The sequence below is a fragment of the Nicotiana sylvestris genome, chromosome 8, assembly GCF_000393655.2.
Source record: "Nicotiana sylvestris chromosome 8, ASM39365v2, whole genome shotgun sequence".
Lineage (NCBI taxonomy): Eukaryota > Viridiplantae > Streptophyta > Magnoliopsida > Solanales > Solanaceae > Nicotiana > Nicotiana sylvestris.
This window is the reverse complement of record NC_091064.1, coordinates 161,515,945-161,588,033: the sequence shown is the minus strand read 5'-3', so window position 1 is coordinate 161,588,033 and position 72,089 is coordinate 161,515,945. Positions and strand designations below refer to the sequence as shown.

At 37.7% G+C, this 72,089-nt stretch overlaps 4 protein-coding genes across 6 annotated transcripts; 2 read left to right on the top strand and 2 right to left on the bottom strand.

Moving 5' to 3' along the window:
* The first annotated feature begins 23,093 nt into the window (after positions 1-23,093).
* LOC104228404 (uncharacterized) lies at positions 23,094-26,921 on the top strand. Of its 2 annotated transcripts, none has more exons than XM_009780865.2 (2): positions 23,094-24,596; positions 26,428-26,921. In XM_009780865.2, exon 1 carries the CDS (start codon positions 23,403-23,405, stop codon positions 24,498-24,500), a length of 1,098 nt encoding a protein of 365 aa, XP_009779167.1. In that variant the 5' UTR covers positions 23,094-23,402; the 3' UTR covers positions 24,501-24,596; positions 26,428-26,921. The 2 variants fall into 2 exon arrangements, with proteins under 2 accessions (XP_009779167.1, XP_009779166.1); XM_009780864.2 differs by having other exon boundaries at positions 23,094-26,230.
* A 1,162-nt stretch (positions 26,922-28,083) lies between these two features.
* LOC104228403 (probable transcriptional regulatory protein At2g25830) lies at positions 28,084-34,371 on the top strand. Of its 2 annotated transcripts, none has more exons than XM_009780863.2 (7): positions 28,084-28,308; positions 28,428-28,591; positions 30,218-30,279; positions 30,468-30,624; positions 30,749-31,026; positions 32,026-32,146; positions 33,570-34,371. In XM_009780863.2, the coding sequence occupies exons 1-7, from the start codon at positions 28,209-28,211 to the stop codon at positions 33,663-33,665; spliced, it is 978 nt and encodes a 325-aa protein (XP_009779165.1). In that variant the 5' UTR covers positions 28,084-28,208; the 3' UTR covers positions 33,666-34,371. The 2 variants fall into 2 exon arrangements, with proteins under 2 accessions (XP_009779165.1, XP_009779164.1); XM_009780862.2 differs by having other exon boundaries at positions 32,023-32,146; positions 33,570-33,775.
* Positions 34,372-34,470: 99 nt separating this feature from the next.
* Positions 34,471-38,974, bottom strand: LOC104228402 (carotenoid cleavage dioxygenase 8 homolog B, chloroplastic). Its single transcript, XM_009780861.2, has 6 exons — positions 38,681-38,974; positions 37,250-37,993; positions 36,986-37,179; positions 35,152-35,341; positions 34,942-35,044; positions 34,471-34,754 (listed from the first exon to the last, which is right to left on the bottom strand). The coding sequence occupies exons 1-6, from the start codon at positions 38,972-38,974 to the stop codon at positions 34,609-34,611; spliced, it is 1,671 nt and encodes a 556-aa protein (XP_009779163.1). The 3' UTR covers positions 34,471-34,608.
* Positions 38,975-45,541: 6,567 nt separating this feature from the next.
* On the bottom strand, positions 45,542-46,009 carry LOC138875926 (uncharacterized). Its single transcript, XM_070154805.1, has one exon. The coding sequence runs from the start codon at positions 46,007-46,009 to the stop codon at positions 45,542-45,544; it is 468 nt and encodes a 155-aa protein (XP_070010906.1).
* Between the last annotated feature and the right edge of the window lie 26,080 nt (positions 46,010-72,089).

Sequence of the window (72,089 nt, the reverse complement as noted above, 5' to 3'; positions counted from 1 at the left end):
GTCACCCGTTCTCTACATACCCCTTTCAACATGACTGCCGATGTGGGCAGGATCCCTGGTATTACCAACTTGCTTGGCTCGGGTTTGCTTGCTATGGCGGACGGGTTCTTCCCCCATATTACTACCGGCTTGACGCCTTCTCCCTGCGACTGTACATTTGTTCCTCCACTGGTTAAGACTTCTTTTGGGGCAGCTTGGATCATCATCACTGTTTGTGAGGGTTTTCTTAATTCACCTCCCTCACACACCAACTCAATCATGTGAGCTTCGTGGTGCGCTGGCAGCGGGTTTTGGTTGATGTTAGGAGCCTCCGGTGTCTGGACCTCGATCTTATTGGTGTCAATAAGATCCTGTATGGCATGCCTTAACTTCCAACACTTCTCGGTATCGTGCCCAAGCATCCCTGAACAGTATTCACAACTGATTGAACGATCCAAATTCTGAGGCGGGGGATTTGGTTCCCGAGTATGGACGGGACTAACCAAACCTAATTGCCGCAGCTTGTGGAACACAGCGGTGTAGGTTTCTCCCAGTTCGGTGAAGGTTCTTTGCTTCCGCAACCTGTCATTTCTGGCATCTGGATTTCCCCGGAAACCTGCCCCTGAAGGATTTCTATATGCCCTTGGTGGAGGGTAAGTGTTTTGTGGTGGTGCATATATGTTCTGGGGAGCCGGTGCGCGCCATTGTGGGCGAACCGGAGGCTGAGTGTATACCTGGGCTTGGTGTACGGAACAATGTGGTTCTCGAGGTGGATAGAAATTTTGTGGTGGGTTGTATGGATAGTTTGACCTGTGAGGCCTGGGTTGGTTGTAGTGCGGCCTGCCAGCCCTGGACCAACTGCCTGCCTCGATCGTGGCAACCTCTTCTTTCTTTCTTCTTAGCGCACCTCCCGTGCCGCTTTGAATAGCCTGGGTTGTGGCCTTAAGTGCCGAATAGTTTAAGATCTTGTCCGACCTCAAACCTTCTTCTATCATGACCCCTATTTTGACCACCTCGTTGAAAGATTTTCCAACCGTTGTCACCAAGTGACCAAAGTAGGTTGGATCCAATGTCTGCAAAAAGTAGTCTACCATTTCTCCCTCTCTCATGGGAGGATCGACTCTAGCTGCTTGTTCTCTCCAGCGGAATCCGAACTCGCGAAAACTTTCCCCGGGTTTCTTCCCAGTTCTCAATAATGTGAGACGGTCGGGGACTATCTCTAGATTGTACTGGAAATGACCTGCAAAAGCCTGTGCCAGATCATCCCACGTGTACCACCTGCTGAAATCCTGCCTGGTATACCATTCCAGCGCAGATCCGCTCAGACTTTGGCCGAAGTAAGCTATCAAAAGCTCATCCTTGCCTCCTGCCCCTCTCATTTTGCTACAGAATCCCCGCAAATGTGCCATGGGATCACCGTGCCCTTCATATAAATCAAACTTGGGCATCTTGAACCCAGCCGGGAGTTGGACATCTGGGAAAGGGCACAGATCTTTGTATGCCACGCTGACTTGATTGCCCAGCCCGTGCAAGTTTCTGAAGGATTGCTCCAGGCTTTTGAACTTTCTTAACACTTCATCCTGTTCAGGGGCCTTAACCGGCTTCTCAACCTCTGCCGGTACTTCCAAATGGGGATTGTAAACCTGTGGTTCCGGTGCGTGGAAGGTAGGCTCAGGGGGATAGTATTGTGTATCGTGAGCCTGGAACAATGGCTCACTGGTCGTTCGCTGCAAAGGGGCTGATGCAGGTCCCACAAAAATGGGAATATTGGATGTTGGGAGAGGTTGATGGGGTGGTGGAGCTTGGGAATCATGAGGGCTTCTTTCTTGTTGATAGAGGGGGTTTGGGCGGCTTGAGGAAGGGCCAGAGTGAGGGTACTCCGGCACCTGCCCCAGTGTCTCAGGGCTCTTTTGCGTTTTGGCCAGGGCTAGCTGCATTGCATGCATCTCTAGTCCCATCCTTTCAATCTTTTCCATTGCCTCTTTTAGCAACTGGCTCATTGGCCTTTCTTCCTCATTACTATTCTCAGAAGTGGTCATGCTTGTTGCTACCGGTCCTTTGGATCTGGTTTGGTATGAATGTGTTGCCAGAATTCTTTAACAATTAACTGTCTGGTATCAGACAACAACAAACTTTGTTAGTGTTAGAGCTCAACAGATTTGATCATAACACATAGAGGATGCAATGCACCTAGGCAGTTAACCGTTTCTACATGCTTTGCTTCAAACCACATGCGTCATCCCGGTTTGTTCATTTGTCTTTTTAGAGTATTCTGTGAAACCCCGCGTTTTATTTTATTTACATTTTCTTTTCTTTATTTATTAAAAGCGGTCGAATCTTATGGGGATTGCCTACGTATCACGTCCCCGCGTGAATCAGACCAGGCGTAGTTCTGCCTTAAAGTAAAGAAACACAAAATTCTTGTGAAATCGTTAAATTCATTCTCAAAATTTTGCTATTACAAATTACTTCAAGCAAGGAATAGCAATAGTACAAGACTCCACAGTTCTTAAGCCGTTTTGACTAAAAGAAAAGAAAACAACATATGGAAAAACAACAAAACCAAATAAACAAAACTCAACCAAAGATTAATTTTCCAACTTAGGGGCCCGCGAGGCATCATTCGGCCTTTCCGCGGCCCTTGGTGTGAGGTCTCTCTGCAGACCTTTCAACTCATTCATGATTCGGTGGACGCAACCCATGATGGAAACAAGGAGGGTCTTCCGGGGCATTTGCTCGCATGCCAGGCATCTCACGTAGATGTAATGCCCAATCTCGTCGATCCTTCCTCGAATGTTGTCCCTTTCTGCGAACAAATGCCTTATCTGTCGGTTCTTCAACCCCAGTGTTTGCGCATTGTTGGCAAGCTGATCCTGGAATATCTCCATTTGTCTTTCCATTCTGGTCATTGCATCGTAACATCGCCTTCTGTCGGCTTGGGCATTTCGTGTTTGCTTGAGGATCCTTTCTCGAAGAGAGGCATTCGTTTCCCTTAATGTCCCGATGCTCAATTCATACTCCCTTATGACTTGTTGCAGGTGCTGCCTCCGAGCCATCGCACCGTTTGCCCACTTGGTTCGCAATTTTGCCGTGCTGGCCCTGGCTTTTTCCAAATCTTTCTGGCATTCCGCAACCTGATCTTTTAACCCTGCTATCAATCTTTTATCTGCCCGGCTTCTCAGCTGGCTATTAGCCTCTTTTTTCATTCTCCGGATCTGAGCTTTGAGGACCTCGCCTTCTCTGATTAACTTGTTCCTTTCTCCCTCGTGGGCGGCAGACTGTAATTGGCACTCAAACCTCATATCCTGAACTTGTTGCTTCAGTTTGCCTGCTTTGACGAGATATTCCTGCTCTTTGGCCAACCAGCCCCACTGTTCTTGTGAAGATTTGACAAATTCTTGCAGGTGAGGTCTTTTGGTCGGTCTTCCAGATGATGTCTCCCCTTTGTACCAGGCCTGATACCCGGGCGAAACTTCCCCTTTTGCCTGATTCATTACGCAAGTATTTGCTTCTAAGTATTGACATTGGCTCCAAATTTGACGAACCCTTGCTTCAGGAAACTGGCCGTCGGGACTGATCTCGATTACCTGGATGCTCAGATCCTCGTTTTTCGGCACTATCTGATACCTCCCAAGTTGCCTTAAAACCCGATGCGGTGCGTATGGTTGAATGCTCTTAAGTCCCATTAAGAGAAAATGGGGCCTAGCTGCTGGCATGTATATGACTTCGTCGATCGATAACCATCCTAGCGCCCATTGTATTTGACTGGCGTTGAGGGTATGGAAATATGAGGTCCATGCTGTGACTCCTTCTGGCAGGTAGGTTTCATTAACTCTGGTATAGAACTCCTCTATGCAGGTCTTTCCTGCGGATCCATGGCTCAGAAACGGGGCTCGGTGACATAGGTGTTCGGTCATCCACATTTGCAACAACAAATTGCAACCCTCGAAAAAGCTTCCTCCGGCTTTGCAAGAAGTGAGTGCCCGGAATATATCAGATACTATCATGGGCGCCAACGTACTATCACTCTGTGTGAGCAACGTACTGACGACCCCTGCTATCTTTATGTCAATATTCCCATCTTTTCTTGGGAATATTAGTAGTCCTAAGAAAGTTATCATGAAAGCAATTCGTCTATGTTCTTCCCACTTCTGGCGATTACCTTTGCTGCACAACTGGTTTTCTGGCTTGTCGAATCCTCCTATGTGACCATATCTTTGATATATGAAACTCGTGCTGCAAAAACCTTTTGCCAAGTCAGGGTTATGAACTGTTCTGACTATCTTTAAGGAGTCCAGGAACCGGTGTACTGCTACAGCTCTTGGAGCAATCAGATATTTGTGCCTCAAAGGAGTCTCAGTGCTGCCGATATACCCTGCTATTTCTTCTAAAGTTGGGGTAAGTTCGAAATCTGAGAAGCGGAAGACATTGTGCGCAGGATCCCAGTGGGGGACTAGTGCCCTTATGATATCTCCTCGTGGCCTGATATCCAACAAACTCGTGAGGCCTTTCAGATACTTCTTGATTTCGTCATGCCCCTCTTTGCCCAAATCATTCCACCAGAGCCGCAATTGGAGGGGAATTTTATTCATGATTGAAAAGGGTTCATTCGGAATCGTGCTCATTCTGCACATTTATTAATAAGATTTTAACAAACGACACTTATCCTGCTAAAAACAAAATATATGCGATTTTTTGAATTTTGGATTTTCATGTATATATAAACTTTCTAAAGAAGTCAATATATATATTATTATTATTTTTTTTTTTATTTTTATTATTTTTTATTTTTATTCGAAAAACTGGGAGCCTGAAAGGACTTTTCTAGACCTATAACAAGATAAATACTTTTGCCATAAATAAAGATATATACATTTTGAAATAAAGCAAAACTTTCGAATTTTTCATATATATATATATATATATATACATATATTTGTAACAAATAATAAATAATAAAAGTAAAGACAACACAAGACCCCTTTTTTTTTTTATTATTATAAAAAAACAATTTTAAAAATAAGATTTTTTTTTGATTTTTATGACAAGACAACTCTGTATTTCTATTGATATAATTTTATTATGAAAGACAGAACAACGATTTTTCAAAATTTTGGCAGAGTTTTGACAGTATTTATTTTTTAATAAACAATCAATTCCTAACCGTTATTTCCCTTTTTTCACAATATTCCAAATATTCAAACATCGGTCAGCATGCGGGTATGAGACAAATAAATGCACGGAAAACAATAGGATGCGTCAGAATGGCCTTTTCATATCAGGTTGCTAGTCCTAGACGGACCCAACCCCTGTGTTGAGTCCCCTAAGTCAAATGCAACGTGATGCAAATAAGCGTTCCTACTAGGGATCCGGCATGAAGTCACGTTATTCTATGTTCAAAACCTGGGTCGGTGTTCTAGACAGTGTACCCGAGCGGACAACTCGAGTTGAGGAAGGAGCTCCTTTCCGGGAACCAAAAGGCCAGCCGGCTTAGAAACTTTCCGAACCTCTTTTATTTAGGGTATGACACTAACAGAATAAGGAGTCTCAACCAGTGAGCACATCCCCGGAGGTGAGAAGAGAAAGGTTTCGGCACAGTTTATATGTACAGTTCAAACAATATCAAAGCAGTAAAAGCAGCATTTAGCACATTAGGCTCGAAACATGTAATCAAATCAGATAATAAATAAAGCCAAATAATAACAATTACACTAAGCTCGAATTCTTAACCCTGAACCAGTGGTTCTGGGTTTAGTCCCCAGCAGAGTCGCCAGAGCTGTCACACCTCCTTTTTCCGCGCCCGAGGGGGCGCAGGGGAGTTTTTCCAATTAAAGGACAATCGAAACGGGATTGGTTTATTTATTTCAGAGTCGCCACTTGGAAGATTTAGGGTGTCCCAAGTCACCAATTTTAATCCCGAATCGAGGAAGAGAATGACTCTATATTACAGTCTGCGTACCAGAAATCCGGATAAGGAATTCTGTTAACCCGGGAGAAGGTGTTAGGCATTCCCGAGTTCCGTGGTTCTAGCACGGTCGCTCAACTGTTATATTTGGCTTATTTATCTGATTTTTAATACAATATGAACTTATGTGCAAATTTTATCTTTTAACCGCTTTTATCATTCACTGTTATTTTTATAGGACTTGCAACATCGTGAAAACATGTCTCGAACCACGTTACATCAATGCACCCGTGGTTATTGACATATCTCGACTCGGTTGAGATCTGGATTTGGGTCACATAAATGTGCACCCGAATTAAGAAAAATAAATTATTAAGACGCGCCTAAGGCAACTAACGCATTTTTATTTTGGGGAAGGCCGTAAAATTTGCTAAACGGCATGTCCCGAATTCTAAGTATTTTTAATATAGATGCATTTAGAGGGCCCCGCAGCTTCTACATTTTTGTTTGTCGAGGCTCGTCTCATTTATTATTAAAAGGAATTTACAACGTCATGGAAATGCATCTCATACCACGTCACAGTCAATGTACCCGTGATTAGAGACACATTTCGATTTCGTTGAGATTTGGATTTGGGTCACATAAATGTGCACCCGAGTTTTTAAGAAGGTAAGGCTTATTAAAGCGCATCCTAAAGAGACTAACGTATTGTTATTTTAGGAGGGTTGTGAGATTTGCTAAACAACCCGTCCCGGAAACTAAATGCTTCAATAATATACATTTAACAAGGGCCTCGCATCTGCGCGTTTTGTTTATTTTCGTCGAGGCTCATCTCGTTTTTATTTTTTTTTAAAGGATATCCTATAGCAACTACGTTTCTTGTCGTATTCGTCTCTATCAATTGAAAACAGTAGATAGTCCTAATTATTTACATGCTTGCAAGTTGTTTGTAATGTGATTAGGAAATGCTTCAAAATCAAGACCGAAGCTGCGTGCACAGTCGGCCAAACGAATAATCATGGGCCCAAATCCAGCCCACGCGCGGTTGGCCAGACCTGGGCCACTGCTCGTTCGATGCGGGCCTGCCTGGGCTGTCTTCGACCTGGGCTCGACCCTTGTGAGGTTGAGGCCGTGAACTCGTTCTGGGTTCTATTGGCGTGGTATAAAGGGATCGCCTATTAAAGGGAAAGAAATTAACTAGTAGGGGATAGTTTTCATGCTTGGCCTACATTAAAGAATATACTACACAGTTAAACTAAGTCTGGGATACAACCTATTATATTGGGAATGTTTTCACCTAACAACATACATATATAAACTAACATTCAGCTAATCTACATTGATATATACTGGGCATACATGCTACTTCCATTGTCAAATCAGGAATGAAAATTATTATACAGTACATGATATCTAATGTAACAATTTATGTATAAAAGTCACTCTTCAGGTCTTTTCTTTTGTATTCATGCTCAACTTTCCAATTACATTTGACAGAGTATTAGTCATGTACCTGGTATAGAGAGACAAAAGAAGAAGGAAATGATCAGCTGGGCAGTATGCAGTAAATACAGCAGCAGCAGATACACAGCAACAGCACAGCAACAAACCAAACCAAATGTTTTCCACAAAACCTCAGACGACCAACAATATTTCCCAGAACAAAGAGGACCAACAAATAGTCGAGTACCAAACCAATGAACCCAGAAAAGCAGGATGAAACCACAGCAAACAGAGTATTCAATGCAGCAACACTACCAATTCAATAACCAGAAACAGCTCAACCAATGCAAACCAAGAACTTGGCCCAAGACAGCTTGACCAATATACACTCTTATACAACTTTCAGGCAATGTTTGGTTGCAGTGTTTATTGGAAACTAACCTATGTTTTTCAGTTTTCTTTGAACTCACTAGACCTCTCTTTAGACTAAAATTTTCAGCCTTTTGTTTTCTCCTCTCTCAAAGCTAAAAGTCCAGCCTAAGACCCCTAAACTTCAGCCCCTGTTTTAGTTATCAAATGGCCTATTTATAGGCCAAATGCACCATTACAGCTGAGCTGCCCTGCCTGCCAATTGGCAGCATGCCCATACTCTTTAAGCCCATCCTCAGCATGCTTGGTGTCAGCTCCCTTTATTCCCCACGCCTGGTTTTGTTTAATCCAGAATTATGGGCTCATTTGTTTATTCATTCTAAGCCCCATACCCTTGTGTCTTGTTCCCCATTGGTATTAGTTTAATCCCAAATTAGTACCCTACTTGTCAGCTCATTTAAACTAGTTATTTCTGTTCTTTTTAACACCCCAGATTACCCCCGTTAACCTTGATTATTACTGCCTCTGCCTATTGCAGCCTCAGGACCCCCTTTTTTGAACTTCTGAAAGTTCCATTTCAAAACTGCCCTAGCCTGGTTCTTTTAATTGTTTACAATGCAGTTACAAACTAACATTCATAGATAACGCCCAACATTCAAATCACAATACAGGTCCATGCAATCAAGTGAGGCTGTACATATTAGAATATTTTGATCATTCAGTCGTTGGAAGTTAATCGACGACATTTATCAAGTCGACTATACTAATTATAACAGGTAACAATCAGTCGCTCATATAAATAATACGTTTAGGGACCTAAAGGGCATCAGACAATTCTGTGTTAAATAACTGGGAACCTATATAAGTTTATTCATTTGACGACCAATCTAATCGAACAGGTTCATCACAGAGTACATTCAGAATACAAACAGAAGACTAACGACCAAATAAAAGGTCTTTACAGAGATGAAAGAAATCTGGATGAAAAATAACAAAAATAACAAACAAACACAAAGAGATATGCTGACAACTTATTTGGAAATAAAAACAAAAGAACGGAAAACTTACCAAAACGTTTAAACCAAACAGACCCAAATCAAACTCGACTTCGAACTTTTGAGGCCGAACAAACCTTAATCAGGGTGTTCTCACATGAGAACACCTTGGTTAAGGTCTATTAGACCTCAAACCTATGTCAAAACTGGCCGGGTTCCACAGGTGCATGTGTTTCAAAAGTCTGGATTTCCAGATCTGGATTTTTGGGAGTTGTGGGTAGATTCGGACCAAACCAAGTTTGGTTTGGTCACGAGGAAGGTCAGGGGAGTGTCTGGTGCGAGTTTGGGGTCAATCGGTGTAGATCTGGTTTTTTACTCGAATCTTCGTTGGAAGATTCGAGAAGCTATGGGTCGATTCGAGGTGAACGGTTAACAGCTTCGTGTTCAGGGTGGTTGGGTGCATCGGGGGTGTTATTTTGGTGGTCATCGGAACTGTGGTTGCCAGGCTTATGGTGGGAAACCTAGGCTGCTAGGGTTTGAGAGGAAAGGGAGCCTGGGGAAGATGGTGAACAGTGGCCGAGGGGGGGGTGTGGCTTGGGGCGTGGGGGTAAGGGGTTAGGTTTATATATGTATTGAGGGTTTAGATCCTGGCCATTGGATCAATTGAGATCAAGGGCCAGGATCTACTCATTGAGGAGAGACGACGTCGTTCGGGAGATGATAGTGGGTTAAGACCGGGTAGGGGATTGGATCGGGTCGTGTTGACGGGTTTAGAGGAAGGCCTGGATCCGTTGGATCAATGGGAATGAACGGCCCAGATTAACTTGCCTGAAACGACGTCGTTTCGACTTAGCAGGGGCTGTATTGGACCGTTTGATTGCCATGAATCAACGGCTCAGATTGAGGCGCTGATACGACGTCGTTTGGGACGTGTCCGGGCAGCCTGTGTTTGGACTGGATCTGTGTCCTGGTCTTGGGCCTATTTTTGTTTCATTTCTTGGCCCAAACCGATTTTCCCCACTCTTTTGCTTTTGTTTTCTTTCTTATTTTTTTTTTCTTTTCTTTTAAACAAAAATAAAAATAACAAATAATAAGGTAACGGAATTAAACAACAATGCAACATTTTAACACAATTATCACAAAAATATTTACGTAGGTTAGCTAAAAGCCTAGGACGAACGGTGCACATATATATTTTTTTTTTGAATTTTCTTTTACTGACTGAATTATGGTTTAACCATCCTAATACATATATCTTGTATTTTGTTTGTTAATGATTAAATGCAAAAAATGGACAGATCCACAAGTGACTAACAACACATGAAAACTCGAACAATTGTACAACGAAGCCATTTGCCACTATTTTTATTTTCTTTTGGAGCGAATGTCCGTAAAGCAAAAATCACGTGCTTACACATACGTTCGCAATAATTCACTGGATGTCAAATTGTTCCGTTAATAAACGCAAATATATGCATAGAAGTAAACATTCTCGTAAAAAAACTTAAGCTCAAGATATGTTCTCATATTTACTTTAAGCATGCAGTAACTAACCATAAAATAAACATTTTTAACAAAACAACAAAAAATTGCATTGTTGACATTCATCAATATCAAATACTCTCATTCTCCTTGAACCATAATATGCGAAACGAACGAAATGAAACAAAGGATGAAGAACAATAACCTTTGAACCTCGACAACCTCAGATCGACAAACACGACCCCGACGGAACTCAAGACGGACCTCGACGAACAACGACGACCTCGATGGAAGCAAAGAGCTCGGACCAAGCCCGTCAACGACCTGAGATTGTTGGTTGCTGCTGTATTTTTTCCGACACAGCAATTGGTACGTGAATATGAAGCAAAAGGGGTCGTTTGGATGTGGGGAAGGAGCAGCTATGGAGGGAGCTGGTAGCGGGCAGCAATGGTGGAGTTCAGTGGTGGTGTTCGCTGGTTGTTTGGTTGTCGATTGGAAAGCGACGACGAGGGGGGGCTGCTGACGGGCCTGTTTGGTTGTGGCATTTGGACGTGAGGGAGTGGGGTTGAGGGACAGTGACGACGCAGCAGCAACAGCTGCTGCTCGACGGGGCTCCGGTGGTCGTTTGGCTTGAGGAAGTTGGGGCTGGTGGCAGTGACAACGCGAGGGAGTGGGGGCTGGTGGTTTTGGTGACGCGAGGGAGTGGGGGCTGGTGGTTTTTGCTAGGGTTTTTATGGTTTTTCAAAAGGAGGAGGAAGATGAACAGTGCTCCTCCTCCAAAATTTTCCAAGTCCCTTTCCCTTGCCTTGCCCGTGCATTTGTAGCCCTTTTGCCAATAAAAATGGACCCCACGTGTGTAGGGGTCCAAGGTTTGTGTCCTCCATGCGCGGTGGGGTTCCCCGTGTACGATGTTCCATCCGTGTTCCCCACGCTTGTCCTCCTTGTGTGGTGGACTCGGATTATTATGGGCTAGGTCCGAAAATTAGGCCTAAAAATGGGTAGTTTGAACCCGAATATTATTCTTTTGCCCGGACCCGAGAATAAGAACACGACGTTGCTCAACTAATCCTATGTAAGTAAAATAACTACCAAAAATAAGACTAATATTTAAAACAAAACTATATCTTTTTTAATATTTTCCAAGATTAAAATAGCTACAAAATATTAATAAAACTATTTTTGTAATTTTCGTTTTTATATAAAGATACAATATAAAGTAATATTTTGTATTTTTTCAAAATTAAAATGACTATAAAACATTAATAGAACTATATATATTTTTTGGTAATTTTCGAAATTATATAAAGTACAAAAATAAAGTACATTTTTTGTATTTTTTCAAGTTTATGAAAAATACATAAACTAAAATTTATATATATATTTTTGTAATTTTCTATATATATATATTTGTAATTTTTCCTTTTGCGACGAAATAAAGTAAAATAGTCAAAATATCTATATTAGACCTAAATTACATATTTATGCTAAAAATGTGAAAATTCTCAGGGAGGGTCAAAAATCACGTGTCTACAGCTGCCCTCTTTGACTGGAAACACGAAGAGTTTTCCGACAAAGAACGACTAGACATGTTTTTGACCCGACCATTATTTGGAGGGACTATACTAAGGAAAGGAAGGGGATGTGACCGAGCCCTGGTATCTGAGCTGCCTACATATCCTTGGTTATACAGGAATCAGACCACGTGTAGTTCGGAGCTGAGGGAGATGGTAGAGTGTACCGAGGTGAAGAGCCAATCGAGGTGCCGTTCCGTTGAGGTTCCGGTCCGCGGTCCTGCCATTACATCAAAAATGAAAACTGAAAAAGACTAACTAAGCCTATCAGCTACTAGTTACAAAGATTCTTATCTTTAAGTCTTCTGAAACTTGGTCTTGAGTCTTGAATGGTGCTTCATACAGACTTTGGATTTGAACCTTGATACTTGCTAGTTGTAGGCTCTAGTTCTTGAGCAGACCACATATGTTCTCCCCTTCTGTACTTTGGATTCTTTTTTCTTTTTCTTTTTCTTCTTTTCGATTTTTTTTTTTTGTTTTTGTTTTTTGTGACTAGCTTTTATTGACTATCTCAGCCTGTTGACTCGCATTCTTGAGGCGAGCTTCTTGTTGTTTCTAACTTGGATTGAATGCTGGGGATTTTTGTTGTAGCCTTCTGCCTTCCAATGGGTTACGGCTTGACCTTGAACGATGTTCCTCTGTTCTACAGGCGGACCCCTTAACTTCTTCAATCTTTGACATATAACAACCTCCGCTCTACAGGCAGGCTCCTGACAACCAAAACAAACAACACAAATGAAATTTCCTAACCCAGTTTGCACTGGGAAGGTTTGTGAGTCGTTAGCAAAATCGTAACCCACCAACACTACTGATGCAATGCTGAGAGTGAACTAAAGACTAGACTAGGATGTGCATCTCCTACGAGTAAAATCTCAATTTAGGAAGTGAGTCTCCTAAAATAAAATATAACCTGAAAAAAGCCAAGCTAGGAAGCGCGCCTCCTATTGGTAAGACATGGAACGTATTCCCTTGTTATACAGGTGGGCGCCTGGCTTCAACACTTGAAATGAAAAAACTGAAATGTATGCCTCTGTTCTATGGGCGGGCTCCCAACTTCAACACTTGTAATGAAAAAGACTGAAATGTATTCCTCTCGTTATACAGGTGGGCGCCTGGCTTCAACACTAGAAATCTAAAGACTGAATGTATGCCTCTGTTATATGGGCGGGCTCCCAACTTCAACACTTGAAAGTAAAGACTGAATGTATTCCTCTGTTATTATGGGCGGGCTCCCAACTTCAACACTTGAAAAGTAAAGACTGGAATGTATTCCTCTCGTTATACAGGTGGGCGCCTGGCTTTAGGAAAACTAAACATTGATAATCTTAAGAAAACTAAAAATGACTCTTTGTTTTTTATTATTATTATTTCAAATTCAAACGTTTTTTTTCTTTATTATCTTAGGAGAAATATTCATCAGACTAAGATTTTGATCCCATGAGAAGGTTCGTCAGACTAGGTCTCTATCTTAGTAGAAAAATTCATCGAACTAAGATTTTGATCCTAGGAGAAAGTTCATCAGACTAGGTCTTGTTTTTTTGGTATCTTAGGAGAAAGATTCATCAGACTAAGATTTTGATCCTAGGAGAATGTTCGTCAGACTAGGTCTCTATCTTAGGAGAAAAATTCATCGGACTAAGATTTTGATCCTAGGAGAAAGTTCATCGGACTAGGTCTTGTTTTTTTGGTATCTTAGGAGAAAGATTCATCAGACTAAGATTTTGATCCTAAGAGAAGGTTCGTCAGACTAGGTCTCTATCTTAGGAGAAAAATTCATCGGACTAAGATTTTGATCCTAGGAGAAAGTTCATCAGACTAGGTCTTGTTTTTTTGGTATCTTAGGAGAAAGATTCATCAGACTAAGATTTTGATCCTAGGAGAAGGTTCGTCAGACTAGGTCTCTATCTTAGGAGAAAAATTCATCGGACTAAGATTTTGATCCTAGGAGAAAGTTCATCGGACTAGGTCTTGTTTTTTTTTGGTATCTTAGGAGAAAGATTCATCAGACTAAGATTTTGATCCTAGGAGAAGGTTCGTCAGACTAGGTCTCTATCTTAGGAGAAAAATTCATCGGACTAAGATTTTGATCCTAGGAGAAGGTTCGTTAGACTAGGTCTCTATCTTAGGAGAAAAATTCATCAGACTAAGATTTTGATCCTAGGAGAAGGTTCATCAGACTAGGTCTTTTTTTTGGTATCTTAGGAGAAAGATTCATCAGACTAAGATTTTGATCCTAGGAGAAAATGCATCTCCTATGGGTGAAACTAAAACAAACTTAGGAGGAAATGCGTCTCCTATGGGTAAAACTTAAACCTAGGAGGAAATGCGTCTCCTACGGGTAAAGGTAAACTTAGGAGGAAATGCATCTCCTATGGGTGAATCTAAAACAAACTTAGGAGGAAATGCGTCTCATATGGGTAAAACTTAGGAGGAAATGCATCTCCTATGGGGAAAACTAGACTTAGGAGGAAATGCATCTCCTATGGGCAAAACAAACTTAGGAGGAAATGCATCTCCTATGGGTGAAACTAAAACAAACTCAGGAGGAAATGTCTCTCATATGGGTAAAACTTTAATGATTTCAAATTAGGAAGTGCGTCTCCTATTAATGAAAAATTCACTTAGGAAGTGCGTCTCCTATGCGTGAACCATTTTCTTCTTTCTGATGGGGATGACTTTCCCTTTTTTTTTTATATATATATATATATATATACTTTTTATTCTTTTTGTTTTCTTATTTTTTTTTTGTTTTTTTTTGTTTTTTTTGCATAGCTTCTTCCTTCGAAGATTGCCTCCCTTGAGATTCGTTTTGCCTTTCCCCGAAAGGAACCGCTGAGGATACCGACTTTCCAACCTTGTGTTGGACTCCTCGAAACTGCTAGGGATAACACTGTTGGGGAATTATTTACTTACCTGTTGGGGGGTAAAATGTTATCAGCTGGGGATAACGTTGTTGAGGATAACACTGCCGGGGGATTTTGATTACTTCAGAACTAGTGCTTCACTCTTCGGAAGGTTGTTGGGAATGATGTTGGCCTCTTGCTTTTTATGAGCTCAAGTTTCATCCCTTTGTTGGGGAACAACTTCCTCCATTGAAACTTATTATGTTGGGGGGCAACACTGGTTCTAAGACCACTTCCCTCGAGACTGGCGTTATCTTTTATTCTTCCCCGAATGGGTACTTGACTTCCAGAAAATTTTCTAAATGGAAGGAAAATTTTCTGCCCCAGTTTGATAATATCCCTGTGCATGCATTTCTGGCATCAATGCCGTTTCCTTTACCTGTTTCAAATCAAACAAAATTTGTTAGTTTAAAACGCGGTGGTTGGTAGTGATACTCCTACTGGGATGGCTTTTCCCTTTCTCCTTCCTTGCTCTGCGTTCAACAACTTGTTGGGGATGATATTATTTGTTGGGGATAATCCATTCCTGCTGGGGATATCCCTATTCTTTTGTGGCATAGCTCGGAAACTGGTATTTCCCCGACCTTTTAGTCTAGTATGAATTTCCCAAATCCTGCTCACTGCTTTCCTTGCTTTGTTCACGGGCCTTTTGCTGGGGATATATATTTTTGACACTGGCCTCGCGCTTGTTCCTTGCTGACTATACCACTTGGATGTACTAGTCAGATCTCATCTTGCATGATTGGAAAGTTGATGGCCTATTTTGAAGTCATTTCTCACTTGTTCTGACCCAACAGACTCTACTGGGGAATTTTCTATGCAATGAGAAAGATAAAAAGGAACAGAATAAAAGACAAAGGAAAAAGATGACTCTTTTTAAAAAAAAAACTATAAATAAAAACCTATCAAACACAGATACCGACTCTAATGGTCATGACATGCACATGTGGTCTATCCTCTACCGTCAATCATCTTTCAAGATCTTCAATTGGCGATTCCCCATCTGATTCTCAATCTTATTCGACCTGTAGTGCCCGAAGGGTTTTCACTATCAAGCCTCTCTCATTTTGGTTTTTCTCTCAGCTTTCATTGTCTTACGGTGTCCGTAAAGATTTTCACTGATAAGACTCTCTCATTTGTATCACTTTCCAGCTGAAGATTTGGAGTGTCGCCGGTATGACTCTTTCTGCTGGAGATTAGAGTCCTTTATGCTGTGGAACAGAATGTTATGTTCGCCGGTAAGACTCTCATTTGTCTGACTTGGCATCTTTTGAAGACTGATCAGAAGGTCTTTCTTTGGACCGTAATGTGGGTTTTTGGATAGGGCTAGAAAGAAAGGGTATTAAAGGCTCAAAAAATGAATCGATTTTGGGTTATTAATTACAACCTTCGGAACTAGATTTATTTACAACAAACGCAACCTTTGCCCCAGTTTCTTGCTTGGGGATATTTTAATTGTTTTTTTTTCATTTTTCAAAACTATGACCGAGCCGTGAAGCGCCTACGTATCCTTCTTGAGGAATAAGGTCAAACGTAGTTCCCAATTCCTCTATTTTCTTCTGGCTTTTTTTTTTGTTATCATTTTTCTTTTTCTCTTTTTTTCTCTCTCTCTTTTTTTTCGTTTTGTTATTCTCTTTTTTATTTATCTTTCATGTTCGTATCTTCCATTCGTTGCTACTGATTCCGAACGAGGGGTATGAAAGAAAAGTAAACAAGGCTCAACAGGAGTAACGAAGGATAAAATGTTTAGGTAGCAGAACAAAATGCCTTCGTCGTTCCAGTCTTCAAACATGCCAAGTGCAAACAACACAATTTAAATTTGTAGCCTCTTCTGATGGTGCCGGACTTGACAATTATATTCAACTATTCAACGTCTGTTTGTTCATTTGTCACTTCTAAAGCACCGTTGGGCGACACTCTCATTCTCATTATTATGAACGACCCTCATGCCAATTCGGCGAATCTTTCTTTTAACGGTTTTCTTTGTGCTTTACTTGCCCTAGTTCCATATGACTCGAGCTCTGAATAATCTCAACCGTCCTTATTTCGGGGTTTTATGATTAACTTTTAAGATTAGGCCCAAAGTGTGTGCGCATGCCATGTCACTAGAATCGGCGCTGAACAAAATGATAAAAAGATGAATGGAAACAATAAAAGACAGGATTTTGTATTAGACTACCGGTGGAATGGTTTGAATAACAAAACAAAACAAACCAGAACAAAACCTAAAAAACAAACTGGACAAAACTTAAACAAACCGCTATGACAAAATGGAAAGATAAGAAAGTTTGACACAAGACAGTATCCGAATTACAACCCTAATAATTCGAACAACAGAAATGACAACAAAATAAGCCACCAAAAGCTTCTTTCTTGCTAACCAAGGAACGGAGCGTCCTCCCACTTTATCAAAACTGACATCTTAGCTACTGAGCCTCGCATCAGCATTGCCTAGACCATTACCAACTTCAATATCATCAACCTTAGTCAACAAGTCCCCAATAAGATTTGAGTGCTTCTGATCTCAGGCCTGATCCCCGCAAAGTGTGCATCATGATGTGCGGGTAAAGGATTCTGCGCGATGTTCTGGGTGTCATTGTCTTGGATTACCACAAACCAACCACCTTAACTTTCCTTGTGATTCAAAACGAAACAGGTTAAAATGGACTCAGTCGGTCCCCATTATTAACAACATCTCTTTTCCTTTCTTTTTTTTTTCATTTTTCTTTTCTTTCGATTTTTTGTTTCATTCATTTTTTCGATTTTTTTTTCATTTTCTTCTCTCTTTTTTTTCCATTTTTATTTTCTTTTTCCATTTTTTTTCGTGGTCGAATCTTATGGAGATTGCCTACGTATCATGACCCCGCATGAATCAGACCTTGCGTAGTTCGGACCACTAAAAGATAAACAATACTAAACATTTTTTTTCTCAGTTTTCATATTATAACAAACTGGTTTCCAAAGGTTTGAAGATGACCTACAAACTCGAAAATCAAACAACCCACGTATTCTAATTAAAAGATTTACAAACTCCAAAAACAAATGGTCAGCTTCCTCTCTCCGTTTGACAAATGCAACCGAACAGTTATTTTTGCAAACGTGGCCCCTTCCAAATTTCACATGAATTTTGAGGTCGGGAGGCTTATTTTATGACACTTTACAAACTTGTCCATTCTCTTACAAAAATAACCTTTCGACAACTGAAAGATACTCTAAGACTATTTTGGCAAGAACGGTTTAAGACACTGCCGAAGCTGGCTCGGCTTATTTTTGACTAAAAATTCAAACGGTATTCACCTGACCGCTGACTTTTTTTTTTTTCAAATTACAATGAAAACGCGGTGTTGCAAACACGGCCCTTCAGCGCCTCGGGGACGAAGATTTTTAGGGCTGTGTGGGTCAACTTGACCAAATTTCTAAACATGACCCAAAAGTGGCTGTTTATGCAAAGTCAGCCTTCCGGCGTTCCTTTCGGGAACATTCGGCTATTTATGACAAAACAGCCTCACCCGACTTATTTATGACAGAATTTTAAAATTTTGACATGTTTTTTTTTATTATTATTTATTTGTTTTTGGCTATTTTAGCAAAAAGGTGGGGTTGTACCCGATGAGGGTTGCCTACGTATCTCACATCCGGTGAGAATCAAACCCGCGTAGTTCGGGAAAATTAACCGAACTATTTTAAAACATGACTCTTTTCCATTTTTATTTTTTCCTGGCAAGACAATCTATTTTCCTTTTCTATTTTTGAAAAAGACAAAATAACGATTTTTTTCCATTTTCAACAAACAATAAAACAATCTATTTTTCCAAAAAATAAAAGACTCTTTTTTTCTATATTTTTTAGTAAAACAAAATAAAATATTTTCCTTTTTTTTCAAAATTTCGACAGAGTTTCGCCAGTAATTGGTCATTGATTTTTTCTAAAATAATCAATTATCTCCCTAACTGATATATTCTTGTTCCCTTTTTTTTCCTTCAATTTTCCAACATTCCCGAGATTCAGAAACCGGTCAACATACAAGTTCGAAACAAATATATGTACAGAGCAAGTAGGATGCATCAGAATGGTCTTTTCATTTCAGGTTGCTAGTCCTAGACGGACCTAACCCCTGTGTTGAGTCCCCTAGGTCAAATGCAACGTGATGCAAATAAGCGTTCCTACTAGGGATCCAGCATGAGGTTTCGTTATACTAGGTTTATAACCTGGGTATATGTTCTAGACTGTGTACCCGAGCGGACAACTCGAGTCGAGGAGGGGGCAACTTACCGGGAACCAAAAGGCCATCCGGCTTCGTAACTTATCCGTCCTCTTTCTTATTTCAGGTATTGACACTAACAGAATAGGGAGCCTCGACCAGCGAGCTTCTCCCCGGAGGTAAGAAGAGAAGGGTTTCGGCACAGTTTATATACAGTTCAGATAATATCAAAGCAGTAAAAGACAACATTTAGTATGTTATGTCAGAACATGCAATATATATCAGATAATAAAGCCAAATATAACAATTATTCTAAGCTCGAATTCTTGAACCCTGAACCAGTGGTTCTGGGTTTAATTTCCCAGCAGAGGTTTTATTATACTAGGTTTATAACCTGGGTATACGTTCTAGACTGTGTACCCGAGCGGATAACTCGAGCCGAGGAGGGGTCTACGTACCGGGGACCCGCAAGATCGTCCGACTTTGTAACTTGTCCGACCTCTTTCTTATTTCAGGCATTGACACTAACAGAATAGGGAGTCTCGTCCAGCGAGCTTCTCCCCGGAGGTAAGAAGAGAAAGGTTTCGGCACAGTTTATATGTACAGTTCAAATAATATTAAAGCGGTAAAAGCAGCATTTAGCACATTAGGCTCAAATATGTAAAAATCAGATAAAACCAAATATAACAATTTATCTAAGCTCGAATTCTAACCCTGCGAAACCAGAGATTCTGGGTCCAGTCCCCAGCAGAGTCGCCAGAGCTTTCACACCTCCTTTTTCTATACCCGAGAGGGTACAAGGGAGTTTTTTCCAATTAAAGGACAATCGAAATGGGATTTATTTATTTATTTCAGAGTCGCCACTTGGGAGATTTAGGGTGTCCCAAGTCACCAATTTTTATCCCGAATCGAGGAAAAGAATGACTCCATATTACAGTCTGCGTACCAGAAATCCGGATAAGGAATTCTGTTAACCCGGGAGAAGGTGTTAGGCATTCCCGAGTTCCGTGGTTTTAGCACGGTCGCTCAACTGTCATATTCGGCTTGATTATCTGATTTTATACAAGTATGAACTTATGTGCAAAATTTAACTTTTAACCGCTTTTATCATTTATTGTTATTTTTATCAAGAATTGCAACGTTGTGAAAATGTATCTCGAACCGCGTTACAATCAATGTACACGTGGTCGTCGACACACTTTGACTTCGTTGAGATTTGGATTTGGGTCACATCAATGTGCACCCGAGTTTAAGGAAATTAAATTATTAAAGGCGCGCCTAAAGCGACTAACGTATCATTTACTTTGGGTAGGGCTGTGGAGTTTTGCTAAACGGTCCATCCCAAAGTCTAAGCAATTTTAAAGCAAATATTTACTGAGGGCCCCGCAATTTTGCATTTTTATTCGGCGAGGCTCATCTCATTCTTATTTTTAGAAGGAATTTGCAACGTCATGGACAAACATCTCGAACCACGTCACAATCAATGTACCCGTGATTAGAGACACATTTCGACTCCATTGAGATTTGGATTTGGGGCACATAAATGTGCACCCGAGTTAAGGAGAATAAATTATTAAAGGCGCGCCTAAAGCAACTAGCGCATTATTATTTTGGGGAAGGCCGTAAAATTCGCTAAAACGGCCTGTCCCAAATTCTAAGTATTTTAATAAAGCTCCTATTAGTCCCAACTTCGCTAGCGTATTGTTATCGTTATTAAACCCAACTTCCATTACTAAAAAAAATGAGAAATAAGGCTTTAACGCTAGTAGTCATGATTTTTCCTTCAGACGTTCACATACTTATTACAATGAGAGTACATAATATACGGGAGTACATACGTTCGCAATAATTCACTGGATGTCAAATTGTTCCCTTAATAAACACAAATATATGCATAGAAGTAAACATTCTCGTAAAAAAACTTAAGCTCAAGATATGTTCTCACATTTACTTTAAGCATGCAGTAACTAACCATAAAATAAACATTTTTAACAAAACAACAAAAAATTGCATTGTTGACATTCATCAATATCAAATACTCTCATTCGCCTTGAACCATAATATGCGAAACGAACGAAATGAAACAAAGGATGAAGAACAATAACCTTTGAACCTCGACAACCTCAGATCGACAAACACGACCCCGACGGAACTCAAGACGGACCTCGACGAACAACGACGACCTCGATGGAAGCAGAGAGCTCGGACCAAGCCCGTCAACGACCTGAGATTGTTGGTTGCTGCTGTATTTTTTCCGACACAGCAATTGGTACGTGAATATGAAGCAAAAGGGGTCGTTTGGATGTGGGGAAGGAGCAACTATGGAGGGAGCTGGTAGCGAGCAGCAATGGTGGAGTTCAGTGGTGGTGTTCGCTGGTTGTTTGGTTGTCGACTGGAAAGCGATGACGAGGGGGGGAGGGGCTGCTGACGGGCCTGTTTGGTTGTGGCATTTGGACGTGAGGGAGTGGGGTTGAGGGACAATGACGACGCAGCAGCAACAGCTGCTACTCGATGGGGCTCCGGTGGTCGTTTGGCTTGAGAAAGTTGGGGCTGGTGGCAGTGACGACGCGAGGGAGTGGGGGCTGGTGGTTTTGGCGACGCGAGGGAGTGGGGTCTGGTGGTTTTTGCTAGGGTTTTTATGGTTTTTCAAAAGGAGGAGGAAGATGAACAGTGCTCCTCCTCCAAAATTTTCCAAGTCCCTTTCCCTTGCCTTGCCCGTGCATTTGTAGCCCTTTTGCCAATAAAAATGGACCCCACGTGTGTAGGGGTCCAAGGTTTGTGTCCCCCATGCGCGGTGGGGTTCCCCGTGTACGGTGTTCCGTCCGTGTTCCCCACGCTTGTCCTCCTTGTGTGATGGACTCAGATTATTATGGGCTGTTCGAAAATTAGGCCTAAAAACGGGTAGTTTGAACCCGAATATTATTCTTTTGCCCGGACCCGAGAATAAGAACACGACGTTGCTCAACTAATCCTATGTAAGTAAAATAACTACCAAAAATAAGACTAATATTTAAAACAAAACTATATCTTTTTTAATATTTTCCAAGATTAAAATAGCTACAAAATATTAATAAAACTATTTTTGTAATTTTCGTTTTTATATAAAGATACAATATAAAGTAATATTTTGTATTTTTTCAAAATTAAAATGACTACAAAACATTAATAGAACTATATATATTTTTTGGTAATTTTCGAAATTATATAAAGTACAAAAATAAAGTACATTTTTTGTATTTTTTCAAGTTTATGAAAAATACATAAACTAAAATTTATATATATATTTTTGTAATTTTTCCTTTTGCGACGAAATAAAGTAAAATAGTCAAAATAGCTATATTAGACCTAAATTACATATTTATGCTAAAAATGTGAAAATTCTCGGGGAGGGTCAAAAATCACGTATCTACAGTAAGTAGACTGATTAGGACCTTACTGTCAAGTTTATAAAAAATAAAGTTGCATAATTCTGTGCATTGACATCCACTTAGATATCTTGTTTAAGTCCTTTCTCTAATAAAACTAATCTTGTTCGTGTTTGAGACGTGCTGCTTATGTGCATTACTTGTGGAGGTAAACCTGGGCCTCTTAAGTACTTCTTTCTACATTTATCTGTTAAGTCCTATGTGTTCTTGCCTTTCGCCTAGAATTTTCTCCTTTTAAAAAACCTTAGGGGTCGTCTAGAACTGTCCAGATTTAGAGGTCCTAAAATACCTATAGGGCCACAGGGAAAGCGATGGGTAATGCACGCATAGGACATTGTCAAGGTTACTAGAACGCTTTAGGCTATGACCAGGGGGAGAGGCTTGGGCAGAACGGGATATGATGACTACGCGCTAACGTTACGTGTAGCCCCTCATTGAGGAGTATTTACCGGGCATTACGTAGGGTGATCTTGTAGGCTAAACAACCAAGGAACCTTCCTTTCCCAAACTCCTTTTACTTAAAACTTTCTTTTTATGTATACAATTTGTTCAAATCTCTTGTCTTATTATTTGAGTCATACAATGTCCAACATGATTTATTTGCAATTATTTGTTTCAACTACTTATTTGTTAAAGGACTAATTCATAAGTATAAGTTCGGTCGGGACCCACCGTTGTGGATCGAGAAGGGTGCCTAATGCCTTCCCGTCAAGATTATTTCGAGCTCTTACCCTAAATCTATGGTAATGCAATCGCCATAATCCGTTAGGTTTCAAATACCCAATTTCCCAAAAAAAAAAAAAATGAGTTATCACCCCTCTGTAATGTGGAAAGCCGAACCTTCTCTCTCCCGCGTAGGGAAAAAAAGGCGGCGCGACACGCCACTGCCCACAAGCAGCCCTACTCTTCCGAATTAGATAACTAGATTTCATGTTCTTTTGGTGGCAAGTTGCACGAAGTTGACGATGGAGGTAAATGCAACTTAAAAAATTATGAACAATCTGATCTAATTAAAAGGGGAAAATGATATTCGTCCAAAAGAGCAGGTAGAAATATCGAAAAGGAGCCAAGCGAACAATGAAGATACAAGTACAAACATAGCCCCACAATTACTGGGTTGCAATTGACAATGGAAAAACTGGGCGATGATTTATTAGTTCTAATAATCAATAGGATTCATGATCCTGCCTATAGAAAATCCCTTTCTCAAGTTTGTAAGCAATGGTTCAGAGTTGAAGGCTTAACTCGATCATCCGTACGTATTTTTGAACCCAATCTTCTCCTTAATTTCCTTCCAAGATTCTCTAATTTGCGCAAATTTGAATCATCTGAACATATCACAAATACCCATCTTGAAATCTTGGCTGAAAATTGCCCAAGAATCCAAGTTCTTAACCTTAGTTTCAAGAAAAAGAGCAGGTTTTGTGATGAAATGGATGAAAATTTAATCTTGGATGATTTTAATGAGAATGGTTTGTGTTTTATTGCAAAAGGTTGTTCTTGTATTAATACAGTAAATTTGAGGAAGAGAAGTGGAGTTGGGGATGCTGGGGTTGTTTCTCTTGTTAGCTTTTTGCCAAAGTTGATAGCTTTAGACTTAGGTTTTTGTGATAAGGTTAGTGATGAGTCGCTTAGAGTTATTGGAAGTGGTTGCTGCTCTTTGAAGAGCTTGAATTTACAGGGTTGTTGGTTGGTATCAGATGAGGGTTTGAAATCATTGGCAGAAGGACCTCTTAGAATTAGTTTGAAGAAACTAATTCTTGCTGAATGTGATAGGATTTCAGATACTGGGGTATTGAGTTTGATGCAAATGTGTTGCTTAGAGGAATTTGATTTGGCAGAATGTGGACCGAATGTGACTGATATTGCTGGTGAGGCAATTGCTTCGAGTGAGAGTCTTAAGAGGTTGAACTTGTCGTGGCTTGTTAATGTATCTGATGCTACTGTTGTTGCTCTAGCTGAAGGTTGCAAGAATCTTGATGCTCTTAATTTTACTGGCTGTGAATTTGTCACTGGTGAAGGTGTTCGTGCTTTGACAAAGCATAGGTCATTGAAAGAGCTCGTTTTGACTAGTTGCGAGAAGCTTAGTGGATATGATCTGGAAGAGTTGGTGCTAGGATGCCAAACATTAGAATACATTGTGGTTGATAGAAGATTAAGGATGTGGGTTCCTATGGAAGTGCAGGATAATATAATGAGAGAAAACTGTTGGATAGATTGGATATAACAGATGAAAGGGGAGTTAAATATCTCGTTTGATATGCATTGATCTGTTTTCAGGGTCCCCTCATTTCGTGATACCTCTCAGCAGTTATTACTTCAGGTGCAATTTCTGCCCAATTCCCATTATTTATTGCTGAAATGTTCCTTGTAGCCAAACAAATGTGCAAGGTACTTTTTAATGAATTTGGATACCGTGCTATTGGCATGTGCTGCTTAATATATATTATGCATAGACATTTCAATTTGGAGAACGCATATAGCAGATTTTGGAGATATGGTAATTCAAGAATCTCTTCCTTAAGAGGAAGTAAGCAAACAAGGAAGGCCTTTGTTGAAAGTAAGACCACTTCCAATCTTTGTGGCCTGATATAGTTTCTCTTAGCTAACCTATTGTGCACACCAGTTGAAATTCTTTCGTAGAAAAAGGAAACAAAAATCACCGCTCTGCAGCATCATGAACCATGCTTCAGTATAGGTTTCTTGTTAATCACAGGTTATGCATGACGATGTCAGAATGCACAATTTCATCCTCCATATTCTGTAATGGTTGGAAAGCTGGTGAAGCTCATCTTGTGAAACATCAAGGGGGAATGACATCATGTACACCTTTGGAAAATTTCCCATTTTACTGAACTATTTAGGGCTGTAAATCATCTGACTTTCCAAACGCCACAACAAAAGTATATCTTGAAACCTCTTTCCTGAAAAGATTGTACTTGCAACAATGCTGCTCTTCTGGCAATTTTTCCATGTTTCATAAGCTTCTTTGTGGTCTGGGTAACTGTTCATGAGTTCTCCTTTTTCTTTTTCTCTTATCCTTGTTAGTCAGCTCTCGGATATTGTGGTCGCTGGGTTCATTTTAGACCTAACTGTCCTCTCGTATTTAAGAGAACAACTCCAAAGAGGTTTGGTTGAGCGTCAGTCTTTTAAGTAAGGAGTTTATCAAACAACCCGCCACAAGCTATTTCTCCATTTACTGCATAGCGTCTCTTCACCACTTTGGAGGGATGTATTAGGGCATACTGGCCAGGCAACTTTGTATGAATTAGTTGGCCTCTTGAGAAGTTGACTCCAAAATGAGCCTGCAGTTGGTCCAGTCTGAAAAGAGAAGCAGTTTACTTTGCCCTTAACCTTTCAAGTTTAAAATAAGGAAGCATGTGCTGTGTGCCTCTTATGGGAATGATGACATGCAAAGTTTCTTTTAGGTGTAACAGGTCAAAGAAATTATGGGAAATTGATATGCACCGGAAACGAAACACATTAAAAGTATCTTCTGGTGGTAAGAATTGGGAACTGTATGGTTATACAAAGACAGGGTCCAATAGAGGAGGCGGCCATACTGAAACAATGTGAGCAAAGCCCAATCAATAAGTAAGTGCAAACCTTGGAGACTAGGGTTCAAACAACAAAGACAAAAACCAGTCGGTGATTTCTTTCCATCTGCCTAAACTGTGGTTGGCAGTTACTTGTTACCTGTGCTGGTGGGAGGTAGCAGGTATCCATGGATCGTCGAGGCCCGCGCAAGTTGGCTACCATCATTACATAAAAGAAGGATCACTCTGAGAAGACATTTACTTCTGTTCACGTGCTCATATCGGATAGGCCATTTCAAAATAAGATGAGACATTGATGTTTCTAAAGACATGAAATATCGTTATGTTATGTGTAACTTGTACAGAATGTATTTGCCATTGTTTCTCGATTTTTCCTGATATTTGTTGCCTACTGATTCAAGTAAGATATACCATTAATATTTTGGTATCTTTTGCCAAGCTTTGCAACTTTTATATTTGTGAGTCTCATAGTTCCATTTCGTTTTTTGCAGAGGAATAGGTCGATTTCATTCTTCTGTTTCTAGAATTAAATGCAGTAGAACATTTCCAAAGAGCTTTGATTGCAAAAACAAAACTGACATGGACTTATTTTGACAGGTTTCAAGTGTTGAAGAATGAATGAGAAATGGAGTAGCAGCAGTATTTGCTAAATCTGGGTTTTGCACAAGTACATTGTTTCTGTACGCGAGAAAATGGCAAGTATTGGGCACTGAAAAATAGTCGGACTTGGAGAAATATTGCCATGTCAAGTGTGTAAGGATGGTTTCCAGAACACGATCTATGAATTACGATGGCATTTGTAGAATGCAACATGTTAAACTTGTCACCAGGTTAATAGCATTTTCCAATGAATTCTGCATCATATATGGCTCGGGTTACCAGAGTGGAAGTATGGACATGTTTCACCAACAAGATGCAGAGCCAAGTTAACACAAGTTGCTTTCTACTATCACTTATAGTCTTTTAGACTACACTGCTAACTATCTAATTCACTTAAATATGTTTTTTTTTACAATTCTTTTGACCATCTAATTGCTGTTTGTTCTTATAGTTATTATTCTTGAATTACATATATAATTTATTTTAATTTTTCTTTTAGTTTGTACCGTTCTTCGTTACAATCCGTATTCTATTTTGCTTTATTTTTATATTTGCTTTGCGCTTAAAGCTTCAAGAGACATCTTGGCTTCTTTTCCTTTTTTTACCTTTGATAGCACTGTCCTGAGCCTAGAGTTTATTTGAATTAACCTCCCTATCTCCATAAGGTAGAAGTAAGGTATGTCCCTATCTCCATAAGGTAGAGGTAAGGTATGCATGCACACTAATCTCCCGACACCCCATTATGTGGGATTATACCTTTGATAGCCCTGGTCACACACCTCCTATCCCCACCCAAAAAAGTAAAGGTTACCTTTAAATCTTTGTCGCAGCATTTCAAAAGAAATCTTTGTGGCAACTCCTTTAAACTTAACATTTTCGAAAGTTAGCTATAGGTTTATCATTTTTTAAAAATTGGGTTGTGTAAACTTAAAAATATGTGAATTTGAAAAATAGTACAATCATCTCAAATGGCACTTGAAAATGTGCCATTTCAAAACCTTTCTTAAATTTGTCAATAGAACAAAAGTATTCCTGGAATTTAAATATATACTCAATCATGATGAAAAGTAAAACTCTAGTGTTTGCATTGCCTATTGGTTCTTTACTCTTTTACTTGGTTAAGAATTTTATATGATATTATCACGAGAAAGAAAAAGACTTTTACAAACTAATAATCCACATTTCTAACAAAATTAAAAGACTTCTAAATATAACTTATTAAAACAGTGTATCGGTTTTATACAAACCAATCCAGTAAAACAGTTACACTTCCTTTCTTGATCCACTTTACTTGATTTTTTTTTACTATTTTAACACATAGTATTAAGAAATTCACTTTTTAGCATTAATTAACAATAAAATTGACCGTATTAATTTTAATTTGTTCATTAGAAACAAAACAAATACTCCTAGGTTCTTTACTCAAATGACAACTTTAGGAGAAAAAAAGTTACTTCTTAATATTTGAAAAATTAAATATTATGAAAAAAAGCTAAAAAATCAATTAAAGCGGACTGACACTAAAATTTTGTTCCTCTTCGCCACGGGACAAAGTAAGAATTTTTTTTCCAGGTAGAAATGTGTAATTTCACAAACTCGAGGGGTTAACACGACTGCTTATATAAAATAACTCTTTTTTTTGTGCCTGGATATTCAAGAAAAAAAAACCTTTGCAGCATCCTCGTATCCTGATTGATTAGGAGTTGATGTGTCCACTGAAAATCTCATCACAAAAATAAGAATCTGAGAGACGAAAATTGTATTAACAAAAGAAAACAATGGCGTATTCATCATCTTCAGTTCGAGCATTTAGTTCATTGCTCTACAGATTCTCAAATGGGGTTTATCTTAAACCCCACCGTTCTTGCACTCTCAAAAGTATATACTCCTCCTATATATTAGCAAAAATACAAATAAAAATAAAATCTATGTAGCTTTTATTGATTTGGGTTTTATTTTCTGTTTGAATGAGCTAATATTTGATTATTTTCTTGCAGGTGCTTTATTATTAAGTGGGAAAATTTCATCTTCTTCATGTTATTCATCTTCTGACAAATGGGTCTTTCCTTTGGAACTTCAATCTTGCAATTCAGTCAGAAAGATTTGGACGTTTTCTCCTCTCTGTATGGGCAGGCGCTCCAGCAAAATTGCTGGCAGAAAGGTATACAATTTCTCTTGCTATTTTCGTGTAAATCATATAGTTCTAATTTTCTTTTTCTATTAGTGAAAAAAGGACGTCTTTTTTTAGTTATTAATTCTTTGATTCAAATAAGTGTTACCTCTGTCTAATCTAAATGATTTGGGATTTACAGAAATTAACTCAAATTTGAATCTTTCTCCGACGGACTTGATTTCATTTGCCAAAGAAAAATGATTTATTAATGAAATATGTAACCTTCTGGGTCTATCTTAACTTTAAGGTGCTCAGAAATTTACACGCCGAGAATTTGGTAAACCTATGTAATTTTTTTTTATGAGGAAAAAAATATGTAGCTATACAACAACATACCCAATATAATCCCACATAGTAGGGTCTGAGGAGGGTAGTGTGTATGCAGACCTTATCCCTATTTTGTGAAGATAGAGAGGCTGTTTCCAATAGACCCTCGGCTCAGGAAAGCATAAGCACCGCAATAATGAAAAGACAGATAAGAAAGGACAACACCGAGAAGCCATGTAAAAGCAGCATAAAAAAACAAGATATTAAGATGACCGAAACGACAGGTAGTCATAGAAATCTAATACCAACAGAATACGAGAGTACGTACTAATACTACCGGTATGAATAATCTAGACCACCTACCCTACTACCATAATCCTCGATATACACACCTTCCTATCAAGGGTCATGTCCTCAGTCAGCTGAAGCTGCGCCATGTTTTGTCTAATCACTTCTCCCCACTTCTTCTTCGGCCTGCCTCTACCTCTCCTTAGGCCCTCCAATGTCGACCTCTCACACCTCCTCAACAGGGCGTCTGTGCTTCTCCTCCTCACATGTCCAAATCACCTAAGTCTCGCTTCCCGCATCTTGTCCTCAATAGGAGCCACACCCACCTTGTCGCGAATAACCTTATTCCTAATCCTATATTTTTTTGATGAAGTAAGGTATTGCGTTATAGGCATCAAGAAGATGCAAAAGGTTACAATAGAAAACTTGGTTAACTCTTAATACAAAAAACCATTCTAGAGCAGGAAGTTAACCAAGAGCAAAAGGGAATGGCTACTAAACCATTGAGAGAGAGCTAATGAAATCTAAGAGGGGAATAATATTATTTACAGGGGAAAGGTTACTCAAGCTGAAAAGACTCATCAAACATTTAGACTTTAGGTTACAGTTGGAAGTTGAAATGCCATCAAAGCATCTAATCCTATATGTAGCTATGTAGATTTTTTTTAATATGTAGAATATTAAGTGGCTAGTACTGTTTAGGCATTGTGATTCCATTGTTATGTTGTGTCAGCATTCTAGGAAATGTTTGTTTGTGTGACTTTGAGATCTCTGTGATGCATTTTAACCTTATTTGACTATAGTAGTACAAAAGTTGATGTGTTTCGTGAGGATAGATAGTCCCAACAACGGACAAAGTAGCCAATATTTATGTGTAAATGATGTAGTGTATTTTATTTCCCCAGACCCCACTTGTGGGATTATACTGGGTCGTTGTTGTTGTTGTTGATGTAGTGTATTTTATCTTTATAATTCACATGATTGTCCAGCAACAGTGTTTGGAGTTAGCACAGTTCTAATGTTATGTTTATTGGTTTAAGTCAATGATTTTATGTGCAGACTGCCCAGGATCTTAAGAAGGCAAAGTTGTACTCAAAAATTGGGAAGGAAGTTGTTTCTGCGTAAGTTATGCAACAGACAAATAGTTTTTCTTCTAAATCAAGCTTGAAGTGAATGGAAGATTCCTTTCTTCTCAAAATGGAACTTTTGAGCATTATTTTGATGTGGCATGAACCAAATGTCCTGACGTCTGTTTCTGTGACTGTTATGATTAACTAGTGGAAATGAGTACTGTTTCCTGAATGACCAGGGTTAAGAAAGGTGGTCCCAGTCCAATATCTAATACAGCTCTCGCTGCTCTGATCGAGAAAGTTAAGGAGCTTGATATACCCAAAGACATTGTTGAGCGCAATATAAAAAGAGCTTCAGAAAAGGGACAGGAAGCCTTTATGGAGAAGATCTATGAGGTGTTGAGACATTTAAACTTGCATGCATTTGTTATCTAATAATCAACCATGTGTACACATTTACCTTTTTGCTACTCTTGATTATTGCAATTCAATGAACTTTTAACCCTTGCTCTATACCCAGGTATATGGTTATGGCGGAGTTGGTATCATTGTTGAGGTCTTAACAGATAAAGTAAACAGGTCAGTGGCAGCAGTTCGAGAGGTGGTGAAGGACTGTGGTGGGAAGATGGCAGATTCAGGATCCATTATGTTCAAGTTCCGACGTGCTCGGGTTGCTAATATAAAAGTCACTGATGTCGACCGGGACCAGCTCCTAACAATTGCTTTAGATGCTGGTGCTGAAGATATAATTGAACCTTCAATGGATGACTATGATACAGAAGCAAATTCATCTGAAAGGTTCATAATTCCTTGCCTTTGTATCTTCATTAAGGCTTCTCTTAGGCAATATCTCGTGAACAAAGTAATTTGTAATTTAAGGGACAGAACAGCTGCTCTACTTCAATTATTTGTAGATCAATAATTGATAAAGTTTATTCAGCCTCATTCATCATATAACCTATCCAGACTTTGTTTTGTTAGTTTCAAGGTTTTCTTGAAATTTTTTATAGGACAATATCCAGAGCCAAAAAGGTATTTTGCCTGATATTGCAAAATTATTTATTTATATATAAAATATGTAGCACTATATCATGGAGAAAACTTTTGAATCAAATAATCTCCTTCAATTGCGGTAGAAATAATGCCTTAGCTGAAAAGGATAGAAATGTGAGCCAATTTGGAAAATGTGCAAGGATGTCGCTGAAATAGCCTTTTGGGGCAATTTCAATTTATTGTGTCATTTTTTGAAGAGGGAAACTAGTTGAGCTCTGCAATCTTTCATTTTTGATTGAGACACTGACTTTTGGCATACTTCATGATGCAATGTTTTCTGTGAAAGTAAATCGTTTTGTACCAGAAACTGCAAAATAGATGATGCTTTTAACTGAAAAATAGAAATCAGAAATGCAAGACTTGCAATCGAATACTACCCTACCCTATTGCTCTTTCCTTTCGTGGAACTGGACCCAGATTTTGCTCTTATGGTTCTTTCAGGCATATATGTTGTTATTGCTAAAGAAACCTTTTTAGGACTTTTTATTCATGATTTGATTCTCTTTCAGTGCTGAAATTAAATTCTGGTAACTCTTTACTTTTGTTTATTGCCAAATCTAATGTGGCCTTGCATTGGTGTACCTACTACCCCCCCCCCTAACTCCCAACTTCTTGGTTGGAAGTGGAGGAGTCTCACCACTAGCGCAACCCTCTCTTGTCGGAGGAGTGAGGATGAACTAATGTCACACTGGATGGACTAATATCACTGTATTTGACTATTTGTTTTCTTTTTGACTTTAGTAGGGTTTACAAAGTCGTGTCTTCAGCGGATAACTATCCAGTGATATTATCAAAGCTACAAGAGGAAGGAATAAAATTTGAACCTGACAACGGATCTGAGCTACTTCCTATAACTCCAATTGAGGTCCGTAAGCACAGCATATCAGAATTTTATTCTTCTAATCTGGTAGCGCTTGTTAATCTTTTGAGAGGGAAATACTATTTTAACCATGAAATTTTACAAAAGGATTTTAATAGCTGATGTGTGAATAGTTGACCTTTTGTAAGTATAATCATAGAAATGGTCCATGAGATTTATGCAGCATGTGGCTATAAGACATCTGCATAGCATAGCTTTCTTTTTCTGATAACTCAAATCTTCAAAAGGCTATTTTTTATTGCAAAACAGAGAATTTCATGAGAGGGTGGGGCGAAGGGATTAATGATATTTTGCAGTTTTGAGTACTAGGACCGATCTTCACAACGGCTTTAATGCCCTCTTTGTTCTTGTCTTTCTCTTCTCTTTCTCGAGTTTGTAACGTCTATTTTCCACTACTTATGCTTTTTAAATTTTTTTTCCTTCTTATTTGCCTATTTTTTGTTCTTTCAAACTAATGATTCTTTTTTTTTCTTCTAATATGTGAGTTCTTCCTCTTCTACTTTTTATTCTAGGCATCTCTTTTGCTTCTCTCTACTGCTCACTTTGTACAATTAACGAAGTAGTCAAATATGAAATGGTATGCTGCAAATTAATTCTTTTTAAGGTTGGTTAATTGAAAATAAAAAAATTAATTTTGTGACTGAAGTTGTCTTTTTATGGCCTTGTTGAAGATATATCTTTTGTCATGGTTACTTTGAGTTGGACTAACATCGTCATTATGGTACATCAAATGCAACAATTAGTAGTTTTTGTTGCAATATGATTATCATAGGTACAAATTCCAAATATGTTTGGCAAGTTTTTATTTTCGGTAGACGTGGTGCTTCACTTCAAAGAAGCGTGCACTTTTCACTTATCCCTTTTTGCTTCATGCCCCACGTGCCTCTTTTATTTTTTGTGCTTTTCACTTTTATAAAAAAACTGTTGGAGAGGTTGGAGTAGTACCACTTACCAAACTATTCAACATTGTATTAGAGAGTGGAGAAAGAATACATGATCCCAATACAAACAATGAGGAGATATTTAAAGTTTTACAAACTATTGTGGCAGTAAGCTTATGAGTCATACAATGAAACCTTGGGAACGAATGAAAGAGCATAGACATAGAAAAATTACAAGAATGGCGGTGAACCACTGTGGATTTGTGCTCGGTAGATCTACAATAGAGGTTGTATTTTTGCGAAGAAGATCGTTGAAAATTTATAGGGAGAGGAAGAGGGAGACATACACAATATTCTTTAGCCTACAGAGTACAGAAGGTGTATGATAGAGTGCTAAGAAAAATCCTTTGATGGGTATCAGAAAAGAAAGCAATCAGTATATGCGCTGAAAAGCTGAGTTTTATCTTTTCAATTACTACAGTAGATATCTCCGCTTGTTGTAGTTATTCTTTGGTTTTCGGCTGCAGGTAGATGATGAAGCTATGGACTTGAACAAAGAACTCATGTCCAAATTACTTGAACTTGATGATGTTGATGCTGTGTATACAGATCAGAAGTATTAGCTTATTTGCCACTTAACAGTGGCTGCGCCTAACAACTGGTTGTTGAGGCTGTTGATGAGTGATAGCAACATATATTCGGAACTGTAGAATCCTGGAGTCATGAGCAAATCTAAGCCTTTGTCACCCTATCAATCTTACTTCCGCAAAGAATATGCCCATTTTCTCAACTTAGGAACTCATATCATGGTTTGGCCCGAATTTCTCATAGGGTTTGATCTTTTAAATGATAGAATGAATCCGTAGATTCCATTTTTTTATACGTGTTAACCCAAAAATATGTTACCGTCTTTGTTCCCCCTTTATTCCTTTTATCAGTAAAATGGATGTGCTTCGACATGTTACAACTGTCCCTTGAAAGAGATCATCTGAAGTCTGAAGTCATTGCCAATAATATCCTGTAGCTCTCTCTCTGTATCAGTATGATGAATCTCATATCCAATTTTCCAATTTCTGCTGCAGAAGTATTTTATTAACATTTGATTCATGTGTTACTGAATCTCCCTTTTAGGAACTTGTTTCTAGAGATGAATCTCCCTATGTGCATTTGAAATGTAAATTTTGAAGCTTCTGGTTTAGTGCATTAAGATGTCAGGTTTTATTACTTTTATTTTGGAAAACGACTTGAACCGATGCTGGCATAGTGGATTATGATGTTTGTTTGAATTGATAAAATGACACAAGTGATTGCAACTCCTCAATTTCAAAAGACACAGTAAAAGCTTTTCCTTTCCTTGTTGAATCTTGATGTCTTAATCAAAGGTTCATATGTGTATTACTGATAAATGATCATTGCAGATAATATATATGCAATCATAGTACTCATGTATATCATTAATATGCACAAAGTACTACATTAGCTATTCAAGAGCTGGAAAATGTAATATCTTAATTATATGACTTGTAAGGTATATTTGGCTATCAGTCTAGGATGTGGAGGGTGGTTCTATTTCTTTGCAACCCAGCAACCATGCAGTCCATAGGGAAGACCATAAGGAAACTTTGCTCGTGCAATTTCTTCAAATGTGGATCCATCCAATATTAGAGCATATCCTTCTCCATTTTTGTCACTGATCATTGAGATCACAACTCCTGCATATTTCCAGAATATTACACCTTGTTAATATGTTGCAATTCAATTGTTTTTTTTGTCTCGTGTTATTAGGCTTAGACTATTATTCACTTTCACAGAGCTATCGCTATACATGGGATCCAAGAAAATGCTGAACCACAATGGGTTTGGGTTTGTTATAAATAGATGTATTGATAAATTAATTACCGTCGTCTTCCTCGGTTGCACCAGGTCGAGCCACAAAGAATGGTTCAGAAGGCACAGCTCCCTCATCGTACCAATTCTTTGCCTTTTTCTCAAACAAGTCAATCTGCAAAATATTTTGAACCATTAAAATCAGGTATCGTTTGAAATAATAGATAAAAAAATTAACAGTTGTAAGCACTACTAGTGGAAAAAAGAAGAGAAGGAAGTAACCTTTGTAAGAGTGTTGGGGAAATTACAAGGCCTCTTAGCACCACAAGCATAAGCATATCTATATTTCTTGCCTAAATAACAAGGATTAAAGCTGCACATATCCATGCCTCTCCCATGTTCATTTGGGTCCAATGCTGCTTCTAACTCTCCATGTGGACTCCCATCCAATGGTATTCTGAATCTCCCAACCCTGTCACCAAACACCATTAATCAATAACAGCCCTTTTCTCAAATTGTATACATGATTTAGTGTACATTTTTACAGTTTTTGGGTGTTCCAAACTGATGTCCACATAAAATAGTCTATCTGCAAAAGTTTTCGACTTCTCAATTACTCTCATTTATTATACAGTTGGGAAAAGCCAACACATGCTTTTATAAAGTGTGCAATTGGAAATATAACGAGCTTTCATTTTCTTTTTGTAATAACCTGTATTCATGTCGAATAGACCCGCTATGGCGATAAAACACTATTTACCACAAACAAAACTCATTTTCATGACTCAGAGTCTTAATTCTTGTTAAGCGCGGAGACATTCTAGCTATCTCACCACATTTAGTGAGTTTTCAATTGTTAACACGCGCCAATAAGATTGTTTATAAATTGCTTATAAATATAAAAATATAAAAATTTACATACAACTGACGTGCAAAACGGCAATTAAAAGAATAAGGTATCTTCAAAGTTTCAAAACTTGTGCTCCATAGAACAGGACAATGCAGTCCATTTTTACGTTCAAAAGAGTTAAAGAGGAAAGAGTCAAGATAGTCCTCTTGACATCACCGGAACTTGGATTGTACATGATAAAACAACAATTAAATTCCCTTTCCTTCAGACCTTTCTTGGATTTTAGGATGTTTGACTTACTACAATATTTAAATTCAAAATGGTTGCTATCCATGCATGAATGCAATTATTAAACTACTTTACTAGATTAGAAGTTAGAACAGGTGGTTACTAGATTACTTGCTTGACTCAAGTAGACGCCATGCTCTGCTTGTCTATATAGAAGACGATTTCCTTACGTACGCTAATGTATACTGCGAAGATTTTGCATTATTAATGCAGTTCATCAATAAGTATATTTTAGCGTTAGTTATCTTATTTTCTAAGTTGTTAATTTTCATGCACCGTTACATATCGTTATCTTGGATTTAAGTTATATACACTGGCACTATGAATATTTATCTTTTAAGTGACCTAATATCGTAAATACTCATTTAAACTATTATTGTATAAACTTTATAGACAAGTGTTAAGGCGTCGTTTGATTGCTGGTTAGAGTTATGCATGTATTAGTAATGTAGGGTTTAGTTATGTAGGAATTAATTATGCAGGGTTTAGTTATTTAAAGATTAATTATGCATGATTTAATTATGAAGGGGTTAGATATGTAAGGATTAGTAATGCATGAATTAATTAATAATTTATGGATTGTAATGTAGTGATTATTTTTTGTTTAATGTTTACTTTATTTTAATTATACGATGTGTAATTAAAATAAATATGAGAATTTTTTGGTCATTTGAATGTTTAATCCGTGTATTACTAATACATGTATTAGTTATTCCATATTCTATCTTTGCGTAAATAATAATAGATTTGTTGTATAACTTACCCATGTATAGAAAAAGCAACCAAACATAATACTCTATTAGTTATGCTGACTTTTGGACAAAGTACCTAAATGCTACCAATATGGTATATTAGTTATGTTACTCCTAATAGATGAATAACTTGTCTTATGACCAGCTACCAAAAGACCCCAAGTGAAAGTAAAAATGCCATCAAGAAAAAAATTGAAAGCCGTCGGTCAAGTATGTGCAATAGTACCTTGCATCGGGCAAGACGTCCTCGCCGTTGAATGACCGAAGATTCTCAAGCCGGAGCTTGTCAAGGATGGTGGTGTCGGCGCTATGTTCACAGCAGTCTGCAATAACAGCAGTAACTCTGCCATCTTCATCTTTCTCCTCGTATGCATTTATGAAATGGAATGTCACAAATAATGGCACTTCCACACTTGCCACCTTTATAAATTCCAAAAATAAATTAAAAAACAAATCAAAAAATTCAATCTAATAAAGTGAGAGGACTTACAATATTGCCACTGGCTTTACACATAACATGCATGAAACCTTTGGAATGAGGATGCCACTCAAACTTGTAAAGTGGTGTGGGCTCAGCCTTTAATAAATTTTGGGCACAATACCTTAGTGGCATTTCCGGCACAATAATGTAATGTTCCGTCACTGGGAACGAATGGACCCATCCTGGAGCAGGTCCACCTCTACAACTCACTCTACCTATATACTTCCTCTCATTTGTTCCTTCTTCCATTCTCACTACTAAATATCCTGGATTTATCAAATCTGGTATCAACGTCCAAAATTCAGTGTCCGTTACAATTGGATGAGCCGAATGTATCAACCCGCCTAACGAATCACTAAACTCGAATTTCCCTATTGTGTCAAGTGTGTCCGGATCAATTTCGATTGATCCTTTTATTGTCTCCGTTAGGCAAACGACTCGGCCGTCGCCAAGCTTAACGACTCCGGTGTTGGCGTTATCGGTTAGAGACGCGCCGGAGAGTAATTTGGCCATGTCACCAATGTAGGACAAGAAATTGTCTGGCTTAGGTACTTCGGAAAATTCCCTGTAACAAATTTTGTTGTTGTGTTTTGCTGCCTTGTATGCGTCTGATTCGATTTGCCTGTGACCCATTATTAGCCGTCCGTTTTCGAAATGAAGACGGACTAAGGTGGCGTAGCCGTCGAAAAGATGCCGGAAATTGTAGTTCCCTATGTGCCATTGTCCTGGGCCATTTCTCAGGTACGTACCATTCTACATAGACAAGAACATGTAATTAGTTTTATTTTTATTTGTCTCTCTTATTTATTTATTCGTTTTGACAGAAATATATGAGTAAATAATTGTAGAATGTTATGCGCTGGGATTTGGACGTGGAGCGTGACATGTTGAACAAGCTTTATCTGGTAATTAACCTACGAATTAAGACAAATTAAGCAAAAGAATATTTTTCCAAAGGAAAAAAAATAAAGAAAAGAAGTTGATAATTTTATCTTCTCAGATCTTAAATATTCTTGTCGCTGTGATACTATAACATTCTTTATCATTTTGAAAGAAGAGAATATTCTTTGCTGGACGTGGAATTACCAATAAAATAATTGTAGAGGAGGACCATGATATCATCATCACAAGATCACTAAGAATTTAATTATTCTTAGCTTCTTGACAGAGTGTTCATAATGTCTGAATAAGTACTGAAACCTTTACTCTCATTTAGATTTCTTCGTTTCCAATCAGTTGTAAATTAATCCTACTTGATTCATATTTTCTTGAGAGAAACATGCATGTCTATTCAAAACTTTTGGAAAAACTTATAACAAGCGACTCAATATATAAAAAAGCTATCCCGTACAAAATGAAAAATGCATGCAACTAAACAATAAACGTTAGTAATCTATGCATTTAGGATTTAGCTTAGCTTATATACACTGAACAACGTACCAGCCAGAGTGGTAAGTCGCCTTCTACGACGAGCTCTCCTTCCCATCTTTCTTGGCGAACACTAGTCCATGCAGCGAGCTTCTTCTCCTTCTTGACCACTTCATCTGGTGGTAGAACAATCACAGGCAATTGGCTGGCTACGTTTGTAACCAATTTCAAGTCTAGATTTTTCTTGGTTTTTTCATTGATTTTCACCTTCCCAAAATAAGGTTCATCTTTGCCATGATCAAACCTGTCATGAGAAAGGATATTGGTACAATAGATTTTGGTTGCCGAAGAAGCAAAAGAAGCCATGGATATGTGAAGAATAATATTAGAGCACTCTGTATGATCTACTACGTTAATTATATTGTAGAACAAAAAAAGAGAGCAATGAAAGTGGTGAGAAATATCAAGTTAGAACCGTAGCTTTATAGGTAAGTTTAATTAGAATCTTGATAGGTGGAATTCTTTCTCACTAGAAGACATGCTTACATTATGATTACAAACTAATTAAATATTTATGTATATAGGTTTTATGGGCCACTAATTTTCAAGAAATCCAAAAAAGTAATGCACCTATATTAGCCGGGAAGCACATGATAAGGCACGTGTCCTTGTACTTTTTTTCTCACCGTCCTCGTATTTTTCTCCTAAATATAACCTGATAAATAGCATGGGGTTCTTTTGTTTCCACCTGTTGCCCATTATAACATGGGATATTTTAGTTTAAATTCGCACGAAGAGAACGAGAACTTTTCTAAATACAATTAGACCTTTCTATAATAGCATTCTTATATAACAAAACTTTTTTTATAAAAGTCAAATTTTTTCGGAACCAATTTTTATATTATGTTATTTTATATGTTCTCTATAACAACACTTCACTATAACATTCAAAAATATTCGGAACAAATGAAGTTGTTATAGAAAGATTTGACTGTAAAAATAAAGTTACGCCAGAGGGGTTTATTTTTATTTAAAACAATGAATTTGCGGCAAGTTTCTCTGTTTGTTTGATAGAGTGGTGTCCATCCATTGAAGAAAAGCGTTATGTGCCGTATTTGAATTTCAAGCCAATTTAGTGTTGATATATATAGCTTTCGCTTCTATTTGATCTTTTGATAAAGACGATTAAATAAGCACAATTATATCAGTACCCACACTGCAGGCTATAGCTAGCGATCGACTAAACATAAATTAGATAAGTTTAGAAGTATAAATTTTTTAACAATATCAAATTTAGGTTTATATTAAACGAAGCAGATTCAAGATTTAATATCAGTATATATCCATATGCACAATATATACCCACACATGACACATATATGCAGTAGAACTGTACAAGGCAGGGAATGTGAGTGCATTCACTTCTACGTACACGTGATTCACTTTTAGATTTTAATTGGTGTTAATAATATCCTAATATGTAAGTATTAAATTAAATATTAAAAATTGCATAATGTTTAAAAATGCATGAAAAAGGCGAAAACTATTTGGCCGCATCAATTGCCCAATATTGTTTTACCCCAACCGGTCTACCCATGCCCAATATATGAGATTGGGTAATTTTTTGTTACCTTAACCGTTATTTCTTTTGATGTGTATGAAGACTGAAGAGTAACATTTAAACAACTGCACAGATTCTCCTGATCAAATGCCATTTTCTATTTGGTTGGATGCTTTGAGGTTAAGATAATTCAAAGGGCAAACGTGTACTACTTTTTTTTTTTACTTAACCGATCTTTATTCATTCTGGCTAAATTCTATTAAGCTTGAGCAGAAAAATACTTTTCGATGCCCCTGTCTTTGTTGTGGGAAATTACAAACGATAGTAGTATAGTACTATATTTGTTTGTTTAACTTGAGCCTTATTAATTACTTAATTAACACAAATTTCAATCAGATGACATCTTTCATTTTGTTTTATCTTCCTTATTCTATATAACAAGGACAAAAAGCCCTGAATGAAAGAGAACATCTATAGGAATATGCCATCTACATGCGATACTGATCTGCATCAAATCCTTCAGTTTAGCTCAGTGTTCAATAATTTTTTATTGCTCCCAGGTGTGGGGTTGCCGAGTTGGATATTTATACACGTAAATATGTGCTTGAAATAAACTATATTTTCAATTGATTATCAATTAATTACCTACGAAGTATTTTCTTTTCCACTACCCAATTCATATTTAGAACTTCTAAATATTTCATATATATGGTTTGCTAAGTTTTATTACCAAAATACTTTTCATCCGGCCTATCTGTATAAATCAGCACCTCTTCATAGCACGTTGAAGTATATTATGACGTTTACAGTTTGATTTGCCTTGATAAAAATTATTCTGAACGATTGCTTTTATGTAAGATTTATTACTGCACTAAGCAATTAGTGAAAATTGGAATAACATGAGAAATGAAAAGGGACAAAAAGATTGACAAATCAGAATTTAACTATTAACCATTACGTAAGCGCATAAATTACAGATAGAAAATATTCTTAACCACTAAGTGTACAAATTAAAAGATTGAGAAATCAGAATTTATATGGGTCCGGTAAATATTATCTAGGTCCTGTTTTCCTTTGAAAAGGATTTTGTTGGGTTTAAGATTGTTATAATTTATAATAGAGCGAATGGGAAATAGAGGGAAAAATAATTTTTTTTTTAATTTTCCTCTGTGACAAAAGGATGTTGTCCCATAACGGAGGAGTAAAAGAGTTTTGATGAGTATATATACAATTGTACTTCTTTAGCTCTTAAAGAGTTAGGGAAGAAGGCAAGCCTCACGATGTTATCATTGTCGCTCGGCATTGGTTTGGATCAAATTTATTTGTTAATATTAAGATTAATGTAATATTATTTTAATCCAAATTAGCTGTTATTATAACGGTAAAATTAGTTTTCATCCGTGTTTGATTTTTCCGTTAGAATTTAAATTTGGCGATTTGCGTAATGGCAGTTTTATAAAATAACCATTTTGAGTTGCAGCCTTTAAATGAAGAGTTGCACTCTTCGGTATTGTCCAACTTTTTGGCTACAAATACATGAACTTTCCCACAAATTTTCCTTACGAAAATTTTGATTTCTCCTTCTTCCTTCTATATTGTTTTTAATAGAAACAAAGCAGTAACTGTGATTTGCTAACGATCTTTGAGTTCGCTGGTCACTGGGGTTTGAAGTACCGCTACACCAGTGAGGGTAATCCGTTCTATTCTGGGAGGAAATAATCCTAAACCTCGGGTACTAGGAGGGGATTAAGTTCCTTAAGGAAACACTGTGAATTCAGTGGGCTTGGATTAATTTTCTGTCTCTTCTACATTTTTTATTTTACTTTGCTTCTGGTTCTTTGAATATATTTTTGAGTATATATTAATAACAAATTTCACACGATGAATTTGTTAAATGTTGAAGAATTAATGGAGGACATGAGCTCGATAGGAGCTCTAATGGAGGAGTCGAGGATACAGAGAAGAGAGAAGAGCGTGTGTTGAAGCTTCCAAAAGGGGAGCTGAAAGGAAATGAATTCAACTCAATTAAAAAATAATATTTGTCCTTATTTATACAATTGAATGCATTAACTCACTAACAAATTTAACCAACTGAAAACTGTCATTTAACAACTAACAACTCACTAACAACTCTATAAAGAATCAACAAAAGAATTAATTAATACAATGCTATATACAGTCTATAATCTCAATACCCCCTCCCTCAAGTTGGAGGTAAGGAGCTCACCGCCAATTTGCTAAGGAGTGTGGAATGTTTGACTCTTATTAGAGACTTAATAAAGATGCCAGCCAGTTGGTCATTGTGGAAATATGATGCAAAAAAATCAACCCTTCTTGCAGTTGATCTCGCACCAAATGGCAATCCACTTTGATATGCTTCATACGCTCATGAAATACAAGATTCTTTGCTATATGTAGGGCAACTTAGCTATCACAGAAAATAGAAATGGGCAAGTACAATAAAACAATTAATTCTGCAAGATGTTTGGCTAACCAAAAGTTATCCAACCACCATCCTAGCTGATATATATTCAGCTTGGGCAGAGGAGAATGAGACAATGGGCTGTTTCTTTGATTTTCAATTAATGGGGTTGTCTCCAAGCAATACAATGTATTCACTAACTGATTTTCTAGACAGGGGTTAAGTTGCCCAATCTGAGTCATAGAAAATTTTGACTTTATAATCTGCACTATTGGTAAAATTATCCCTAAATTTGGATCACCTTTCAAGTACCTCAGAACATGATATGTAGCCTTTAGATGTGGCTCTCTAGGACCTTGCATGTATTGACTAAGATGTTGTACACTGTAGATAATGTCAAGCCTAGTATTTGTGAGAAAATTTAGTTTCCCAATTAACTTCTTGTAGTAAGAAAGATCTATCAATAAGGGTCATTCATCCGCTTTCAATTTCACAAAGGGATCCGGAGGAGAGGTTATGGGAGGACAGTCTACACAACTAAATTATTTTAAAAGGTACACATTGAACTTTCTCTGTGATATCAACACTCCATTATCTCTGTATTGAATCTCCAAACCTAGGAAATAATGAAGCCTCCCTAGGTTCTTTATTTTGAAGGTGTCATGCAAAAATGCTTTCAAACATTCAATCTCTTGACGGTGAGTTCATGTGATGAGAAAATCATCAACATACACAGTGACAAACACCACTGATCCTGCAAAAGAAAACACATTCTCATAAAATATTACATCTCTTGAAACATGTATTTTCTTTGTGGCTAGATCTAGGACCTTGTAACCTTTTGTACCAAAAGGATACCCTACAAAAACACGAGGAATAGACTTTGATTCAAACTTATCTTTATGGATTTTGAGAATGGTAGAAAAATATAGGCACCCAAAACTTCTAAGATAGGAATAATTTGGTTTATTTGGTACAGTAACTCAAATGGGCATTTGTTTTTGAGTGAGGATGAAGTTAGTTTGTTTATCAGATAGGTTGAGGTCAAGATGCATTCTCCCCAATACTGCAGGGTAAGTTTAGATTGACATAGGAGTGCCCTAGATGTTTCCAACAAATATTTGTATTTTCTTTTCACTGCACCATTTTGTTGTGGTGTATATAAACATATTTTCTGATGTACAATATCCTCTGATTGAATGAATAAAGTGGCTTCAGAATAGGTGAACTCAAAGTCATTATTAGTTCTTATAAACTTAATAGTATTGTTGAATTAGTTTTCTATCATGGCAGAAAAAGCCTTAATTTTGTGAAGGGCATTGCTTTTGCAGCTTAGCAGGTGAGTCAGTGTGGACAAGCTATAATCATCCACAAGAATGATGTAGTATTTATATCAATCATGTATTGTAGCATGGTAGGTCCCCATGGTCAATGTGTAATAGTTCAAAGATCTTAGTGATAAATATTGTTCTTTCTGGGAGGGGTAGTCTAGTTTGTCTTGTCATTGGTCATATATGACAAAGGAAAGGTTGTTTGGATGCAAAATATAACTGGTATAAAGAAAATTCCTTTCATTTTGACAAAAGATACATATCCTAATCATTATGCCACAAGAGATCAATCATGTTCTTAGAAACCAAAGAATATCAGAGATACATGAATCACTTTTATTGTTGGATGTGTTATTACAGAGTGGTGTGAATGTGAAAGTGAGTTATTCTCATTACTACTGTGAGATGGAACAATAAAAGTATATGCAACGGGATAGCATAATGTGACTTATTTTTATCAGTAATATGAGAAGAAAAAAGTGAACTAGATGTGTCAGGAAGAGTAGAACCAGAATTGTAGGTATTTGAGCAATGGAAGTATAGACCAATCTTGGCTTTACCAATCTCTAGTGGCCTCTTCAGTGAAGGCCCAGTAGAAGTTTGCAAATAAACTTAGTAAATACCACAATACAATCAAGCTACACTATTAAGGAATGGACTGATATTAAATTGAATTTGAAGCTAGGCATAAAAAGGACTTTTCTAAGGCTAAACTTAGGACTCAGGATCACATCACTAATTAGTGTCACCTTTACTTTGTATCCGTTAGGCAAGGTAACTAGTTATGTTAAACTAGAGTCATGATGTTGGTTAGTAGTGACTTATTTTAGGTCATATATTTTGTGGCTCCGTAATCGAGTATCCAAGAATCATCATTTTATTTTGAAAATTCACATAATTGATCACTAGAATCAAAAGAAGTAAAGCATGTTGAAATACTTGTAAAATTTACAGCTCCTCAGTTTATGTTGGTACTTCCGGATTTGTCTCCTCCACCTTGAAAACTTTCCAAGATACTACGTAGATATCCATATTGCTCTTCGTCAGATTGTGCATAGTCCGACCATGATCCTAATTCTGAAGGTTGTTTCCATCTTCTCTAACTGCAGCTTCCTCACTTAATGACCCAAACACATTTGCTGAAACTCTTTTTCCCTTGTTGAATTTAAAATTCTACAAAAATCTATGAAGCTTGTAAAATTTCTCCTTAATGTGCCCTGGCCTTTTGCAGTAATCACAGAACAAGAAAGGTCTATTGGCAAAATGATTTCATCTATATCCATTCTTTGTAGTACCATTTCCCTGCAGAGTATAATTTGTTTTGAAACTGTTGTTTCCTGGTATGTTTGTATTTAAGGTAGCAGAGTCCATCAAAAATTGGTTGTTTGGCCTAACTTTTCTTTGCTTTTCTTCCTGAATGAGATGGAGAAGGCCTGAGCTATAATCGAAAGTGGATTCATCATTGTAATTTTTCCTCTCAGCACATTATGTCCTTCATTTAGGTCCATTAAGAATTGGATTAGCCTTTTGTCCTGCACAACTTTGTGCATGTTTTCTTTTGCTCCGCAGGTACACTGGCAAGCACACCTAGCATGTGCATTTAGGTTATTGAGTTCTTCTCAGAGTTTCTTTATTTTCGTATAGTATCCAGTAATGTCTAAACTTTCTTGACTCAGGTAATTTATTTCTTTTTGGAGCTGATACAGCTTGGCATCATTAGTCCGATCATATTTGTCTTCTAATTCTTGCCAAAGTTTCTTAGCATCATTAACATATTGTAGATTATCTATTAGGGCTTTATAGAATGAGTTTAAAATCCACGAGGTCACCATGTCGTTGCATCGCTTCCACTGGCCGAAAGTAGTAGAATTGGAATCTGGCTTCTTACACTTTCTGGTGATAAAGCCTGCTTTATTTTTCACCGAAAGGGCTCTAAGGATTCCTCTTCTCCAGGATCTGTATCCGATTTCGTCAAAGTCCACCGACACCAACATAGATCCGGCACTTTCGGATGGATGCATGTGTAGAGAACTAATAGAATCTAGGGTTGCCTTATCTGCCGTCGGCGTTTCCTCATCTCCGACCATGTTTTTGACTTATCAAAGTTGAAATTGTTATCGGTAAGAAGCGAATTAGTAAGACAAGTCAGCCAATTGATCTATCATTGCACAAAAATCCTATTTCCCCAAATTTAATGAGTAATTCCTATATGGTCAAAAATGAGAGTGAACCAGAAGGAGAAGGTTATAGGATTTATGCCTGAGCTCTGATACCAAGTTAAATGTTAAAGAATTAATGGAGGATATGAGCTCTAATATAGGAGCCGGGGGATACAGAGAAGAGAATGTACCGAAGCTTCCCGAAGGAGAGCTGAGAGGAAATGACATCAACTCAATTAGGAAAATAATATTTGTCATAATTTATATACGTAATTGAATGTTGACTAACTCACTAACTAGTCTAACCAACTGACATATGTTATTTAACAACTAAAAGCTCACTAACAACTCTATAAAGAATCAACAAAAGAATTAATTAATGCAATGCTAATACAATGCTATGTACAGTCAATAATCTCAATAGAATCTTATCCTCGATAACAAGTAACGAGTAGTTTTACACGAGCACCACAAACATTTGGCTTTGATCTTAAGTGTGTGTGTGTGTAAATATTTATATATATATATATATATATATATATATATATATATATATATATATATATATATGTGTGTGTGTGTGTGTGTGTGTGTGTGTGTGTGTGTGTGTGTATATATATATATATATATAGAGAGAGAGAGAGAGAGAGAGAGACTATTAGTCTAATAATAAGGAGTCTAATTTTCATTAGCAATCCAATTTTAGTGTTAATACTAAAATTATATTCTACTTAGCATATATGATAATAACCTTCCTACTAAATATAACTAATTTATATGTAAATTAAAATATTTCTTCTATTTTGCTCTAGGTAATTAAATAAATTGGTAGGTCTATTATAGCGTAGAATTTCATATCTTTATTTAATATAAATTCTTCTAGATTTATGCTCAAGCTTCGAGTAAATATTCTATGTTATAGCCAGAAATATTGATGGGCATGAATTCTCAGTAATTTTGAGACTGTTTTTATATATTATGAATCTTACTCGGTACTCCCTTGTCTGTATGTGTGCGCGTGTGTCTCTTTGTGTATGTCTATATATATATTCACAAAAATATGGGGGTACCACATTAGGCATAAGACGATCCAAAAAATGAAGGCTCACTAGCTAAAGGAAGGAGGTGAGATAGGTAAGAAGTAGCTTGCTTCCAAACTGGCCCGGCTGCGAGGAATCAAGAGATCTTTGTTGGTACTGACTTGGATCTTGGGTGATGGATTAAGGTGGCCAGAAGCGCAGTTGAAGCTTGGCTCTAGACAATAGGCTAGCAGTATTGGCTACACGAAGCGCTTGCTAAGCGTGAAAGAGTCGGCCTTCACCACTTGAGTCGTACGCGGGGAAACTCATACGTGCGGCCATGTTTTGTAATGGGATGCGTGTGTGTGTGTATATACCCACTAAAATTTTAATAAAAAAAAAGTTTTAATAGAAATTTTTTATTGACGAGCTACATCAATTGCACCTATTAAAATAACTAAAAGGATTATTGATTAAATTTGAATTCAAAGTTTTAACAGTATAAGTAAATTTAAATCATGAATCCCCATCTATTAAAACTCTTTGGGCAAAACATTTCTTAGTCTTTTTTTAAATACAAAAAGACTTATGATTCATTTGCTTGCTTGAGTGGGTATTGCTTCTCGTATTGAATCATCAAATCCTATTCAATTTATATTTAATCTCCTTGTCAGTATTGTATGGGTAAAATATGTTCATATTTAATGTTCGTATGAGAAAGTGACACGTAGAGCTAGAGACAGAAGACAGTCGGGCCTAAGAGCAATGATCTCGCTTGTTATCGGAGAGAATGATATTTATAAAGGCGAAGTAAATGCCAACCACCTGGTAATATTCAATGAAGAATATTCTATAATATTAAGTACACGATTCGTTACACAGAATAAGGCATTTAATGTCTACCGTTACACATTCTTTAATGGCCCTCATAATTGTTATCAGTCTCACCACGAAGATTCTATCAGTTGTACTCGCAACGAGGGGGACGACGCCATGCCAGTTCACGGTAGGAAATATCCACAACATGTTTGAGAGGCAACTCCAGATGATGCTAAAGACGAGCACAATGTCGAAACAGTGAGGATTCTGAGGGAGCAACAAAAGGCTATTATGGGATATCTCTCACGGCAGGATCAGGTCATGATGGAATTAAGGCATGCATTGTCGGGTGTTTCCAACAATACGAACGGAAAAGGTCCAATTCCTCTCGGTGTTCATGCAAATCAACAACGCAAATGGTCGATAACAACACCCCGAGGGGCGAAGTCAGCTTTGACAGGGCCGGGGGGAATGGTAGTAGTTCTGGAAAGAATAATGAGAACGATCCCTTTAAAGCGAACTCATGCGGTTTATGAGGGAAATAAATTCCCCAATGGATCAAATTCCGAGTGCAATACTCGTACTGAAAGGACTGGATTCAAAGAAGTACACCCAGTTGTCGTACAAACCGAGCGCCGCTCCAGAGTTGATCCTGAAGCTGTTCAAAGTGTCAGATCTGCCGAAGTATGATAGGACTTCAGATCCCCAGGAGCATATCACCACCTATACAATGATGGTGAAAGGAAACGATTTGGCTCCGCACGAGATTGAGACAGTTTTATTTAAGAAATTCGGGGAGATCCTCACGAAGGGAGCCCTAACGTGGTATTTACTCTTGCTCGAGCATCCTATAAACTCATTCGAAATGCTCATGGATTCTTCCATTAAGGCCCATGCCGGAGCCAGGAAGGTACATGCCCGAAAGGCCAATATATTTAGGATTGCATAAGGAGAGTCTGAATTGCTGCAGGAGTTCATGACCAAATTCCATAAGGAAAGGATGCTACTATCGGTTGTACCAGATGAATGGGTAGCTGAAACATTCACTAAAGGTCTGAATCCGAGGAGTTCCGATGCTTCCTGAAAATTGAAGGAAAGTTTGCTCGAGTTATAGGCAAAAAAATGGGCAGATGTTCACAACCAGTACGAATCAAAGATAAGAATTGAGGATGATCAGCTTGGTTTCCCGACATCAACCAAGGGTCGGGACCGAGAGAAGAATAAAGAGAAGTAAAGAGATGATTTTGAATCAGATCGGCAGTCTTCAAGGGGTCGATTTCTGCCCTATGAAGGGGCCGAAGTACGCATCATAGGTTTTTGATCGGCAAATAGATTCGCTACCGATAGAAGAATTGATCGTCGCCGAAATAATAGGTCATTGCAGGATAAAGAGACATCGGGTTCTTGAGATTCCTCCTATACCAGGATTTTCGAGTACAACGTTAACGTTAGTGTGGTGGAGCTGGTGTCAGCTATGAGGAACATCAAAGAGGCACAGTTCCTAAAGCCAATCTGGGTCCACTAATACACATTTAATTTTATCATGGGGAGACGACCCCCTTTCGAGGTGATAGACGACAATCTGGGTTATAATATTATCTTGGGGAGATCATGGTTGCACAAAATAAAGGATGTGCCATCAATATATCACCAGTTGCTGAAATTACCAACTCCCGAAGGAATTAAATAAATAAGAGGCGACTAACTGGCAGTAAGGGAGATGAATGCAATATTAGTTTCTAGTACCAAAGGGAAGGAGCATGCAACGTAGAAATTATAGGAACCAACGCCTGCTCCTGAGCTGAGCAACGTAGAGGTAACCCGCTTGCTTGATATTGGTTCAATCCGAGAGGTAAAGTATCCTGACTGGCTAGCTAACGTAGTAGTAGTTCCAAAGAAGAATAATAAGTTTTGCATATGCATAGACTATAAGGATTTAAATAAGGCATGCCCAAAAGACTCATTCTCATTGACAAACATTAATCAGATGATTGATGCGACGACCCGTCACGAGTTAATGAGTTTCCTCGATGCTTGGTACAACAAAATCAAGATGAACCCGGAGGATCAGGAAAAAACTTCGTTCATAACGAACTTTGGCACATATTGTTACAATGTGATGCCTTTCGGGCTAAAGAACGTCGAATCCACTTATCAACGGCACGTAAACAAAATGTTTGAGAAATAAATAGGGAAAACTATGGATGTTTACATAGATGATATGCTAGCTAAGTCTTTGAACGCAGGTGACCATCTGAAACACCTGCAAGAGACCTTTGGCATTTTAAGAAAATACAACATGAAGGTTAACCCCGACAAGTGTGCGTTCGGGGTCAGTTTCAGTAAGTTCCTGAGTTTTCTCGTATCGCAAAGGGGGATCAAGGTTAACCCCGATAAAATTAATGACATCGAAGACATCCTGGACCAGCTATCAAGCATAAAAGAGGTTAAAAGGCTAACAAGGAGACTGTCCGCTTTGAGCAGATTCATTTCTCGGTCTTCAAAAAAATACAATCATTTCTTAGCACTTCTCAAAAAGAAGAATAACTTTGAATGGACACTGAAATGTCAGCACGCTTTGAAGGATCTGAAAAGGTATTTGTCAAGTCCTTCGTTATTCTCAAAGCTGGAGGAAGACGAACAACTACTGATCTACTTAGTTGTCTCGAAGGTAGTGATATGTGATGTTTTGGTCTGCGAGGATGAAGGTATGCAATCTTCTATTTATTATGTAAGTAAAATTTTGACGGGAGCAGAAACGCGCTACCTACATCTGAAAAAATTGGCCTTAGGCTTCGTAGTTGTCGCTCGAAAGCTAAGGCCTTATTTCCAATGTTACCCGACAGTTGTGTTGACTACTTTTCTCCTGCGGAATATTCTTTTAAATCTGAACTCTCAGATAGGTTGGCCAAGTGGGCTATCGAAATGAGCAAATTTGACATAGAATATAAACCCAGTACTGTAATTAAATCACAAGTTTTGACCGACTTTGTGGCCAATTTTAGTTCGATTTTTTTTCTTTGGCTACCAAAGAAGCACTAATAATGTTGGAATCGACATCAGGAGTTTGGACCTTGTTCATGGATGGAGTTTCCTATGTGAAAGGGTCGGCACTCGATATAGTGTTAACCACGCCCTCGGGAGAAACCCTAAGGCAGGCCATAAGAACTATTCCTCTTACTAACAATGAAGCGGAGTACGAAGCATCGATTACAGTGCTCGAATTGGCCCGTGGACTAGACTCCAAGGTTATAGAAATCAAATGCGATTCCCAATTGGTAGTAAATCAGGTTTACGGGATCTTCGAAGCCAAAGAGGAACACATGCAATAATACGTAATGAAAACCCATGCTCTAATCGCTCGGTTCTGGGGATGGTCAATTACACATATCCCTAGGGAAGAGAATACGAAAATAGATGCACTAGCTAACCTTGGATCGTCCACAGAAATGAAGGGATCGGACTCCGATAGGGCTGTGCATGGATCGGATCGGATTGAATTTAGCATATTTCGGATTGAAATTTCGGATTTCGAATTCCACAAATTGCAATCCGAATCCGATCCAAATTATATCGGATTGGATCGGATTTTTAAATTTCGGATCGGATTGGTGATCGGATTTTCGGATCGGATTGTATGTATTATTAAGGAGTGTGTATAACCGTATATGGATAATGGATGTTACATAATACAATAGCATTTAAAATAACAAAAATAGCAAACAAATGACTATAAATTACAGTACCTCAAGATTTTACTTTTGGCTTCATTCCAATTAATAAATATGTTACTAATGTCTAATAGTATAGTATTGTAACTGGTTAAAGCTGACAGTCTCATTGTACTTGCAACCCATAAAGGTACACAATATTGCACAAATTCATTTCCCAGTTGAAGCATAGCAGAAGCATAGCTAACAGTTACAAGAGCAGAAGCATAGCAGTAGCATAACACAAGTCCCTGCAATAACTGTGGTACTTTTCATTCTCATTCAATCCAGATTCTTTTACGAACCAAAATGGAAGAAACACAAGAGCAGAAGCATAGCTAACATTTCAAGAGAAGGTAATAATTCAACAGTTCAACATGTCCATAAACAAAACACAATCTTCAGAATAAAATAAAATTAACTAAAATCCCAAATAGCTGTTTAATCACTAATGAACTAAAATCCTCAACCAGAATTCCTTAATGCAACAGCCTTAAGTTCTGGCACACCTGGCACACTGGAACTGAAATCCTCAACCTGGCACACTTTCAAGTTCTGCAATACTACACTTGTCAAAAATGAGAGAATCAGTAAATGTGTATCATGTCAAGTTGGGCAGCCTGTGCAGCAACCTAATGCAGCAGTTTGACTGCTTGGTGGTAGAACAAAACAATACAATAGAGAAGGCTTAATGCAGCAGCTTGGTTCAATTTATTATAAGGCTTAAGAAAACTTTTAACATGCCACGAACTCGTACCTTTTATATGTCGACGATGCAAGGCTCTCTTTCGGTATTAATCAAGTCTGTAGAATAAAATAGTAATAGAATAAATTAGTTTAAAAATAATCTAAAGAAACATAACATAAGTATACATTAAACACAAGTAAAGTAATAGAAGAAATAAGATAGTCTTACCCGCTTCAAGTTGTTCAAGATTATCTAAATCTTCTTCAATTTTAACCGGAGTTGTTGATTCATTCCGAAGCCAATCTTGGACACACACAAGAGCTTGAACCAATCTAGGTGTCAATGAACTCTTAAATGGATCAAGTATGTGTCACACCTCTTTTTTCCGCACCCGAGGGGGCGCAAGGGAGTTTTTTCCAATTAAAGGACGATCGAAACAGGATTGGTTTATTTATTTTAGAGTCGCCACTTGGGAGATTTAGAATGTCCCAAGTCACCAATTTTAATCCCGAATCGAGGAAAAGAATGACTCCATATTATAGTCTGTGTACCAGAAATCTGGATAAGGAATTCTGTTAACCCGGGAGAAGGTGTTAGGCATTCCCGAGTTTCGTGGTTCTAGCACGGTCGCTCAACTGTTATATTTGGCTTGATTATCTGATTTTATACAATTATGAACCAATGTGAAATTTTTATCTTTTAACCGCTTTGATCATTTACTGTTATTTTATCAAGGATTGCAACGTTGTGAAAATGTATCTCAGACCGCGTTACAATCAATGTACCCGTGATCGTCGACACACTTTGACTCCGTTGAGATTCAGATTTGGGTCACATAAATGTGCACCCGAGTTTAGGAAGATACAATTATTAAATACGTGCCTAAAACGACTAAACGTATTGTTATTTTGGGGAAAGACGTAAAATTTACTAAGCGGCCTGTCCCGGATTCTATGTATTTTACTATATATGCATTCAGAGGGCCCCGCAGCTTATACATTTTTTTTGTTTGTCGAGGCTTGTCTCATTCTATTTTTAAAGGAATTTGCGACGTCATGGACATGCATCTCGAGCCACGTCACAATCAATGTGCCCGTGATTAGAAATGCATTTCGAATCCGCCGAGAATTGGATTTGGGTCACGTAAACGCGCACCCAAATTTAAGAAGGTGAAATTATTAAATACGCGCTTAAAGAGTCTATCGCGTTATTATTCCAGGAGGTCGTGAGATTTGCTAAACAACCCACCTTAGGGACTGAGTGCTTCAATATATATATATACATTTAATGAGGGCCCCGCAACTTGTGCATTTTTTCCTTTATTTGTTGTCGAGGCTCATCTCGTCCTTATTTTAAAAGGATATCCTATAGCAACTACGTTTCTTGTCGCATTTGTCTCTACTAATTGAAAGCAGTAGATAGCCCTAGTTAATTACATGCTTGCAGGCTTATTTATAACAGGATTCAAAATGCTTTTACAGAATAATAAAAAAAATAAAAAAACGTGATTACGCCCATGGACAACTAATCGAACATTATGGGCCCAAACCTAGCTCATGCGAGATGGGCCAGACTTGGGCCACTGTTTATCCGATACGGGCCTGCTTGGTCTGTTTCGATCTGGGCTCGACCTTCATGAGGTTGAGGCCCTGAACTGGTTCTTTGTTCTGAAAATGAGTTATCAATTTATATGCGACAATTCGACAGAAGGGAAAGAACTTAACTAATAGTGGATAGTTTTCATACTTGGCCTACATTAGAGAATATACTACACCATCAAACTAAGTCTAAGATACAACTTATTGCAATGGGAATATTTTCATCTAACAGCATACATATATGAACTAGCATTCACTAACCTACATTGATATACTAAGCATGTAGGCTACTTCTATTGTCCAAACGAAAATGTAACTATTATATACTACATGACATTTAATACAACAGTCCATGTATATATAAAAACAATCTGCAGGTCTTCTCTTTTGCATTCATGCTCAAACTTTCAAATTACATTGGTGGTATTAATCGTGTACCTGGTAAGGAAAGGAAAGGAAGAAGGAGAGTAATCAGTTGAGTAGTATGCAACAAGCAACAGCAACAACAACCAAACAACAACAACACAGCAGCGAACCAACAACCACAAATGTTCTCCACAGTCCACAGACAAACAGCAACAGTTTCCAGAACAAAGAGAACACACAGATGGTCGAGCCCCAAACAAACAATCCCAGAAAAGAGTAGTGAAGCAACAGAAATAACAGAGTATTCGATGCAGCAACACCAGCAGTTCAACAATCACAAGCAGCTCAATCAGGGCAAACAACAGAACTTGGCCAAGACAGCTTGACCAATATGAATTCTTCTGTAGTTTTCAGACAGTGTTTGGTTACAGTGTTTCTGGAAATTTCCTTATATTTTTTCAGTTTCCTTTAACTCACAAGACCTCTCTCAAGACTAAAATTTTTCCAGCCCCTTTTAAGTTCTGAAATGGCCTATTTATAAGCCAAACAACCAGTGCAGTCAAGCTGCCTGGATTCTGCCAATTTGCAGACTGCCCATACCCTTTAAACCCATGCCTAAGCATCTTTTGATGCCAGCCATTTGTTCCCCACGCCTGGCTTATTCTTTAATCAAGAGTTATGGGCTCATTTTAGTATTCATTTTAAACCCCATACTCTTGTGTCTTGTTCCCCATTGGTATTAGTTTAATCCCAAATTAGTACCCTACTTGTCAGCTCATTTAAACTAATCATTTTTGTTCTTTTCAAACCCCAGACTACCCCTGTTAAACCCTGATTATTACTGCCTTAAACCCATCGTAGCATCAGGGCATTTTGAACTTCTGAAAGTTCAATTTCAGAATTGCCCTAGCCTGATTCTTTTAATTGTTTACAACGCAGTTACAAACTAGCATTCACAGATAATGTCCAACATTCAATTCACAATACATGTTCGTTCAGTCATGTGAGGTTGTACGCATTAGCATATCTGAACATTCAGTCGTAGGAAGTTAATCGATGACATTTATCAAGTCGACTATACTAATTACAACAGGTAACAATCAGTCGTTCAATAAACAATACGTACATGGACCCAAAGGGCTTCGGACAACTTTTGTGCAATTATTGGGAACCTATATGAATTATTTATGCGACGACTATCCTAATCGAACATGTATATCACAGAATACGTTCAAAACATACACAGAAAACAATCGACCAAATAAAAGGTCTTTACAAGGACGGAAGAAATTAAGAAAAGCATCAGAAAATACCGAACAAACACAACAGAACATGCTAACAGACCCAATCACATTCAAATAAAACAAAAACAGAAAAGGAAAACTTACAAAAAAAATGTTCAAAGCAGGCCGACCCCATTCCGAATTAGATTTGACCATTTGAGGCCAAACAAACTCTAACCAGGGTGTTCTCAACCGAGAACGCCTTGGTTAAGGTCTATTAGACCTCAAACCCTCTATGAAGCAGGTCGGATTCCTCAGGCTCTTGTGTTCTAAGGTTCAGATTCTCAGATTTGAGTTTTTAGGAGTTGTGGGTAGATTCGGAACCAAACCAAGCTTGGTTTGGTCACGAGGGAGGTCTGGGGACTGTCTAGTGGGAATCTGGGGTGGTTTGGTATAGATCGAGTTTCGTCTCGAATCTTCAAATCCAGATTCGAGACGATGGAAGGTGATTCGAGGTACAGGGTTAGTAGATTCGTGTTCAGGGTGGTTGGATGTTTCAGGGGTGTGAAGGGGGTGGTCACCGGCGTTCATGCCGCCGGGTTCTGGTGAAAGGGAAACTAGGGCGGCTGCTAGGGTTTGGGGGTTTCAGGGCTTGGGGAAGGAGATGAGTGAAGGGTGGGGTTCGGATAGGGGGCGTGGGGTGTGAGGGAAAGCTTATATATGGAGTAGGGGATTGGATCTGAGCCGTTAGATCAGATGATCTCAACGGCTTGGATCTGATGGTGAGGGGTGAGACGAGGTCGTTTGATATTAAAACGGGGTCGTTTGGTTTAAGTGAGGGGTTGGGCTGAACCGGTAGCTGGGTCGGGTTTGGAAACGGGTTGCTGAAGGGGGGTCCTGGGCCGTTGGATTGGCCTAGATGGACGGCTCAGATCAAACGCCTTTATACGGCGTCGTTTGGGGATGAGCCTGGGCAGGCCTGATTTGGACTGGACTTGAGTGCTTGGTTTGGGCCTGTTTTTTGTTTCATTTTTGGGCCCAAACCGATTTTCAACTCTTTTCTTTTTGTTTTCTAATTTTTTTTTAAAAAAATAACAAAATTAAAACAACAACAATGTAGCACTTCAACATAATTATCACACCAAATTAAAATGTTTAAGTAAGTTAAATCACAACCTAGAACGGACGATGCACATATATATTTTTTGCATTTTCTTTTAATGACACATATTTTTTTGTATTTTGTTTGATAATGATTAAATGCGAAATGGACAGACCCACAAATGACTAACAACACATGTTACGGAAAACTCGAAAAATTGTACAGTGAAGTCATTTGTCACTATTTTTATTTTCTTTTGGAGCAATTGTCCGTGAAGAAAAAATCACGTGCTTACAGTATGCGTCCACCGGTATTAAAGGCTGATTCTGAGGCAACACTAGAAATAGGAATGGCTAGCACATCACGTGCCATCTCAGCAAGTGCGAGAAATCTGGGTGAATTCAACTTCCACCACCCCAGAATTTTAAAATTTTCAAAGTCTTCCTCAACATCTTCACACAAATATTTATCTAACTCTGTTTTAGAATCAATTCCTTCACCCTTCTTATGCTTCTTTAAATCTAACATTAATTTTGAAAGCGATGATGAAGAAGTAGATGAAGTTGGAGAAGATGGACATGAACCAGGGGAAGATGGAGAAGATGGACATGAACCGGAAGATGGAGAATATGAAAATGAACTAGAACCACCATTCTTCTTTGCATACACATTGAACAAATATTCCATGTATGTCTTCACCTCAATTTGTATTTTCACACCTATTGTTTCTCCAAACATGGCAGCAAGAGCAAACGAAAGAGATTGAAACTTGTGGCGTGGATCGAACACACATGAAATAAAAATCATTTTGTTCATATTTTGTGGATCCCCCCAATACTTATCAAACTTCTCTTTCATATTATTTGCCATTTCTTTCAAGGTAGCATCTTCACTTTGCATCAACTCTTTCAAAGAAGAACCAACAACACATATCTCAAGAAAGTGCACATTAGACGTAATATAAAGTGTACCTGATACCTTCAAGGTGAGTTCATAAAATATTTCAAGAAACTTCACAATACGTCTTACACTATCCCAATTAGTACTTAAAAGTGGACCTGCAGGCTGTCCATCCTCACAAATACAGTTAGCAATACATGACATCAAACCATAATCAATATCACAATATTTTGTAAAGGCTTCCTCATAAACTGTAGCAACCTTCAACATCAAATATGTGGAGTTCCACCTAGTAGGAACATCCAAGCACAATGATTTTTTAGAAGTTATCCTATCTAGATCACAACATTCTTTAAACTTCTTCCATCTTGCTGGAGATTGTCTAATGTACCTAACAGCTTGTCTTATTCGTTCCACAGACACACTCCCTTCTCTCAACCCATCTTGAACAACTAGATTGATGATGTGAGCCATACATCTAACATGAACATGCTTACCTTCCATCAAGTTAGTGTTCCATCTAGTAAATTGTTTGGATAATTCTTTAACCATGACATCGTTAGAACTTGCATTATCAACTGTCACAATAAATACTTTATCCACCCCCATTCAAGTAAACACTTAGCAACACAACTAGCTAAATCTTGACCTTTGTGACTAGTAATTGGACAAAAATTTAATATCTTTTTATGCAAATTCCAATTCTTGTCAATGTAATGTGCTGTAACACACATATAGTTAATTCTTTGAATTGATGTCCATGTATCAGTCGTAATACAAATTCTCTGTTTTGATTCTTTAAAAATTGACTTCAAAGCAAGTTTTTCATCATGGTAAATCTCAAAACAATCTCTAGTCATAGTAGTACGAGATGGAATATGAAATAAAGGTTGAAGAGCTCTCACGAAGTCTCTAAATCCATCCTTTTCAACAGAAATGAAGGGTTGTTCATCTATAATTATCATACGAGCTAAAGCCCTCCTACATGCCTCTTGATCAAATTTCCAAGGGATAAGTGAGACATCACCTGTTTGACCTTTCGGTTGAAAAGCTAATTTTGTCTTGGCTTGTCTCCGGCTTGTGGGGATTGTTCGGACACTTGAGAAGATGTGATAGCAAATTGCTTGTACCACTGTTTTTGGTGTTAGCTACATATTCTTCTGGACAGTACTTGCATTTCGCTTTTTTAACACCCTCGTCATCAGTGAACTTACTGAAGTGTCGCCAAGCCACTGATCTTTCTTTCATGATTTTTCTTTTCTTCGAACCAGAATCAGATTCGACGTTGCTTGTGGAATCATTTGAAGCACCACTTTCACCACATTTTACAAGGGCTTGAACTTTATTCACCATCTCTACCTCATCTTCCATCTACGAAACAAAACAAAAAATTAAAATTAAAATCGGATTCAAAATAGTAGTATAGTATGGTCTATTTCTGTTTAAGAAAATCAAGAGTGAAACCCCCAATTTATTTCATCAATTTTATCCAAGAAATAAAAGAGAACAAAGAGACCTAACCCTAGTGTCTTTCTTAAGAATTTCATCAATTCTTAGTGTCTTACCAGTTACCAGTGCGGTCGCCGGAACACAGAGAAGAGATAGAGGAAGCGACGAGCAGGAGGGAGCAGCTTTGAGGCGTCGCGTGAAGACTGAAGTGAGCAGCACCAGCACAGCAGTCTCTGGGTGTGACTTGTGAGGCGTGAAGACTGAAGACTGAAGCCGGGAAGTGAGCAGTGAGGACTGAGTCTGAGGCGTGAGAACTGAGATAAGGCAGCAACATCAAAAAGTTGCTTCTGAGAATTAGACGGAGGCAGAATGAAATAAGATCTAATGCACCTAACCCTAAAAATAAAATTAGTATTTATTTTTCCCTTAATAAATTTGGATTTCGGATCGAATCGGGTTCAAACTATACAAATTCGAATCCAATCCGAAAATCCGAAATTTTAATAAATGAAATCTGAATCCGATCCAAATATCCGAAATCCGAAATCCGATTTTGAGCGGATCGGATCAGATTTCGGATATCCGATCCAAATGCACAGCCCTAGACTCCGATATGGAAGTACAGCTTATGCATTCAGTATTGGACGCGGATAGCTATTACTAGGTAAATGCGACCACTTTGGTCCGGGACTGGAGAAATGAGATTGTTGACTATCTCAAGCACGGATAATTGCCTGAAGATCCTAAGACATCTCGGGCACTACGCACTAAAGCAGCTCGATACAGCTTTAAGAGTGTCAATTGTACAGATGATCTTTCCAAATCTCGTTGGCTAGATATTTGGGAGCCTCCAAAGCTAATTATGTTATACGAGAAGTCCACGAAGAGATCTGCAGAAATTACTCAGGCAGGGATTCCTTAGTGTTAAATTAATTAGGGTAGGTTATTATTGGCCCTGGATGGAACAAGACGCCAAAGCTTATGTTCAAAAATGTGATAAATGTCAACACTACGCACCGTTGGTACATCAACCGGCAGAGCCGTTGCACTCAGTTTTGTCACCTTGGTCGTTCGTGAAATGGGGAATGGATATCGTCGAACCATTGCCACCATCCCCCGGTAAGGTAAGATTCCTTTTGATTTTAACTAACTATTTTTTTTAACTAGGTTGAAGCAGGTCCTTATCAGAAGATCGGTGAATGTGAAGTGGTAGATTTCTTGTGGGGGAATATGATTTGCAGACTTGGGATACCAAAAGAGATAGCCTGCGACAACGAGCCACAATTTATAGGCGCAAAGGACACAAAGTTCCTTGAAGACTTGAAAATCAAAAGGATCATATCATCACCTTATCATCCGAGCGCAAACGGTTAAGCAGAATCAACAAACAAAGTAATTATACAAAATCTCATAAAGAGATTGGAAATAGCTAACGATAAATGGCCCGAAGAGCTGCCAGGTGTACTATGGGCATACCGAACAACGGCAAAATCGAGCACGGGGGAGACTCCTTTCTCTCTTGAGTACAGGGCAGAAGCCCTGATCCCGGTGGAAGTAGGAGAGCCTACCCTGAGATGTTTTCGGCAAACAAAAAGGCAAACAATGAAGCGATGTTAGTCAATTTAGAGCTGCTAGATGAACGCAGGGACTTAGCGCATATAAAGATGGCAACCCAAAAGTAGAGAATATAGATATTATAATCGAAGAGCCAACCTCCGTTATTTCAAAGTAGGAGACTTGATTTTAAGGAAAGTAACTCAGAATACCTAGGAGCTCAATGCGGGGAAGCTAGGTATAACATGGGAAGTCTCTGTCGGGTTTCAACTGTCGCCTGGAAAGGGTCATACAAGTTAGAAAATCAAGATAGAGAAAAGTTGCCAAGTAACTGGAATGTGGCACACCTCAAGAGATATTATTGCTGATGAGCCTCACCTGTATTGAAAGTATGTGCTGCACTCTTTTTTCCTTCGTTCAGTTTTTGTCCCAATTGGGTTTTTATGGCAAGGTTCTTAATGAGGCATAAACGGAAAGCATACTACGAAGGAAGCTTCAACAGTAGGAATAAGACCTTTAAATGACAAGGCACACAAGTAAAGAACCACTATGGAGCGGTTAGATAGTCTTTTGCTCGATAGCAAAGTTTCTACCGGGAAGTAAAATTTGTTGTCGAACAGAGATTACCGACCGTTCACAAGTGCAAACCACCGGGAGATTGTTAGATAATCTATGGCTCGATAACATAAATTCCTATGGGGAAGTGAAGTTTGATATCGAACAAGATTATCGAATAGTTCACTAGTGGAATCCTCGAAGGTGTAAAACTTCCAGTGTTTAAATTCGCATTCTTCGCATTCGAACACTAGGGGAAATGATATGAGGATACAACAACAGTGACTACCACATCGACCGGAATACGAAACAAGAAAACATAGTTGTATCATCGGGACCAGGGATTGCGCGGCCAGCCTCGTAGAAATAAGTTGTACAAGTTAGCCACATGAAATGGCAATTTCTATTTACCATAACAAATGCTTATGTACTTTAGAAAATGGAAGGAATAAAGTAAAACTTTTATTTATCTTGTTTCTTGTTTGAACGATGAATTAATTTTATCATTTGAAAGTTAAATAAGTACTTCAAATGCTAATGCCGTAATGAACATGAGACATCCTCTTCAAGAGCACCGTAAACATAAGAGGGCCCTCTCTTATGAAATCCTCACGATAAAGGGTTGATTTTAGAAGAACCTATGGAATCCAAATACTACCAGGGAAAATACACCTGAAGCCTCGCATATCTCTCTATAGAAAACTAACGAGAATACTTAAAAGCAAAGGACTCAAAGAGCAAAACTTGCACAAATACTTAAACGAAAAATACGCAAAGAGAAAAACTTGCACGTTACTTGAACGAAAAAGTGTTTCTATTCACAATAAACATACCAAACAACACAAGTACAAAAATATGAGAAAGAAAAGAAAACAAAAACTAAGTTACTGCATCTCCAGAACTCGGAGGAAGAGAAGCATCTGCACCCTAGGGGAAGTGGGAGGATCTATCGACGGCTCAATACCTTGGCCTTTATCATTTTGGCCTTCAGCATCATCACCTTCTGGCTCTTCGTCAGTTCCCGAGAACTCGGAGCCGGAACTAAAAGAGTCGATAGCATCAAGTCGGTCTGGAAGCCCCTTTTTCCAGTTGACTCCAGCTCACGGGCCTTAGCGATTTCGGCATCAAATTCAATGACACCCGCTTTGGCTTCTTCCAAGGTTTTTCTCCTCATACTATACATATCATATGTTGTTTCAGCAACGAGGGAAGCTACTAGGTGCTGGAGTTATTCTTTAAGTTGGTCGACCTCGGTAGAAAGTTTATCCCGCGCGGATCTGGTGGACTAGAGGCTGACATCAAGCTCACGGATAGTGGAGTTGAAAAATCTATTGTGCTCGATGATCCTCTTATGCTTCTCCTCTAACTGGTCATACTTCACCTCGGCAACAGTAACTTCTTCAGTTTTGGAGTTTAAGGTTGTCTCCAAATTATTTGATCTTTCTGCCGCAGCAGCCTCATGATAGGATGCAACAAGAACGGCATTATAGACCTCAACCCATTTGGACTTAGTTTCTTCAAAAGTTCCCTTAACAGGGCAACCTCCTGGCTAAGAGTCACTACTTCTTGCTCAGTTTGCTGCAACCGAGCCTCCATCTCAATGGCCTGAGTGGCTCATGCTTCCAGTTCTAAGAGGCGAGTAGCAGTTTGGTCTCGCTTGGCCAAAAATTGATCCTGCTTGGATGTAAGTTCCTCCTTATTGCGAATCAGCCTTTGAAAGTCCTCGGAAGCAAGGAATTTGACCTGCAAAACAAAAATACAAATTCAAAATAATGTCATAACAAAGATAAAAGAAACGACAAAGGAAATAAAGACTATACCGCCGCTGCGTTGTGCATGGAATTGTTCAACAAACACTCTCCCGAGAGAGTTTGTATTTTATCCCTATCTTTTTTCTGAAGCCAAAGGCTTCAGATAGTTTGTAAGTTCCACCGGCTGGGATAGTAGATGACATCCGGTAGAAACCGAGAGGGTGACGCTTCTCTTCCTTTGGGGATCTTCTGAGGGGACATCATAATTTTTCCCCAGTTTCCCGTGAACTAGGGACTAGGGAAAAGGGACATCATCCTCTCGGGCAAATACGGCCGGTGGAGATGATGTAGCAGTTACTGGTGTCGAAGGCAGAGTTGGAGAATAAGAAGATGAAGATGATGGCGAAGTAGCTGCGACAGATGTAGTGGTAGTTGTTGGTTGCTCATCAACCGAAGAAGGTAAGGACCCGATACTCTGCCTCACGGTACCGGGCATGGACAGTGGGACTCAAAAATGGGAGTTAGCATTTTCCACCATATCATACTCCCCCTAGAGTGTCGAGGCATCATCCTCAGTTGGTGTAACTAACTCAATTGATTAAGCATTTTGTTAAGTCGAGGAAGGTCGTCGTCTTCTATGTAGAGAATGCGCCTCCTCACTGTCTTCTCCATTATCGTTTATCACCATGGTGTTTATGGTCGGCTCGGTCATGGGGCTCATCACCACAACATCCAAAGACGACTTAGGCATACCATTCTTTGCCTTTTTTTCCCGGCCATAAAGGAACATCTCCATTTGGTTGCTTGTTCTCCGGCCAGGGACTCCGAGAAGAAGCATTTGTGCCAAAAGCAGGCCCGGAGACACCTATTCAGGTAATAGCCTCTTGCAGCATCCTTGCTGCATCAGCAGGACTAGCCAAAACGTCTTCCTCGGGGACGACAACTGAGCCCTGGGTAGACCTGAATTCAACAGGAGAGAGAGGTTAATCAATTTCCCTATACGAAAGGTAAAAACAAGATGAGTCCAACTTACCATGATTTTTGGCCTTCTACCCATATGTAAGGTCCAGTTATTTCCACGTACGGGTCTTGGGCGTAGTGATGTCCAAGATCTTCTAGACCCACCGGTCCAAGCCTTCGACCCTTGGTGGAACCCATCGAGTTGCAAGTGAAAGAAGAGGAATCAGTAACAACATGAGATGATCTTTAGTTAGAAGAAGAAACAAACAATGAACTTACGAGTACGGTTCCACAATTCCGGAATGGATGAAGCCGTGGCCAGAATGATATCCCCGGTGGCAACTGCAACGAGTCATTCCATCCACGCACGATCATTGTCATTATCCATGCTGGATAGCAAAGCATGGTGGCCGTGTTTGCTGAAATTTATCATTCCCCCGCGAAATATCTTGGGGGAATAAAGGTTCATTAATCGAGCTAGGGTTAGATCTTATCCCGTCTCCTGGAACAGACGCCGAAGACAATCGACTTTCCTCCATACACAAGGACTTACTTGTGCCAGACATACCTAGTAACGGATGCAGAACTACACAATAACGGAGTCAAGCTCCTCGCTCAAAGAAAATGGCCCCAAAGTAAAGGGATACGTATAAAAATACGTGAAACCCCTATTGGGTAAGGTTATTCGTTCCACCAGATCAGGAGAAATAATATCTAAATCTTGGCAATAGCAGTCTTCCTTCACAACAAGAATATTGGAAGAACGGATGGAAGAAGGATACATGCAAACGGCTCACATACGAGGGTTAACGGAAGGATATTTCTCTTCAAAGTCTTTAGTTGTGACAGGGCTTCTTGGGATGATGGTGCTCATCGTAGGAGGAGTAGCATCATCAGCTTTACCTTTATTTTTTGAAGAACTAGGGTTTCTGGAAGAAGGAGTCATTTTTATCAGAAAGGAAGGAAGGATTTCTTTGAAGAAGAAGGTTAAAAAAGGTTGAAGACAAAGTACGAGTTGAGTAAAGAGAGTTTCAGAAAGTTGGAGAATTATGAAGTGTAAATGAAGAAGTTTGATGCGTATAAGTAAAAGAATATGCGGCTAAAATCGTGGCCATAATTACCTCGATAACCGGCAAAAGTGATGCTAAATCATGGGATGATGCGTGTTCGGAGCACTAAATTCGGAGAGACGTGTGTCTAATCAACCGTCAGAAACTTTTCAGAGGGGGTCAGAGATTTCTCGCCAAAAAAGGTATCTCTACTAACTTCTCGGTGACACAAAGTTATGCCACCGAAAAGCAGGGGGACTATCTGTATGAGGTAAAATATGTTCATATTTAATGGTCGCATGAGAAAGTGACACGTGGAGCCGGAGACAGAAGATAGTCGGGCCCGAGGGTAATGATCTCGCTTGTTATTGGAGAGACTGATATTCATAAAGGCGAACTAAATGCCTACCACCTGGTAGCATTTAATAAAAAATATTCTGTAAATGCACAGTCTGTTACAGAGAATAAGGCATTTACTGTCTACCGTTACACATTCTTTAATGGCCTTTATACTTGTCATTTAAGAGGGGTTTGATCCTAGGACCTTATTTCCTAGGTACAATTATAAATAGTGAACTCTACCATCATTGTAAGGGACACGAATTTTCCAACAAGCATACACTACATTTTGTTCGAAGCTAATAACATTTTACTTTCTTGCTTATTTATAATGCTTCTGAAAGCTCTGTTCCCAGGATCAAGATCTCTATCATCTTATCTCGATTTTAATGTTAAGCCTTATATTATTGTCTAATTCATTTATCATTTTAGGATCAAATCGATTCACTTGTCTATAAACCACGTATAAATTCAACTGTATCATTTTACGGGTAAATCAATATCTTGTTCAAATATAGAAAGTTATATTGAATCCACAAATCCTTGGCTAGGTGTAAATGTATAGCTTCACTAGCAGTCGAACTTAATTAGATCTCTTTATATTTCAAGATAAACGAAAAAAACGAACGATGGAAATGGCATAAAAGGAAAAACGTACATAAATATCTAGCCGTCCAATGTGGTTAAGGACGAGCATTCTTGTTGGTCCAAATCAAGTCCAATGCATTGATAATGCCCTCCCTTGAATAATTTTCCTGCATTCTTTCTTAGTCCTTGCCTCTTTGGGAAAGTTTCTTTTTATTATATTCTTACTTTTAATTATACTACTATAATTAGCGGACGTGTCAAGTTGCTAAGAATTTCCATCTGGGGCATATGTTGTCTGCCACCTAAAGATTTTTTCCTTCTCTTCACAAACTTCTCTCTTTAATTTCATGAATCTAAACGTTCAACGTTTTAGTGGCAAACAACACATTATTTTGCTCCAATTCCTCCTATTTCTTTTTCTCCAACTTGTTATTTTAACTCTAGTTTAGTTGTTGCCACAGAAGAAAAACTGATACATATATTATTAAAAGAAAATCACATATATAATTATTTAGTATTATAATATCTCTGTGGGTTTTAATTCATATATTCATAGGGTCATGGAGAAGTGTGTCTGGACACTTGTTTATAAAGTTAACGTCTAGGATATTTGTTTTTTTTTTTTTGGGGGGGGGGTGGGGTGGGGGTGGGGTGGGGTGCGGGGGTTCTATGTTTCATTGACTAAATCATTTATGTTTGCATTCGTTATTAGTTCATTTGAATTTATATTGTGAAAGATCTAGCTATTTAGTCGCGAGTTCTAACTCATATATATGTAAACACAACTTTGTTATTGGATTGGATAGGCAATGCTAATGGTAACACAAAGATCTTTTTTCCGTTTAATCATGATTGACTCATAGTAAATCATTTTTACCTATAGTACATCAAAGATTCCTTAATATTGAATGACATTTGTGATTGACACGTAATATAAGCAATGAAGGAGAAGATTGAGGAATTTAATAAACTTCAATATGATGGAAACTCCAACGTGTTAGACGGATTAAAAAAATATGGAAATGGAACAATTAGTGACCCACTTGACCTAAAGTGCTATTAATGTCATGTCTGACTTGCATTTTAAAATAGTACCCTTGTATTTATGCAAACCATTTCCTCCCTTTTCATTTCCCTCCATCCTTTCATGCCTCCATTGATTCCCACAAATATTAAGCCAAAAATCATGAAATTTCTTAATTGTGGCCGACAAAATAAGGGTTTCGCCGCAAACGACCACAATAATAAGTTAAAAATAAAAAATTACTTCAACTCATTATTGAACATTTAATTTAATCAACGGAGTATAAATTCCCCAAAATCATGATTAGGTAAGTGGTCCCACGCTGCACTCACGTGTCACTTTGGCAACTTGTTTGATTTGCTATTACTGTTTTGATGATTATATCCTTACGTGTAATCGGTCTTTTTTATTAAGATTAAGACTGCGATTGAGATTCTTGATTTTTTCCAAGGCATTAGACAAAAGTCAAGAAAATAACAGATTATGTTCCTTAGTGAAACGAAAGTGGTCAAAGAATCAAAGTGATGCCACACTACAAAGAGCTAAGCCGCTAATGGGGGTAGGATTGTCCAATTTCTCATCCTTCTAATTACCTTACACATTGTTAAAATTTATTGATAATACAAATTTTCTTTACCATTAATATATATATATATATGTGTGTGTGTTGTATAAAATGAATTATTCTGTGAGTTTTTCCAATGAACCACTCGCTCCCTTCAAATTTAAACAACCATATTTTTTTTACTTAATCTGTTCAAAAAAGAATGATTCTTTAACTACAGTCTATTGTTGTAGGCTAGTGTTTAAATTTGAAAAAAAATCTAAATTAAACTTCCTTTTCTATTCTTAATAACAATTTTTATAATCACATAAATATTATGACATATTTAAAATCATAAATTTCAAAAGTCTTAAATTATACTAATGTTATGACATATTATTTCAGACCAGCTTGTAAAGGCTAAAGCATCAATTATTTTGGATTAGAGGGAGTAATAAATTTGAAAAGTGTATCATTTCTTTCTTAAATTTTATGCCTAAAGGTACACACAAAAGGCAATGGGCGGAGTAATTGGAAGGAGGATCAATATTTTTGAGTTTTCAACGCCTTTGTCCTCATCCAAATACTAATTACAACTTATAATGGCAGTAATTTGCTGTCAGTTTAAGAGCATTTCCTAATTAATTATGTGACACAGCAAAGAGCTAAAAGCTAATGGCTTTATGAGACGATGCTGTTGTTGAAGAGGAAGGAAATAAGCATCTTCCCCTTTGTTGTTCATTTGACCTTAGTGATTATTACCCCATTATTAAACAATGGGCTGAAATTTGACACTTTTTAGTGCGGAAAGTGTTGGAGGCTAGCCACTGGACAATATAAATGACATAATAGTATGGCCCATTGAATTATCACAAATGAGTTAAATTCACCAATTATTGTGATTTAATTTAGAGTTATTAAAAGATAAATACTATAACTTCGTTTTGCTTGGACAAGGGAACAATTTTGTGTTTCTGTAATATTGTAATGCCATGGAAGCTAAATGAATGTCCTTTAGTCTTGATTAATATGCTAATTTTGAATTGAAACGGCAAAACTATACTCTTTAGTCTTGATAATTAGTAAGGACATTGCACTTTCTCATCCCTTCTAAACTTACCCATCACCAACTTATATGGGAAAAGGTCCAAATTTACCCCTTTACTTTCGAATATTATCTACATTTAACCTCCGTTATACTATTTGACCAAATTTACCCCTACCGTTATACTAGTCAACCAAATTTACTCTTTACTATCAACAAACTTTTAAAAATCACCCCTCAGTCCGTCAGGTGATCAAAATCTCCCAAATTATTTTAATTATGTCATTTGTTCTTCTTCTGGATTCACTATTTTCGAAATAATTGGCATTTGTCTGCTTTCTTAATTGGAAAAAAATAAGAGAAAGAAATATTAAAATAATACAATGGTTAGTAAACAAAGTATAGTAAATTGAAGAATCCAAATTAGGTAGCTTGTCTAAATTCCAAAAGTATTTACAATACCCCAACTTTAATAAATTCGTTGTACCAAAGGTATGGAGACTTTGCAAGTATTAGTGATAGAAGTTAAAGTTCCTTGGAGACTTTATATTGTCGACTTCAACTTTGCTTTAATCAAATGCCTACGCATTGTGCACTCTTAAGTTAGTCGACCAAACTCTATACTAACAAAATATATTCGAATATATATTTATATGCATGATGAGCAGTTGCATATAATAAATAGACTCACTGAATTCTATGGTGTGTATATGATTGAAAAATAAATAAAATTTTAAACCAATTTCAAACTCCATTATCCCAAGAAGATACGTGGGTGCAAGGTAATTTAAAATATCCATGAATAATTTGTATAGTCTAGTACATTTAGCATTCACATCAATAGTAATTTCTAAAAATAGTGGAGCAAGAAGAACAACAAGTGATTTAAATAAAAAAAAATGGGAGATGTTGGATTACCTAACAGATCAAGGGCTAATTTTTAAAAGTTTACTAATGGTAGGGATAATTTTGGCCGGATAGTATAACGGTAAGGATAAATTTGGGTGAATAGTATAACATAAAGGAGGTTAAATGTAAAAAATAGCGAAAAGTAGAGGGATATATTTGGCCCTTTTCCAACTTATACTGGGCTAAGACATAAGTTTTAAGGTAGAAAGTTTAGTCTTTAAGTCTCTTGACGTACTGACATATTATGCTATCAAAATAGATAACGAAATTTTATGATCATGCATATTGCTAATCTTGGAGAAGCTGGGAGCTCTTATATATTCAGATTATATGCTTATGTTCCTAACGATGAGGATGTTCTACCTTTGTTTACAGACAGAGAAAAAAAAATCTATACTTGGAAGAAAGGGAAAGGCAAGAAGAGAGACCCATGTCCATATGGAGTTATGGAGTCACTTTGTTGCTGATACTATGCATATATATATAGGCTTTAAAAAAAATTCATTACATCAATGGAAGGAGAAGGAACTATGTGTAAGGTTGAAAATATATGTACTGGATCGGAGGTAATTAAGGTTGTTGTTCCCCCTCCATTCTATCCTCTATTTTTATTTATAAATATGTCAAAACTCCCTGCCACAATGCGAGATAAAAACCTAGGCGAGTGGATTAATTAAAAAAAAAAAGGGAGAAGAGAAAAATTATGTTGAACCCTACACTTCACACTATGAAAATAGGTTTGAGAACATTTTAATACATAAATGAAGATGGAAATTAAAGAGGAAAAGAAAAATATGACTCAAGAGGTATAGGGTCGTTATTAGTCGTATCTAGACATTGCACTCAAGACCTGAAAAGAGAAAATTTTGGAGCTTTAATTTGCACGTACAAAGGTCAATTTTTTGAGCTATTGTAGGTATATTTCTCTTATTCAACACGTACAGAGGATTAAAAGCATACTTTCCTTCTTCTGAAATTAGCCTTTTGTAGAGGTTTAGGCCTAATCTTATTTCCCCTCTGTGTTTCTTTCTCTTTTTATTTAACTAATCTTAGGATACGCGCGCAAAGGTACTCTATAGCCATGAATATATAACTTTTAACTATTGCACATCCATATTAACCAATGTGTATGAGTTATTAAAAAAATTATAGAAAGAAAATGCAAGGTCCTAAAAATGATGAATGTTAATCCTATTTAGCTAGTTTAAAAGAAAAAAAATCATGTTCTACATATTTATTATGATTTCTTGCTTTGTCTCCACTTATTGAAGTTATTTAATTGTCATCTTAATTTTTGGATTAATTAACATATGCTTAATATAAATAAGTGAAATAATAAGATCGTATTGATATATCTCTTTATCTCCTCTTAAATTGGATTATTTGAACCTGAAGAACAATTATCAAGTTTTCTTTCAAAAGTTATTTATTAATTTGAAAAATAAATTTACTAATATGATGAAGTTGGAAAATAAGTAAATTGAATTTTTTTTAATCAGTTAATTAAGAGCTTAATTATATAGCTATTTTAGTATCAGAATTTTGCTGCCTTATTTAGTTTTCAAATTGTGGTCGGGCTATTCTATTATAAGTTTGGCCGTTTCCTTATATTAATTATATGCACATCCTCTTAGGAAATATAACACGTAAACATTTATATTTTTAGTATTATAATATTGTATATGGTAAATGTAATTGATTTTGATATCCTAAACATTAGATTTTTTTGTGTAGTCGTTCAAATAAGGAAAACTTTAATAAGTAAAGTTTTAGTTGACTTCAAAATGTTAAATATTAGGGAAATAATTAAATGACTATTTTGTCTAGTGGGAATTTTATTTTAAAAGGGTAAAAAAGATGAACGGTATTTTACTAAGGGCCTTCGTGCTTTTAATATAGTACTAGTCTTATGGTACGCGCTTTGCGCGTGTATCCTATATTCATGAATATATAATTTTAAAGAAAATCTATCTATATTACATATCTATATAATATGTTTCAGTTGTAAATAAAAATTTTAAAAAAGTAATCTTCGTCATATAAGTCCTCGAATGCTTTATTATTATTGCGTTCTCGATTACCTCCGCCGTTGAGTTAATATTTTACAAGAAATAATATATAAAAAATGTGGAGAATTGACATTCTTTAGAATGAATGAACCAAAATTACAACTCATTTAGAATACATTTTATCTTCTACTGTTTTATCCTTATCACTTCAAGTTTACCCTTAACCAATTTGATATATACGATTTTGCTCTATCTCCAGTTTCACTTTTTGCTAATGTTTTGTTATAAAAATAAATTTCTGTACCGTATGAGTTTTATCAATTTGAATAATAATTCTTCATATATGGATAGTTTTAAAAGGAAGGGAATTGAATTTTTTTTTTGCTATTAGTTAATTATATTTTTAATTAAAATTTATTTTTATTCAAATTCTTAGTATTAGCTCATCCAAATTCTTAAATATTTAAATTTAATTATAATTTAATCTAATTAAAACTTATTTTCAAGGGATAAAATATCCATCTAATATTTTACTTTGGATTGTTGTATTTGCATAATCGTAAGTGTTATTGACGCTTATCAACCACGTCTCTCTATCTCTCGTTTAAACTCTGAAATATTTTTTATTATAAGTTCAAGATTTTTTTTTTTTGGTAATTAACTTTTATTATTTATCAAAGAAATATTTACAGCACTTTCTAAAATCTGAATTTGGACATATGGCCCCAAATTCAGCAACTCATCTCATCACCTTTCATTTCTAGTTACATTCCTATGCTATGGATAAAAGTTTAATCTAGTCAATAT

What these genes read in the sequence shown, in the direction of transcription:
- LOC104228402 (XM_009780861.2), bottom strand. Translation starts at nt 38,974, where the DNA reads ATGGCTTCTTTTGCTTCTTCGGCAACCAAAATCTATTGTACCAATATC. An exon ending in GTAAAGCCAGTGGCAATATT is followed by an intron (nt 37,180 to 37,249) that starts GTAAGTCCTCTC and finishes GAATTTATAAAG; the next exon opens with GTGGCAAGTGTGGAAGTGCC. An exon ending in TCCCCAACACTCTTACAAAG is followed by an intron (nt 35,045 to 35,151) that starts GTTACTTCCTTC and finishes AATATTTTGCAG; the next exon opens with ATTGACTTGTTTGAGAAAAA.
- LOC138875926 (XM_070154805.1), bottom strand. Translation starts at nt 46,009, where the DNA reads ATGGTCGGAGATGAGGAAACGCCGACGGCAGATAAGGCAACCCTAGAT.
- LOC104228403 (XM_009780862.2), top strand. Translation starts at nt 28,209, where the DNA reads ATGGCGTATTCATCATCTTCAGTTCGAGCATTTAGTTCATTGCTCTAC. An exon ending in CCGTTCTTGCACTCTCAAAA is followed by an intron (nt 28,309 to 28,427) that starts GTATATACTCCT and finishes ATTTTCTTGCAG; the next exon opens with GTGCTTTATTATTAAGTGGG. An exon ending in TTATGGAGAAGATCTATGAG is followed by an intron (nt 30,625 to 30,748) that starts GTGTTGAGACAT and finishes CTCTATACCCAG; the next exon opens with GTATATGGTTATGGCGGAGT.
- LOC104228404 (XM_009780865.2), top strand. Translation starts at nt 23,403, where the DNA reads ATGGAAAAACTGGGCGATGATTTATTAGTTCTAATAATCAATAGGATT.